Below are 72,089 nucleotides of genomic sequence, written 5' to 3'. Positions count from 1 at the left end.
TAGGTACGCTTATGTATTTAGTTTTTTTTATTTTTAATTATCTAACTTAATTTATTAAATTTTGTATTAGATTTTACAGTTATAACATTACCATGGACATACTATTAGCGAAAATGAGAGCTCTAGCCTTAATTGGCCACACCAATCTAGTTCCCTAAGCATGAAGAGTCGACATAACATGTGTATGCTAGGCTTGCAAGCGAGAGTTGTGGTCTAGTGGCAAATCCTAGTTCCCATAGCGAGTCGAGAGACTGAGTGGGGTTAGGATTAGTGACAATGCATTTAATTTCGACAAGTTTAAGTTTGATCATCAATTCACCAATTGAACCTTTTTTTTTATTTGTAAGAAAAGACACAGATAAATTATACAAGGATGAGTCTCCTATCTCCAACTTGACTCGTATCATCATGAACAATTCTAAGGATTTCATCAGGGGCGCCTATAAGTGCCAACACCAATAAACCAATTAAACCCATTAATCACTAGTATTATACTTTCTATGAAGGTTAAAACCGAGATTGTTGTTATTTCTTTAAGGTCATTATTATTATTAGCCAAAATATCCTTTTGTTAAACCCAAAAAGGGCAAAGTAGCCAAAAGGTTAGTGAAACAAGATTCAACACAAAGCCAAACACCAACCATCACAGACACCAAAACCGTAGACACAAAACACTCTCAAAAGATGCACCACCACTCCCTAACACAAATCCAACAAAGAAAAAGAGCCAGTACATCTTCAAAAAGAAAAAAACATAAAAACAAAATAAGACCCTTAGCAAACTCTTACAATACTCCAATAATACCTAAAGAAACATGGAATTACCAACATGGAACTAGCAACAAGATAGCCTAAACAAAAACGCCTCTCCAACAATTAGGGATGTCCAAACAGTCGGTTCGGTTATTAATCGAATTAAATTAATTAATCGAATTACTCGAAATGTAAAAATCTTTAACTATTAATTGAATCAATTTTTTTTTCAAATACATTAATCGAACCAAAATATTTCGATTAATTCAGTCAACGGACCGAATTAACCAAAATTTATATATTTTTGTCTTTTGGTTAAAATAAGTAAAATAAAACATATAAAAAATACATTGCTAATGTTTAGTTTTTTTAATAGTTAAAAATATATATTATATATAATATATATTATTTATTTCGGTTAATTCGGTTAATTATCTAATTTCGAACCAAATAAACTGAAAATCGAAATTTCAAAAAACCACTAACCGACCTTCGACCAAACTAAATTTAACTACCGACTGGTTAACCGAATTAGATCGATGTCGGTTCATTAATATAATATTAATCAAACTATAAACACACCTACTTACAATTTCTTGACAACCTTATTCCTATACTATAGTATACGAATCAAAAGCGTTATCAAGTCGAAGAAATACAAAAGAAGTAGCTCTCACACCAAAAATAACCAACAAATTGAGCAATAAAATCATCACCATTGAAAATATGTTGGGCCAAAAAATCCCAATAAAACGAGGACTAAAGATTAAAACTTTAAAAAAGAGAAAAACTTAACCCATCTAAAAATCTTGATTTAATCTTCTCTCTTCAATATCAACCAATTCTCGAATGACATCATCTTCATTACTAATGACCCTAAGACCCAATTTTTCTCAAGTTGTCATACGTCCCCAAAATTTATTTTTTCAATTAAGAAATTCAAAATCAAATCAAGAGTGATTTGCAATTCCCCCCCAAAGACAAAAGTTTTGGAAAACTATTTTTTATATTTCCAACATCTCCATTTTTTCTTAAACCCAAGCTCCACAATTCTTTGTTATTCATTTTAAAACATAGATTTAACTTTTCTTGATTTGGATTTTTAGGCATCATATTCACTTGGCATTCACCTTCACTCCTTGTACTCAAGTCGCAAGGACTAGATTCTATTAACAAATCTTCTCTAGTCTCTTTCTCAAGAAGAAACCTGTTTATAGAAATACCTTTCACTTCCACCGCATCCAACACTCCCTAATCCCAGAAATAGAAAAACCCATATCCTGTAAGTTATAGCCACAAGAAATAAGATTAGTATCCATTTATTCATTTTCAATAGCCAATTGGGCCCCTAAAAAAGGTAGAATCAAAGCCACCTCAGTCATGCTAGCATTACCTTCCTTACGTTGATCCCATGTGCTCATTTTTGGAAATAGGAGAGTTGTTACTAGTGTCACGGACTTACACGGAAAAAAATGAATTTTTATTTGGAAGTCCATGTGGTTCACACGGCTGTGTGTCTAGGTCGTATGGAGGCTTATGAATTTAAAGGATTAAAAGCATAAAATTCACAATTAACATTAAATGGTCATCTAAAAATGCATTAAGAATGAAGTAAAAACTTGTTATTTTCAGCACTTATCACCAACAAGATGTTGCCTCGAAAGAAAAACTTTCATTTAAGAGGAAACAAACTATTGTTAGATGAATGTCTTCTACACAAGAGTCATCAGTGACAGACCCATCGGTTACAGTGTGAACTAAATGTTTATTTGTTAACGTTTTGAGCTTGTGTAAACTTGCCTATTCCTGCTACTAATTTCTTAACTTAGGTAGATTGTTTTTTGTAAATTTGCCTATGGTTGCTACTGTTATCTAAACTTAGGCATATAGTTACTGAATTTTTTTTATAAATTTGTCTACAATTCAAATGTATTCAATTGTATTGAATTGTAGACAAATTTGACAATAGTTTGCCCTTCTTTTTGTAAATAGTTTCGCCTTAATTTATGAATGAAGTTTAATGCCGACCATGTTTTTGTACTTCTTTTTTCATTTGTTTTGTCTCTTCTATCATTCTACCATTTGATCCATGCAATATAAAAAAATAAAAAACAATAACTAAATACTCTTTCAAGTCTTAAAAGAAGATTAAACATTAGAAAATCCAATGAAATGAAATACAAATGTATGATATTGGCATTAGCCTTTCAACTTTTAAGTTTGTAAGCAAACTAATACCCTTTACAAACCATGACATTTAGGTCTATAAGCTTCCACTCACCATGAAAGAATACTCTCTCAATACCAACAGTCACATAAACAGGTTTTCAGTGTTAACAACAACACCAACTATCACATAAGCTAATTTTTCATTTCAAAAACAACAATAATATTACAAATAACAACACCAAATCCCATGTTTTTCTCTCCCTCCTCCTTGTATCCTCCAATGTCCTCATTTTTTTCAAAAGACTCAACAACACAATTCGTGAACGGGGCGTCAATGGTGGATTAAATCAGGCGAAAAACGGCATAGATTTTGAAACTCACTCCCATACTTTTTACACCCAAAAACACCTCCTGCATGGGTTATCATTGGACTAAGTCGTATTTAAATTGGTTGGGTTTCCACAATAGCACACCCGAATCACGGTCAGCATCTCCACTTTTCTGTTCTTCTTCTCCTCTTCTTCTTCCTTTTCTATTCTCTTATACTGTCTAAACCCTAAAGTGGTGCTAAAAAGGGTTGTTTAAATTATGATGAACCCAAAAATGGTGGTGCAGAGATTTGTGAATTCTTGCACCATTGCTCTAAAATTCATTGTGTCGGTGGTGAGACTTGTTCTCATCCTTCGAGAATATGATGAACCCAAGATTCCATAAGTGATCAGACTCCTTGCATATTGAAGGGGTTTATCTCAATACAAAGGTAATCTCGAGCTAAGTTTTAAACTTTGGATTGGAGCTTTAACATCTTACGGGCTTTTATTGAAGCATAGCTGACTAGAGGACAAGGGATGAAGTAGGCTTTCCATTGACAAAGTTTATTAACGGAGGAGATGCCGGAATAGGATGGATTTGACGATGACTACGATTCAGAGTGGTTAAGTTTGCAACAAAGCAGAGAAAATTTTCATTTTAGAATGAGACTTCTATGACCTAAATGGAGAACATAAGAGAAAGTTCTTTTTTTCTTAATTCAAAGAAGAATGTAGCAGCACTATATCTAAGAAACTCATTTTCGCTTACAAAGAATGGACTCTTTGGGGGGGGGGGGGGGGAGAAAGTACTTTAAGCAAATTTGTGGAGGGGTATGAGGAAAAAAAAACCCAAAAATATTTTACCTCAAAGAGTTGGGACTTAAAGAAATCTGAAGAATTTTTCAGAAGAAAATGAGAAGTTTGTTTTAAAAATATAAAATATTTTATCTTTTATTTTGTACAATTATATTTTAATTTCAAATTAATTATACACATAAAAGTTAAACATAAAAGTCTAAATTTAATTATTATATATATATTAACCAACAAGCACCAGCTAAGTAAACTCCAGTGAAATGATAGTTGCATCAGACGTAGCATCCACTGCTTAGAAATGAACATTCACTTCTGTCTTCTTGTATTTCTAGGTTTCAGAATTCTACTATAATACCACTGCTTCAATTCCTGCTGCTTGCTTACTAGTAAGGATGTATCTGCAAAATTCAATTAGTCTGTTAAAGCATGTATGCTTCATGCATGGGCATGGGAGTGGCCATGGCTCATGGGATCAATTCTAATATATAATAAGTAATAACTAACCAGGAGGAAGGGTCTTCATGTACAAAATAGCTTGCAGCCACTAAGACATAGCAGAAAAGAAGCATTAGACCTTTGAAGTAATTAGAAGTTCCTTCCTGCAAATTGCAAGTGCAAATATGTATGTCATAATAATATCTTAATTTCTAGCCCATAACTTCACTTTACCTTGCTCTTCTCTCTTCAAAAGTTGCATCTTTTTTCTTTAACATTTATTTTCTCATTTAGTTCTTCACATACATACATACTTACCTGCATCATGAAAGCTACAAATAGAACAGTCATGAACAGAGTTGCTGTCTCGAAAAGTTGAAAGTTCAAGTCCAGAGGTCGCCCAAATATCCATCCAACTACCACACAGAAGGGAATCTGTGGAAAATCGATAAAAACCAATAACAAAAATTTCAGGATACCTGTGTCTGTATATATATAATATGTGTGTATATATAGTAAGTGTATTTATATGTAGTGGATGTATATCAATACGAAAAGAAGCCTATCAAAAGAAAACACCTACTATAAACATAGAAATCTGAGTTGATGACCCTATTGCCACTCCCAAGGACACATCCTGCAGGAAAAAAATATTTATGTGGAAAATGATTCGGTATACACAAATTAAGTTTTAGAAATGAGAAAATAAATCCCTTACAAGTTTGTCTTTCATGGCAAACATGACTGAAGTAGTAACTGCTGCTGTGTTTCCTCCTATTGGAAGCAAGATAACACTAATGAAAGCAACTGGTACACCCCATGCAAGAGATGTTCCCTGAAAAAGGAAAAACAATATATACATACATCCATACATAGCTAATAAGAGAAATTAAAGCAAGAGGAAGGTGAAGGCTTATATTACCTCAATGGCATCAACCAGATAGCCCGAAAGGATAGATATTGCAGCTGCTGTAATTCCAAGCCAGATCACTGATTCCCATTTAGAAATTTCAGGAGCTGCTTCTCCTTCTTCGTCTTGGTCTTGGTCTTGGTCATCAGAATATAAGATCTCTCCATGCTGATTTCCTTCCTGATTTCATGTCGTTTGTCAAAACCAGTAATTAAAAACGTGAAAAGAATGGGAAGGATCTATGATGGATGATCACCAGATGTTTTATATTCTTTAACTGGAAAATGATAGAGGCAACATAGGCTAGAAGCAGGACACAACTGCTAACTCTTGAAAGAGCCAACTCTGATACCCCTAAGTGCACTTCAGTGCCTGTGCTGTGTAGGGATGCTGGGAATAGTAGCCCCATCACTGCCATCAACAGCAGTCCAGAATCCACAACAGCAGTTGCCTGCTTTGGGATTGGGAGGAACATGTTAAAATTAAAATGAACAAACAAAATTCATAAGGAGTAATAGAGGGAGATATTACCAACCTTGTTGAAAACCTGCTCCTTTCTAACAATTCCACCGGAGAAGAATGCAATCCCCAGAACGAACAACAAGTTGGACAAAAGTGAGCCAAGCAATGACAGCTGAACTACACGAATCCTTCCTGTTCGTAGCGCATAAATCGATATAATAAGTTCTGTCGCATTCCCAAATGTAGCATTCAGAAGTCCCCCAACTGCAAATATGGTTTCAAAATTTAAGTTCATCGATGGTTAGAATAAACATTATATATGCATAATATAAACAATATACGTACGTGTAGGTCCACTGTAAAATGCCAACTGCCTAAAATGAGAGGAGAGCAACGAATGTTAGCTGAGGCTGAACTATAAAAAGAACCTCTCTGATATTAAAATAAAATAGTTGGTAATACTTAAAAGAGGGAATTAAGCTGTGTACGAGTCCTTACTCTGTAGTATAGCCCAACCGCTCAGCCAACGGCATTATACCCAATAAGCCAAGGATAAAGACCCAACCCTGTGAATTAATGTGATCCATATATGTATATACACATTGACTTAACAACAATATAGGAATGCATATATGTAAAGGAAAGTGTATAATAAACAAATGAGTACATAAAACTACTCACGTTTTGATTCGTCTTTTTCTGGACAAAGATTGCTAGAGGTCCAAAGGGAATTAGCAAGTTGAACTTCTTCGATAAAATAACAGTGTATATACTCTTATATATGACAGTCCCTATAGTTTTCCTATCACCTGCTCCCTCCAAACCAACAGAAAATGCTTGTATTCGTCGCTGTTGTGCGTCAACTTCTCTTATTTCTGGATCGTCAATGTCATCAACCACATGAATTCCTGTTTCATCTGCTGATTCCATCTCCTACATTAATTAGTTAATTAGAAATCAACTTAAAACCACCTCAGCTACCCTGAACTCAATATGTCTGCATTAAAAAGGTTTGAATCCAATACAATGCAAGGATATGACGAATTAATTAATTGAAAGAAAATAACTTACTTCAAAATTGGACTTCACCCTTAATATTTGCAGCTTGTAATCCATCATCTTGTATTAAAATAAATTAGTTCTCAATCCCCACTGACAGAAAGGGCTTCCTTAATTCATGTGCTAGCTTCAGTTTCTTGGTTTCTTGTTTAGTTCACATCAATGAATATATAGGTATATATATGTCTAATTTTTTTTCCATTTTCGAACACGACTCAATGTGTTTCTCAGATCATTTAAGTTAAATAACCAGAAATATAATATGTATGTATAGCATGTTTATATGCTGTAAGATAATCCAAAAGTTGTTCAACAAAGCAAGCTTTCGAATTTAGTTACTAATTCCTCAATTAAACTTTGTTCAACAATTCAATCCAAAAATATTAGGACCTCAAAATGCAATCTTAAAGGGATAAATTAACTACACAACGATAATCAAAAGCTAGCATGCTTAATTATAAAAAGAGAATAGTTCTAGTTAAACGCAGTAAGAAATTTCTTTTTCTTTTTTTTTCTTTTTTTTGCCTTCTTTTCTCTCAATTTTACAGTTTCAAGTGCACAAATTGCAAGCCACATGTTTCCTAATGTTACTCCTACTCAAACTCAAACTTAACTCACTTCCTAAAATATGCACCCTTTATCGTTATCTTGCTGAATGATTCAACCCTTATAAAGGCAAAAGTACTGATCAAGTGTGGTACGTAGTTATGTGGAACCACTTCATGGATCCATGAATAGATTGTCACAAAATGTAGTTTCCAGTGAGCAATATCCACAGCCACTTTAATAACCTATATTTATAGCTGGTTATGCACCATATGCAAGACATGCATGTGTCACGGGTTGCGGATCAAAACCCGTGACGAATGCATATATAAAATCTTATGGAGGTCAATTAATTAAATGGAGCTCATTCGATTCACTTAAATTAATCCGATTTGTGGAACATGTGGAAAAACACATCTACTTAGAGTCCTGTTAGCCCAATAAAGCAATTAAAGAAAAACTAGGGTTGTCAAAGTAAATATGGAAAATAATCTTAGAAGATTTGATTTGTAATCTTAGAGGATTGTGGGAATCCTTCAAGAATCTCATTTGTAGATTAGCTTCAATCTCGACAGTCAATGTAAATTAAACTTTATTGTTGAATTTAAGGGAGTTTAACTATAAATACAGGTTTTTCCCCTTATTTGTAATCATCTCATTGTATCACATTTATTACTTCACTTCATTCTTAAATAATAAAATACTTTGAGAGCATTTTCTCAAACACTTAATGTGTTATTGTTTTCTTGTGACTTTTCTGTTCAATTCATTCTTCTTTGTCTTTGAGTTGCTTCTACTTTACTTTCGGTGCCTTGGAGAATTTCTATTTAGAATCCTCATTTTCAAGAGTTAGGTTGACTTAGGCGGATTTAAAGTAAAAAATCGCCTAAAGCTGCACTGATTGCGAGACTAAAGTTTTAATCTCGTGACACATGCAACACATCAATCAAGCTATATGTCTGTGTGTATCTACATACATACATATATATACATACATACACATCTGACCCCTTTTCAATTGATAAGAAGAAAATCAGCTTGACGAATTTCTAAAAATATATAGAAATTTTAGTTTTTACAAAACATAGGTTTTTTTAAAAAAAAAAAGAATGCCACCGATCTTTTTTGTTAGGTGTGATCGAACACCAATAAAATCATCTTTTAAAAATGAAATTTTAAATTTCTTTCAGAAAAAGATAAATTTGAGTCTACATCGAAGTCTAAAAAAATGTGGGTTCGAGAGTATGTTACATGCAATGAAGGTTTTAACACCCTTACAACCCCCAAAATTGATGCCTGGTTAAAAGCAAATCATCGCAATTTTTAAAAGTACAAACTCAAATTTGGTATTTAAATGTGATTACATTAAATAAAAATTAATTTATTATTGTAATAGGCCTATTTTGCCCGGGCCCGATTAAAACCCAATAAAAATAAAATATAAATTCTAAATATAAAGTCAAAGTCCAATTAGTACAGTCCAGATTACAAAATTTGGCCCAAATTTTTTTTTGAAATAAGAGTGTCTTATTATTCAATTCAATTTATTCAAGTTAAAAGGATCGTATTTTAAAATCTTTTCAAATTTTCGACACTAAGACATTAAACAACCGATTCGGTGCCAATTTTCTTCCTCGTGCGTAACCGACTCCCGAACCTATTTTCTCAAAATTCGTAGACCTAAAATTTTTTTCAAGGTGATCCGATCACACCTCAAATAAATGTCGGTGGTGACTCCCAATTTCTGTTCTTAAAGTCGACAACTAAATTTTTATTTTCAAAAAAAAAAGGTTTCGATAATTATTATTAGAATAAATCATATTCTATTAAAAAAACAAAAATACCTATGAATATTTTTGAATAACACAAAAATATCGAGTTTTATTTATGAAGATACTTGATTTGTAAGAGACAACTTATTTCTAATAAAAATCAATAACATTTCACCCAACATAACGATAGATTCACAATCTAAATTACATCGAGATGTTGACTTTGATCTTAATCGCCATGAATGTCAAGACTTTGTTGCATGTACAAGACGCAACAATATAAACATTCAAATACGTCATGAAACAAAATAAAATTTAAATAATAGCATTATTTAAAAAAAAAACTCATGATATCTAAATACCAACACATAATATCAATATAATTTTATAATATACACATATAACCATCATGCACATGGGACCACCACAATTAATTTGACATTAATTTGTGCATATTTATATAGGGAATAACTTATATTAGTATCGTCCTAAAAATAAAAGTTTTTAGGTATCAATAAAATCTCGCTATATCATTAAATTAATTTTGAAGACATAAAACTATTATTATACACTCAATTATATTCAACTTATACTCCAGCACTAATTTTTTTAAAAAAAACATAAGTAATTAAAATAAAAAAATCAAATAATATAGAAACTTTAAAATTTACACCATTCTTGTTATTGAAGATTCAATGTAATATAATTTTTATTTTTAAAAATGTATATTATGAAATAGAAAAGAATTTAAAATGAAAAAAAAATCCACTACCTAAAATTAATTTTTTTTACAAATAATTTGCTTTCACAAAAATAAAAAATATTAACTCCTGGAACAAAAAATAAAAAAATAAAAATTGTAAAAGAAGAAAAGATGTTTGTTTATAATTTTAAAAATTAATTATTTTAAATAATTTAATTAAAGTTAAATTAAGTTGGAGAAGATAGTAGATAGAGATAAATGTATAATAATACTTTGTGATCTTTAAATTTTGGTGATGTGATATTATTTTATTAGTGTTTAAAAACTATGAATTTTTAGAATGATTCTAAAATAAATTATTCCCATCCTATATACATATCTATGCAAGCTCAAAACCTATATATACATATATTTATAAATGCATGGGCTACTCCTTGATGAAGGCATGCATAAGGCCACGTCTCCCACCCTCCCTGCCAAAGTGAGCCTCCTAAAACACCCTTGAATGAACCAAGAGACACGTCCCCCATGGGTATATATACTTGTGTGGGTGTACTGCTTAATCTACTAAATGCATGCAAACACATGGATGTACATTCATAAAATATATGCAGTTTTCCTTCTAAAAAAACACAGACTAACCCACCAAATTTTCTGAGTAATTCACGAGTCTATTTTCTCGTCCCCTAGTGAACTTTCGAGAAGTTCACATGGTGCCAGAATGAATAACTCAAACACATCTTGCATGAAATGATAAGACTACATGAAAGATTCTAAGCTAAAAGGGATCATCAAGGTGGGAATAAAATATCAATAAAAACAAATTATAGCTTAAAATGTATGTATACCAACTAAAGCTTCCCTTCTTCTTCTTTCTTTCTCTCCTTTGCAAACTAGGTTGTGACTTTCTCCAACGCCGCTGCTTCTTTCCTTTCAACCCGTTTGCATGAAAGAACCCCCCTGTGCCCTGTGGCTTCTCATGGCTTTTAAAGCTAAATTTCATTATTTTTTCCATGGTTAAATTCTACTATTAGTACCTTAATTATGTGTAAATTGTGAATTTAGTCCCTATACTTTAATCTAGACATTTCCAATCCTTATGTAACAACCCGTTTTTCGTAAGTGTCGGAAGATTCGATTTCAAAACCTAACAACCTAAGTCGAGTTAGTTCAAAATTAAATTTTAATTGAATAATTAAAATTATAATTAATTAGTAATTAATTAACCGCATTATTTAGTTTAATATGAGGACTAAGTTGTAAGTGACCTCAACTAATGAAAACATATTAAGAATTTCATCAATCCCTTAATATGCAATTAAAGCAATTTGCCCACATTTAATTATGGTTAATGGCTTGAAGGAATAAAAAACCATCATTTAATTATGGTTAATGGTGTTCCAATGCAAAAGTTCAGGCCCTCGCATTATGGTTAATGGTGTTCCAACACAAAATTTCAGGCCGGCGAGGGGTATTCGACAAGGATGTTCGCTTTCTCCATAGATGTCCACTTTCGTCATATTTGTTTGTTCTTTATATGAAATGACTCAGTCATAGCTTTCATCAAGCTATAGATGATGGCCTTTGGCAGCCTGTTCATTTATTGAGATCTGGCCTGCGTCTTTCTCATCTTTTCTTTGCAAATGATCTTGTCATTTTTTGTCATGCAGATCTTCAACAAACATTGATTCTCAAAGATATTCTAGAGAGATTTTGTGGATATTTTAGGCATTGGTTAATGCTCGGAAGACTGATATTTATTTCTCCAAAGGAATAGATGACACTATTGGTATGCAATTAAGTGAAATTCCTTGGTTTCCACAGGGTGCATAATCTTGGCATTTATTTGGGGTACCTTTTCTTAATGAAAGGATTTTGAATAGTACCTTGAGGTTTATTGTTGACAAGATTCGGAGTAAGTTGAATAGTTGGGATGCTAGGAAAGTATCTTTAGCTAGTATAGCAACCTTAGCGCAATCAGTTTTGCTATTTGTTCCTAATTACTTCATGCAGTCCATAATGTTCCCTAAGGGATTATGTGATGAGATTGAACGTATAGTCAAGAAATTTATTTGGGGGTCATCCGTTAGCAGAGAGAGGATGTCTTTGGTCAACTAGGAGTCTGTTTGCCAACCTTATTCTTGTAGAGGGCTTGGAATTAGACATTTGAGAGACTAAAATACCTCGTTTATGATGAAGATAGGGTATAACTTAGTCTCCAAAAGGGATGCCCTATGGGTGCGAAATCTTCAAGCCAAATATGGTATGAAAGAGGCTTTACCAGATAATATCTCGCGAGGGAAATGTTCTTTTCTTTAGAGGGCCATTTGTAAGGCATGGCCCCTAATTTGAGAAAGTTTGATTTGCTTAGCTGGAGATGAGAACGAAATTAGTTTTTGGAGAGTACCATGGATCCCGGATATGGGGCTTTTGATTTATCAAGTTCCTACCCTTGCTAATATTAATTTGGGCTGTCTTCTCCGTGATATGACCACTGAAGAGAGATCTTGGAATTTGGATCTTTTAAGTCTTTGGTTACCTAATGATATAATTAGACACATTGTGGGTATTTCCCCACCCCGTCCTTCTGCAAGTTCTGATAGGATTAGTTGGGCTTATACTTTAAATGGTATTTTCTCTCTCAAAAATGCGTATTCTCACATTCGAGGGAGATCGTGGAATACAAAGGATGTGATGTGGAATTTGATGTGTTAAAAGGGGTATAGGATATGATAGCTTTTTTGGTATATATAGTCATCATTCTGAAGACATATTGCATGTTCTCAGAAATTGTCCGGTAGCTAAATAAATTTGGACACGTGTCCTACCAGATGGAACTAATGGGTTTCTCTTTACAGGTGGCCTTATTCAGTGGCTAAAATCTAATTTGCAGAATCCCGCTAAATCAGTAACTAATGAGGTAAATTGGTCTTGTTTATTTGGTTTACTTATCTGGCAAATATGGAAGAATAGGAACCTTTTTCTTTTTCAGGGAGTCTTATAGAATACATATGAGATAGTTAAAATATCATATATTTGGGTAAAATAATTTGTGTCTTTTCACAAGAAGGATGTGTCTAGCCATAAAGAAACAAATTCAACTACTTATATTCCGGAGAACTGGATCAACCTTTACACTGATAGAGTGGTCCAGATTGCTTCTAGAAATGCTGCAATGGAGGGAGCCATAAGAAACAGGAAAAAGGAGTGGATTATGGGATACAACAGATGTTTGGGCAAATGTCCAGTTCTTGATGCTGAATTGTGGGCTATTTTCGATGGATTAACCCCCATTCAAGACAGTTGATATAAGAGTGTAATGATCCAAATAGATAACTTGGAAGCGATCAAGATCATTCAAGACTCTTCATTGTCGAGTTCAAATTATGCTCTTATTAGACATATCCATCTCCTTCTAGCGAATGCAAAATTTTGGACCATACAACATTTTCCTAGAGATTTTAATAAAGTTGTTGATTGTTTAGCCAAGCTACCCTTTGATATAAATCATGGCCTGAAGATATTTAAGGAGATTCCAAGGGAGGTGATTGCACTGTCTTCTAATGTTCAAGCAAGTGATAGTCTTGCTCAAAGATCTCTTATGTAGTTAGATTATTATATTTCTTTTCCTTACCAAAAATAAATAAATTAATAAGATAATGGCCATTAAGTAATATCATTATTATCCTATTACATTAAACAAAACATTAAGGGTAAACTACCAAAATAGTCACTTTTGTTTGCCTCTGGTTACATTTTAGTCACTTATGTTTAAAATATTACGTTTTCATCACTTAAATTATAGTTTTGTTACATTTTAGCCATTGAGTTGTTAAGTGTTGTTAATGGTGTAACGACAATCTGACGCGGCCTTTTATTCCATCATATCAAACTAAAATTTTGGGTCAAATTGCATAACTAGTCCCTATACTTTTATTTTTTAACAATTTAATTTTTCTTTTTATTTCTCTTTTTTCCTTTCCTTTTTCTTCCCCTTTCTTTTTCTCTTATCTCATATTCTTCACTGCAAAAGCATAATCTTTGCCCACTAAATAAACCAAGTCCTTGTTTATTTCACATTATTCCTAAATTGAATTTCACTCAAAACCAAATAATCATTTTTAATCAAATCTCGATTTGAATATAACCTAATTTTGAAACTAAATCTAGATCTAACTAATCAATATTAAAAACCACATCTTTAATCAAATCTAAACATAAATTGAATTCTTTATATTCAAAACATTTTTTCCTTTTCCAAAATTTGGCAAATTCGTGTATATTATTCATTTCATTTTCTTTTATTTTCAGACGAATAAAATTAAGCAAATGATAAAAATGATCTAAACCTTCTTAGATATTCCCAAGCAAGCTTGATTGGAAGTCGAGCATGGATAAACCGGAGAGAGAAAGGAAGCATGGAACCTAACTAGTCTAGGTAAAGCTGAGGGTAAGTTTCGTATGGTGGTAATTTTAGTCATTGAGAGTGTCGAGCTCATTTAAAGAATCTATGAAATAACGTAGTTTCGAGAGGGCGAAAAGTTGTAGGTAAGGTAGATAAGGTGGTTATGGAGGTTGGTTAGGAGATTGAGGGAATGGGCTCAAGAAACTTTTTTTAGGGTGGACCGTCATAAGTCACGACCAACGAGGTTTTCGAGTGAGGTGACCTTGTGGACTAAGTTATTGAGATATTCGAATTGGTCTGTTAAAGCGACAATGGATGATGATGATTTGTAATTGTGGAGTGAGAATGTATGAGGCAAGTTTTACTTTGGTTTCAACTTTCACATTTTCTTGTTTCAAAAACATAAAAAAGTTATGTTAAAAGAAATGGAAAACATAGAAAAATTACACTAAAAGAAATGGAGAAGGGAGGAAGATAGAAGGAGAAGTAGAAGCGATGGGAAAATAAAGAAAAAAAGAAAATTAAAAGAACATAAAAAAATTATTAAATTGCATAAAATGAAAAAATATAGGGACCAATTGTATAATTTAACCTAAAATTTTCGTTTGAAATGATGATTTAATGTTCCACGTCATCTTACCGTTACACCGTTAAAAATAATAATATATGTGATAGTGGAGAGATGATAACATTTTCTATCATCTTTCTCCGTAGCCAAAAGTAGAGGAGAGGAAATGGATTGAGCTCATCCTCCATAGTCGGCCAAAATCAATGAAGGTACTCAAAATTTTCTTTTAAAATTTTCACAGATTTCTAATCTATTTAGCTTAGTAAAGTTGACCCATAAGTTTGATTGTTCAATTGTTAAAGTTGATACAAGTTACCATTGAAAGGAGTAGAGGGATTGAGCAAAAATTTTGAATTACTTAGTTGATTAAGTTTAAGTTAGGTGAAAAACATGTTAATGGTAAAGTGGGTGAAATTGTGATTAAATTAATTTAAGTAATTGTTAAATAAGTTTTTGTTGTATAAGTCGAGACCTAATTGTAAAAGATGAAAATTTTAGAATTAATTGGTATTCAATGATAATTTGAAGTCGTTAAAGAAAAATTGTGGAATCGAATTTCAATTCGATCAAGAGAATTGAAATATATAAGAATTTCGAATAATGGGTCCGAAGGGTTATTAGGAAGCCTTGCATTCCATGACACCATTTGTTTGAATGGTCATTAAGTGACCATTAATTGCTAAATTCATGATGTTAATTATGGATTTGCATGAATTATTTGAGAATGTAATGGAGGGTGTTGGAGCAAGTAGAGGAAAGGGAAATGATAAAGTTGTTGATTAAGCTTTGAAAGATGACATGAGCCCTTTTTATTAGCTTGATAACAAATTTAGCTCTTAATGTTTTGGCTTTTATATAATTTATTTATGCATTTTAGATTTTTTAAATCATTTTTATCATTTTTAATCCAAAAATGAATTTTTTTAATATTTTTTTAAACTTTTAGAATTAGAATTAAATGACAAATTTTGTAAATATTGAGGGCTAAATTTGTTGAATTTTTAGATTTAGGATTAAATTGATAAAATGTGTAAATACTAGAGGGCTAAAATTATTATTAGGCCAATAAAAGGCTTACGTCAGCTTTTTGTTAAGTATTTAACGATGTGTGACTAAAATTTTAAATATTGAAAACATTAGGGATGAAATTAAAAGTTTTTAAAGTTGGGAAATCAAAATAAAACATATTCAAAAGTTAGGTGACCACATAGGTACCCAATTCGAAAAGTATAGAGACTAAAATTGATCGATTCGAAAAATACAAAGACTAAAATTGGTAAAACTAAAATGCAGGTATTAAATCCATAATTTAAGTAAAGTACAGGGTCTAGTAAAAAATTTTACTTTTTTCTATTGTTTCTTGACTTTGTCGTGCACACTGTGCCTTGGCTTTTAAGGGTACATTTGGTTTACTGTAATGGAATAAGGCTGTAATTGAATAGAGCTGCAATCAGTAATTCAATTGTTTGGTTGAATGTAATGGAATAGAACTATAATAGTATTATTGTATTTGGTTGAATGGAATGATGTTGTAATAGCATAAGGAAAAAAACTAAAATGACTAGAATACCCTTAGTAGAATTTTTTTTAGGTAGATGATTATTGTTATTGTTATTAAATTTTAATAAGATTATTATTAAAAATAATTTAATAAAAATAATAAATAATTTAACCATACTTTAACATAATTATTATTAAATATAATTTAATAAAATAATATATACTTTAATAAAATTCTTAATATAATTATTATATGAATTAAAAAATCATAATATATAATACTATAAAAATAATATATAATCTACTTTATTATTTTTAAATTGCAATACATATTTAATGTGCTAAAATATCATTAGTGAAATAAATAATTTAATTATTCTACAATAAAAAATCAAAATATTAGAAGTAATAAATAACTTGAGAATTATATTTCACATCCGAACATAATATTCATATATTAACAAAATGTTACATTATTTCATTAGTTTATATGTCATAATCCATATGTTATAAAATTTTACAACATCAAAAAGTTACAACATTGTACTGACATTCTATCAAGTCATTATATCATCCAAATATTACAAACACAAAAAGTTACTAAAATATCATCAACACAAGCACGATTTTAATGGTCAACAAGAAATCTTCTGACCCATTCCAATCGTACAGAAGTAGGTAAACTAAAGAAAATGAGCATTTGCGTTGGATGATCTGGAATTTTTCTCAATGCGCGATAGCGCTCATCCTCAGTTAAACCTTCTACTTCGCATAATGTTGGATATAAATTTAGAGCTCTTTCTTGAATGGTCATTTCTGACTTTTGTTGAATTAGCACTTCGGAGGCAATACTCCTCCTGATTTCAATGCAAATAATGAATGCTTCCATTGATGAATGCTTGATGGAATTGGTGTTAATTAGTTAGATTTTAAGCTTAGATATGAAAAAAGACTAGTTAGTAAAGTTTAATTGCTAGTTTTTGAATATAGGGACTAAAGTGTAAATATTTTAAAATTGGTATGAATTTATTGTAATATTAGTTAATATAGCATTGTGAAAGGATGAAATTGAGATCGATTTTGAAATTGAAGCTCAAATATGAAAGTTATGGTAATTTCGGTTTTAAGAACTAAATTGAATCAAATGCAAAATTTTAGGAGACATTCGAAAAATGAAATTGAATTGATACATTTTTATAATAGGATAATTTAAGATGTTTAGGATTGATAAATTGAAATAAATTATTATAGATCGAGAATTGAATCAATCGGAGAATAATCGAGGAAAAAAGAAAAATTACAAATTAGTCCCTGACACCTTGTTTATTATTATTTTTGTCAGGTAAGTTCATTTGGAACTTGTTGTTTTGTTTTATGTTATTATTGAATTGTATTTATGTTGTTTACTAGTTGATATATATGTGAAATTAGTGATTTTGGCATCAATTGGACTAAATTACAAAGTAAGAAGTCTATGGTATTTATAAATAGGTACACGGTACCAAAATGGACATCGAATGCTTATAGGATTGTATGACATGTATATACTGATACAGGGTTTGAAATAGTATAAATATAGTATTAAATCCTATGTAAACGTAGTAAGCGATTAGGATGTTGTTGGCATGTCAATAGGGTTATTTGCGCACTTGTACATGTTCAGCACTTCGGTGCTCTTTGTTCAATACTTCAGTGCTCTCTGCTTAGCACTACGTGCTCTCTAGTGTGGTGTAGTTAACCATGTATCCGAGTCTAATTTACTTTAGTTCTCCAGGCGAAAATAGAAATGAAAATGGTAATTAAACGGAAATGAAGTGGTTAAAAAGATCGAGCATGTATTAAATTGTTATGATGCAAAACAGGCATGATTTGAAAGTGATATGAATAAAAATTTAATTATATATGTTTATGAATTGAATATGTATATGTGATTTGCATTATAAGTGTTTGATGTGTAAGCAAACTAACCTATTGATTGTTTTATTGATGTACATATGAAAGTAACAGGATGACAAAAGATTTTTGTGCTTAGTTTCAATATGTCTTTAAATTTCTAAATTGTTGAATTATCAAGGTAGGTTAAGTTAATTTTGTATGAACTTACTAAGCATTTGAAGTGCTTACCCCGTTATTTTCCCTTTTCCCTATAAATTATCAAGCATGTCTTGTGGATCATCCAGAAGCTCACACTATCCCACTTTCAAATTAGTAGTCTTTTGATCATTTTATGTTCGGTTATGTGGCATGTACATCGGTGTTCATTTAGTTTAACTTGGTATAATGTATTAGTTTGAAATTTATGATAACTACAAGATGGAAATATGGTGAAGTTTGTATGATGGTGTTACCTTGGCAATATGTTGTGTTATTTTGGTGTGGTACTTGAATGGTGTTTTTAGTATGTTTTGGTATGGTAAAATGATGATTCGAATGGCCATTTTGGATGTGGATTGGCTTGATGAAATGATGGTGTACTATAGCTATATGTAAGGTTGTTCAACTTGTAATGGTACAAGTAGATTTAAAGTGAATTCGTGTCAATTGAGGCACGTTGGTTAGATGTTGGATGATGTTATATTTTGATATGTGAATTGGTATGTTATAGTATGGTTTTTGTGCAAGGGAGTTGATGATTATGCATTAGTTGTACAGGGTAGTTTTGGGTTGAGTTGAAGCATGTTTAAGTACCAAATTTGCCATTTTTCACATTAGGTATTGATACCGTGGGGGAGGGTACCGATTCTTAGTAATTTTTCATCATTTCTTGAAACTTTAAACCTCAAAATGGTATCGCTACTGTGATAAGGTACTAATTCTTTAGATAGAGTATCGATACCTTATGACATGTATTGATACTTGTGATTTTGTTTCAATTTCTTTGAACATCGTAGCTAAAAATGGTATAAGTGCCTGCCAAGGGTATCGATACCTACTTTGAAATTTTGAAAACTTTGAAAATAGGTCCTATATCATACTCAAGTCTACAACAGAGTTTTCGTAAGTCTGATTAAGGCTCAGACTTAAATGTGTATCATAATATATAGAAGTTTATGATATGATTGAATATTTGAATGATTTATTTAAGATGTATTTTATTTGAATTTTTTTTTAAAAAGTTACAAAAAGGTCCCTATTTATTCTCAAATTGAATTAAAACATTCGCATGTTTGTATTAAAACCTAGGAAAGAATGTTTTTGATATTTAGTGTTATATTGATATTAATTGTATGAATGATTATAAGAAATGATACTTTTTTTTTTAATTTTGTCAATAGTTGCTCCAGCAACAAATGTGGCATTTCGTAACTCGGACCTGACGATCGGGTCAGACAAAGGGTGTTACACATCGACCACACCATTGTCATTCATTAGGGCACCAAATGAATTGCTACAAATTATATATGTGTAGTGTATGTATAATTGATAAAACTTTTAATTCCTTATGTCGATGCTATAAACAATTTATCTCGGTTGTCACTAAAACCAAGACTACATCAGTATAAGTTTATAAATCTTATATCATCGAACAAAAATTCTATTTAAGTGTGTTTCTATATGTAATTCCTGTTGAAAATATTGAGTGGAGAATATAGATTTTGGGACAATATTAAATTAAACAGTAGACTTCAAGGTGTTGGTGACGCTTGCCAAAAAGGATTGTTTGCCCCCAGACATAGTTTCTAGAGGGTTAAGACAAAGGTTCTCCTGAGATACAGCGAAGCTTTTGAATTTCCTTTTATTAGGAAAATCGAGGAATTCCCTAAAATTCCCTAACTCTTACTCTAATTTCTAAAAATAGGATTGATTGTAATTGTATTTTTAAGCACCATAGACCCTCTATTTATATACACTCAATGGACATTATTTTGAAGAGTCACAACCCTTTACATTTTATTTCCTTTGGACATACTTCTTCAAAAAACATGTCTCGTGGAATCAAATGTATCCTTTGAATAAATCATCACTTTCTAATAAGTGCTCATGAATAATTATGAATTTGAAATTTATAATTTCCAACAATCCTCCACTAGATTGCTAATTCCAAAAAATAAGTACACAACGATTATGCATAAAGAAGTGTGTTTGCAAATTGAACCTTCATTTAGTGCAAACTCCTCAAAGTATCAACAAAGTGAATGGTGGCTAGTCGCTTGAACCATCAATTCTTACAGTTAATATTGGAAAATTTTCACACATAACCGTAACGTATTAGAGTAAGATTTATTTGTTTTAGCACCGTTATGGTCATGTGCTCATCCAATTTCATGAACATGTATGAGAAAAAACATAAGGAAACTCTCATTGAAGCGGCACCACTTCATGTCCATATAGGTGGATTTCATGAAAATTAATGTCCATCAATTAAAACGTAAAACTCATCATCCGAAAACATAAACACTAAATCCTGATTCTTAGTGCACGTTGTCATTCGATAACTTGTTATTACCCTTTGAACCTCGAAACTAACTTTTGGCTAGAATAAGGTAGGGTTTCCATTATCAATTACGCGATTAGAATGATTTTAATCCCATCTTAGTGGTGGTACTCTTAACCAAACCCCTTGACAAACCTTTTGTCAATGGATCCGCTAAACTGTCATTTGACTTTACATAGGTAACAGTTACCACACTGTCCCTTATCAATTGTCTCACATACTCAAGTCTCAAACTTACATGTCTAGACTTTCCATTGTACACATTATTGTATGCTCAAGACATGGTGGATTCACTATCACGATATACGGAAATGGTGAACCTACGTTGTGGCCACAACTTTATATCTAGCAAGAGATCTCTTAGTCTTTCTGCTTCCTTGCCAGTAGCTGCCAAGGCTATAAATTGAGCCTCTATAGTTGAATGTGAGATACAAGTTGTTTCTTAGAGGCCCAACTAATGGCTCCACCTCCAATCATAAAAATTCATCCTGATGTGGACTTATTGTCACTTACACTTGTAATCTAAATTGCATCCGAGTAACCTTTTAGTATTACAGGATAATCACTATAAAATAATCCCAAATTTTTTTTAAGATAGTCAAAAATCCTACAAATTCCTTTCCAATGATCAGTGCTAGGACAATTTGTAAGTATCATCAATTTACACATAGCAAATGTGATATCGGGTCTAGTGCAATGCATTGCATACATTAGACTTCCAATTGCACTGGCGTACTCAAGTTGCGCTATAGCCCTGTCATCATTCTCACTTAACATAAAGTTCGAATCGTATGGAATGTTTGAATCCTTGATATTCAAGTGTTTGAACTTTTTCAATACTTTCTCAATATAGTGAGATTGGATTAGTGCAAAGCCTCTTTCATGCTTTTTCACCTTTATACCTAGAATTGTATCTACCTCATTAAGATCCTTCAACTTAAAATTTGAGGCTAGATACTCTTTGATCTCGCGAACACCTTCCATGTTCGTCTCAAAAATCAACAAATCATCTACATAGAGACAAATAAATACACCGTACCTATCAGTAAAGTTAGTGTAAATATATTTATCCGCACCATTATGTAAAAAACCATATGACAAGATAACCGAGTCAAATTTCTCATGCCACTATTTAGACATTTGTTTTAAACCATATAATAACTTGATCAACTTACACACCTTATCTTCATTTTCAGGAAGCACAAAAGCTTCTGGTTGCTTCATGTAGACTTCCTTTTCGAGATCACAATTCAAAAAAGTCGTCTTAACATCCATTTGATGTACATGTAACTTATGGATAGATATAAGTGCTATAAGAATTCGAATGGAAGTCGTCCCACTGGTGCATAGGTGTCAAAATAATCTAGGTCTTCCTTTTGCTTAAATCCTTTAGCCACCAACGTAACCTTAAAGAGAACCCCTTGATGGAGTATTCTTTTTTTCAAACACCCATTTACACTCGATAGGCTTCGATCCTTGAGGAAGATGAACTACAATTCAAGTATTGTTGCACAATATTGAATCCATTTCATCATTGATCGCCTCTTTCCAAAATGCAGCATCCCTAGAAGTCATGGCTTCACCATAGGATTGTGGATCACCATCCACAAATATTATGAGGATCTTCCTAATTACGGATTATCTATTTCTCTCAACAAGAAATGCTAGAGATTGCAAGAAAATAAAATCAGGACCAAAGTCCTTTACTTTTCTCACTCTTTGACTTTTCATCGGCTCTGTATCCTTATTGTCACAAAGACTTCTTTTGGTTTGATCACTTAAGATTATTGGATGATATTCTTTTTCGAAATCTATTGAATCATCAAAAACCTTATTTTCAATTAATACAACATCCCGTGTTTCAGTTGTCGTATTTGACACTAAGTCAAGAACACGATAAGCCTTAGAGTGTTAGGCATATCTAGCGAATGCACCTTTGACGGCTCTTGGTCCTAACTTTGTTCTCCGTTGGTCAAGAACTCTATAGTAAGCCAAACACCTCCCACACTTTGAAATAATCTAAGTTTGGCATCCGACCCCTCCATAACTCATACTTTGAATTTTCTTGATGTTTAAATTTTCTTGATGGTATTTCTGTTAATGATATAACACGCAATCAATAATGATTCACCCCATAGATTATATGAAAGTTTAGCATTTAACAACATCGAGTTAACCATATCCACTAAAGTATGGTTCTTTATTTTCATCAAATCATTTTGTTTCAGAGTATAAGGCACGTAACACTTATGTACCGCACCTTGTTCCTCACAAGATACATTAAATTTATTTGAAAAATATTCACCACTTCTATCACTATGAAGCACTTTGATTTTCTTACTAGAAAAATTCTTAACCTCATTTTTAAAACGTTTAAACATATCAAAAGGCTCGTCTTTACTTTTCATGAAGTACACATAAGTAAATTTAGAGAAGTCGTCTATTAAAGTGATAAAACATTATTTTCCACCTCTTGGTAAAGTTCCATTTAATTCACAAACATCTGATTGGATTAAATCTAACGCTTGCGAATTCCTTTCACACTTATTAGGAAATTACTTCTTGGTAATTATTGATTGAAAACAAATTTTACATTTATCAAAAAACTCATCATTACTTAAATTGATATAATCATTATTTTTCATATATTGTAAAATTTTAAAATTAAAATATGCTAAATGCGCATGCCATATAAGATAAGACTTAACAATATAAGCAGAAGAATTGACTTTATTCATACCAATGCTCAACCTGCACATACCCTCATTACAATATCCTTTTCCTACATATATATCACCCTTAAGCAAGACAAAATTATCGAATTCCAAGATAATCTTGCACCCCTTGTTACATAAAAGACTCGCAGACACTAAATTCTTTCTCACATCGGGAACATGCCACACATTGGTCAAAGTCAATTTATTCCTAGATGTTAAGTTGAGTTCCATCATCCTTTTGCAGAGCACCTTAACCGATTGATAGTTACCCATAAGCACTTCACGGTTTGCCAGTCATTCATAACTCTTGAATTGTTGTCAATCATTATACACATGAATAGTAGCTCCGAAGTCGAACCACCTATTACAGGACTTATTAGTCATGAAAATGTTGAGTTTGGTAATCATACCAATCTCCAAACTCTCGATCCCTTCCATAACCATGGCCACTAAGTCCATGTCCTCCACCGTAGTGGCTTTGGAAATTGTGGCATTTTGCTTCTTTTTGAGAAGTTTGCAATCCTTAATATAGTGTCCTTTCTTATTACAATTATAAAAATTGTGAAATTTTTTCTTCTTGTCTTGCACGTCCTTGGTCTCGGATGTGGCCTTTCGCTTACCATTTTGAAAGTTCTTAGACTCGCTCACATGGTTCACTTTAGAACTTTGGGGGAGATACACCACATCACGTTTCTGAGTTTCCTCTTCAATACGTAAATACCTAAGTATTTTCTCCACAGTGAAGTCCTTTACCATATGCAAAAGTTTCTTCCGATGATTGTTCCAAGACGAAGGCAACTTCGAGATGATTGCCCAACTTGTAAAAATTCTGGAATAACAACTTTCAAGTTACAAAGCCTACTTACAAGGACTTGTAATTCATGGACTTGATCCATGATTGGGATATTATCGAGCATTTTGAATTCGAAATACTTCATCATTAAAAATTTATCAATAATTTATCTCTCAATGTTATATTTCTCTTCAAGAGCTTTCCATATTTCTACCGGAGATTGCATCGACATGTAAAGATCATACAATCAATCAAACAAGGTGTTGGGGATGTGTCATCGACATGTGAAATTGTCTTCTTTGTGCTTCTTCTTGAGTTTGGCCACTTTTCTAATTTCCTCGAGGTTTGGATTGGAGGTGGTAACTTCTAAGGGTTGTAGGTTTGGATCCAGAACGTTCGTCACATTTAAGAAAGTAATAAGAAACAACATATTGTCCTTTCAGCGATGAAAGTTTAAACCATCAAATCGGTCAAGTTTTACAAACTCTTGGTTCATCACTTTGAATGCGGTGGTAGCCTCCGTTGCCATCTCCAAAATAGTTCTCCTTAATTGTTAGAAAATATTGAGTGGAGAAGATAGATTCAGAGACGATATTGAATTAAACAATAGACCTCGAGGTGCGGGTGATGCTTTCTAAAGAAAACTATTTGCCCCTACACAGTTGCTAGAAGGTTAAGGCAAAGGTCCTCCCATGATACAACGAAACTTTTAAATTTCCTTTGATTAGCAAAATCGAGGAATTCCTTAAATTTTACTCTAATTTCTGAAAATAAGATTGATTGTAATTGTATTTTTTAGCACCATAGACCCTCTATTTATATACATTCAATGGACACTATTTTGAAGAGTCACAACCTTTACATTTGATTTCCATTGGACATACTTCTTAGAAAAACATGTCTCACGGAATAAAATGTATCCTTTGAATAAATCATCACTTTCTAATAAGTGCTCATGAATAATTATGAATTTGCAATCTACAATTTCCAACAACGTCATTATAAATTTTACTAACAAAAAAAATATATGGTCAATGTAAATCCAACTATCTTTACCAAAAGTTACATGCATCTCTCACGGCCTATGCACAAAGGTGCATGACCAAGACGTGCATAATAGATAAAGGTAATCATTTGAATAAATTGGACTTACTTAATGCAAAAAGATTGGTCCAATTCTTGGAATATTTTAAAAGACTTGTCTACTTGAAGCTTGTTGGTTGAGTAATATAGTTCAATAAATTGTAATTTACTAGGTTAATTTGAAATCTAAGGATAAAGATAATAAAGAGTTTGAATCTAAGTTGTTGATGTAATTTAATTTGTACGGTTGTTCTAATGGGGGCTTAGCTATAAATAAAGGCCTCCCCAGCCTCATTTGTATCATTTACCATTGAGTACTCAAATTAAAAACATTTACTTTAAAAGCTTTCTTGAATTGTCTTATCTTCTTGCTTGTTTCGCGTAATAGCTTTCTACCTTCAACGCTTTAGAAAATTATTAAAGATTCTTAACTTTGAGGGTATAAGATGACTTAAGTAATTTGAAGCAAATTCACCACCTAAGATCACATGATTAGCTCAATTAAAATTCAGGCCCGTGACACACAACTAATGTAACAATTGCCAATATAAGTATCATTTAGCATAGTAAAGATTGTATGAAAAATATAATATCGTATGTAGTATTAATATGTCAATAACAATAATAATGCAACACAATACAGTAGCAGTAACACAATAGAATACTTGTAATCGGACAAAGTTAAAAATTAGAAAAAGAATTTTGTTAAGGCCTATATGAACAGTTTCCTTAAGACAAATTCGACCTCTCCTCGGTGTTTTGAGTAACGTTGGATGTTTGTTTCCCAGGATACAATAACAAACGATCACAGTAGTAGCACAACAACAGTGATCAATCGCACACAATCTTACCTTTCTCTATCACTAGGAGGAATGAATTTAGAAGGAATTTTTTATAATGATGGTTTTTGATGGTATATTTTGGAAGTCTTTTAACTTGGCTTTATATAGAGGAAAGGAAACGAATGAAGAGATCTAGATTGATTTATGAAGAGTTTTGTTGAAAAGTTAATAGATATAAGTGAACAGACACAATGAAAAGATGCAATATTAAATCGAAAATAATGAATCTGTTCACCAAGAGATACAATTGTTCAAAAGATACAATTGTTCATTAAAAGACAGAACTATTGTTTAATTTGAGCATCAATTTACCATTCATCACTTAACAATTTTGAGCATATTATATAGAATATAAATTCATAATTTATTATTAAAACCTTCAATTTTATCAATAAAATAATATGCCTCAAAATTCTAAAATATCCATTATTTTCCAATAAATATGTTGCCACCTAAACTCTATTTAACATACAAAGTACATCAAATTGATAAATATAGCTACCACCTAAACTTTATTAAAACATGAGATCCTAGATCCTAGATTTGAGTCTTAACTTGTAATTAGATTGGCAGAGTTATTTTCATGGTTTGTAGGGATAGAGAACATATTAGAAGGAGAAGATTGTAGAGATATGGCAAGTTGGGTGAATCATAGAATATCACTATATAGGTGAGTGTAACTCATTAAATATATTGTTGATGGTTAAAAGTATGTTTTGAGTATTGGTAAGTGTCTACAAGTGTTGTTAGGGGTATATTCTTAGTATACGGTTGAAATCAAGTATGGACAAAGATGAGTAGTATTTTGTTAGTGTGAATTACACAACGGATTCCATCAATATTATTGTAAATAAATAGCTTTTCTTTTCTTTTTAGATATTAGAGCTAACTATCAATAATAAAAGTAGGCCTATTTCTCTTTCACCTTATTTTCCTCTCAATTGTTGTTCATCTTGAATTCTTGAATGTTCCATTCAAATACTAGAAAGGTAAGAAAGAGAGATAATCAAGCCATGTGCATCGATGCAAAAGAAAATGCTATATTAACAATAAAACTTGCCTTTATAAAAAAAACATAAACCAAGGACTATACAAATTGATCTTTAAATTTTGTTTAAAATCACATTTCGATTATTCAACTTTCAAAAATAACATAATAGTCATTAATATTATCAAATTATTACATTTCTTTCACACAGTTGTTAGCTTTCATTAAAAAAGCAAAGTTGCACTTTAATTCAAAGACTTTATACAATTAATTTGATGCCTGAGCTATAATTAAAAAAATTATTTTGATATTTTTAAAATTTTCTTAATAAAAATCGTAAAAAATTAAAAAAAAAGTCTTAAAAATAAATATAAAAATTCAATTGCAGCAAACAAAAACCAAGAATTTTGTAGCTAATTTTTCCACATCCAATCTCATAAAAAAAATCAATCTTTAAACTTTCACAAAAAAATATAACCTTCAACTTTGATCTCACTCTTTTTTTTCATTTCCTTTCTTGTTTTATGCTATCTTCATTTTCATCTTTCTTTGCTCTCTTTTTTCATGCAGATCAACGTCGGCTTTACTCTTCCCAAATCATTAAAAATAATGTATATATGTTTTATTTATAGTCGAAAGTAAAATCTCAACTTGAAATTTGAGAAAGAAATGGTGGGATTGGAGAAGAAGAATAAGAGCATTATGCATTATAAATTTAAAAATTCCAAAACGGAAAGTTACTCAAAAACCCCATCAATCTAATAACAGGAGTTACAAAAAAGAAATTATAAGTTTAGAAAAGAAGTAGGATATTTTGTATTATAAGTTAAAAGGAAAAAAAAACCTTAAATTTCGATCAAATTGAAACTTCCCAAAGAACTCAGACAATATAACAAAACATTTTGTTTTTCACCCTTGCCCTATTTTTACTTAATTATTTTCTCCTTTCTTTTTTTTTAATAACTATTAAGAAAATCTTGCAAATAGGCTATTGACGGTAAAAATTTTTACGATTCTCAAAAATGAAAATGATTTTACAAGCTTAGATTTTTTCTTGAAAACTCGAGCATCAATAATCAATTTAATAGTGAAATTCGAATATTGCATTAATATATTTTGCTAGGGCTTTGAGAAAAAAATAAAATAAAATATATTTTGAAAAGCAATTTCTCAGTAAAACAACATGAAGTTGTTAATGTTATTGAAGGTGTTGATCAATGATGGAAAGCAAATGAAATTTAATTTGAAATTTTTAAGATTTTTTATATATTAAATATTTGCAAGAAATGTTAGTTAAAAAATTGTAGATTTAATTTTAAGAAATTTTTAGATTTATACATATTTAAATATTTTTATATTTAAAAATATGATTTTTTAAATGTTTTTACAGATTTTTTTAATAATTTTTAATCTAAGAATTTTTTAAAAAAAATTTACAATTATTGTTAAGAAAATTTTAAAAATACTAAAATAATTTTTTAACTATAGCTTAGGGACCAAATTATCTATTAATCCTTTGAATTAATGTGCAACCTTACTTTTTTCACAGAAATTAACAATTGGGTGACAAAAATATAACAATTTGATAATGTTAGTGACTGTTATGTAACTTTTAAAAGTTAGATGACCAAAATGTAATTTTAAACAAAGTTTACAAATAATTAGTGTAGTTTACTCAAAACAAATTTCCTAAGCCATACTTCGTATGGTGGTAAGTTGACGGGCTAAAGTACTTAGGAGGTCCTTGTGTTATAGGGAATGGATCAAACTAGTTCTTTTATTATTAATTGGACCAATTTAATGCCTATAGTATTAAAAAATCAAATAAGCCCAAATTGTTAGAGAGTTAACATTTACCCTATAAAAAATGTCTTAATTTTTTTAAAAAATAAATTACAGTTCAATTCCAAACAAAAGATTTCATTTACAAAATTATATAAACTTTAAAAATGTTAACTTTGCTAAATAGTAAATAATATTTTTCCAATAGAAAATGCTAACTTTAATAGTAAAGGGAATAATTTGATTAGGTCCTATAATAGAGAGACCTCTCAGGTACATTCATCTAAGTTCACAAATGAGTCACTTTCTAACTTTGATTTTAGTAGTAGAGGAAAAGAAAAGTGATTTGGAAGGAAACAAAGGAAGTGTGGGAGTTCAGGAAGTTGTTGGCTGAAAGTCGATGGTCATGAGCAAGAAGTCACCGAAGAGTTAGCTCATATCGAAGCAATGAAATTGAACTTAAAACTTTAGGAGGTTGAGGAGTGTTATACCCCCTCCACAAATGAGGACATGTAGCAATTTAGAAGGCTACTCGAGAGACACTCCTCTCCCGATGCAAATTTGAAGGTCGCCAAGAGAAGGCACGTTCTAGCCACCCAAACAAATGAAAGGTAACCATTAAAGGAAACCAACCATTTGTCCCTTCAAGCACTCAACCTTCTGTTAGAAACGTGATCTGTTTGGTCATCAAACCTTACGTGGGTTCAATTGCTCTGTACCTCTAAATCAGATTGAATGACAGAATATGTCTCATCACAGACATTTTCATCCCATTAAAAACATCTACCCCATGCATCTTGCAATAATGGCTTGATTACAAGACTAACACGTTAATGTCATCCTACACAGGATCTTGCCTATAAATACCCTCAAAGATGATGATGAAGGGGATGAACTCTCAAGCACACTAGCCTGTACTCTGCCAATTTGCCTTCGCATTCAACCTTCAGACTTTCTCCACTTTCACATTTTGTAATCTTTGGCTTTACGCCCCGACTAGGTGAATCGGCCTCCACCGATACCATCACATCCTATTCTGTACTTCTCCATTATTGTATCATTGTATCAACAAGGAGCTAACGTTGGTGGAGCTTTTCGTGGCAGAGATAATATTGCAGGCTGTAGGGGTATTCTTTTGTTCTATGTACTTTTGCTGATTTAGGGTGCTTGTTTTGCTTGGTCTTTCTAGTTCTAGTAAGCTGCTTGTTCAGGGTATGTTTGCTCGGTTATTATGGATTGAATTCTAACCAATAAGGAATCTCATGATTTTATAATTCAATTGAAAGTTGTGGCTATAAAATAATTTTCGGCTGTGTAAAGGAAGCTTTTGCTATGATGTGCAGGGCTATACGCGGGGGGGGGGGGGAGAGAGATTAAGAGCTTCATCATTGATGATATTATGAAAATCGTAGGGGTGTTCTCCCTTGTTTTATTGTAATGGCGTGCTCTGCTTTTGATATTTTGGCATTTACGGAGCTATGTTGCTACAGTACTTTGGTGCTTTGTGGACTTTAAAGGTTTTGTCTTCATAATTGTCTTTAAAGCGTGGGTGTGTGTTTAGGTTGAAGTGTTTTATAGATTTTTTTTCTTCCATAAAAAATTGTGGAAATGATAAATAGATAAAAATTAATTATTATTTAATGAAAAATATTTTAAATTTTATTTTATTTGTGTTAATATTATATCATGCTATAAAAATTTTAAGTTTAAATTTTAATTTTGTTTAGAATAAAGTAAACTATATAGATAATCACTCAACTATAAAACAATTTTTATTTTATGCATCTAAAATAAATAGTTTGCAATTTGAACACCCATGTTTATTTTAGTCACTCCATTAAAATTACAAACGGCAAGTGACAATTAAAGAAATAGTATAATAATAAATTTAGCCTTCAACTTTTACATATTATATCAATTTAGTTATAATTTTAAAAAAGTAATTCTCAAATTTTACAAATAATCTCAATTTAATCCTAATTCTAAAAATTTAATCATTATAAATTTAAATTTTATATTAATAAGAGATAAATTTGTGAATACTTATCAAAATAAAAGTTATTATAATTTTCCAATACTTAAGGATATTTGTTACAGAACGTGCCACCATACTTTAACAATGTGGGGCAGAAGAAATTTATTTCTGTTATCCCTATAATCCAAGAGAATGTGACTATATATGTTACAGCACGTGCCACCATACATAATACCCATTTTCCATGTTTGAAAGAAAGGATTCTTCCATAAAAACAAAAAGAAAAGGGAAGTAGAAGGCAACGTAACCTAAAAAAAAAACCAAGAAACATTTTCATACCAAAGGCGAATAAGCTAAGTAGGTTTGCAGGAAGAAGGCACATCCTTTTATACATCCATGCCGAAAAGAAACTATGACCATGCATGCCAAATCAAAATAACAAGCGAGGGCCATATCAGCACTACCAGATCCAAAATATATAAGACCCCAGAATTCCTAATTGTGTGTACATCATGTTGACCGGCAAAGTAAGACCATCACGTGTAAAACAAGGTAAGTAAGAAAGTACATATTCCATACCTTCTCCTTTCTCCTTTCTTGAACGTCTTCCTTCCTTGTCTTTTTTGTTTTGGTAGTGGCTGCTTCCTTGCTATTTTCCTCTCTCTCTTTTAGGCTTTATCTCTTCCTCTCCTGCCTTTTCTTCTCTCCTCTCTTTTTTTCTTTTAATCACTCTCTCTTGGCTTCTAGTTTCTTCCTAGCTTGCAGCCACCCCCTGGGGGGTCTACTATATAATGGAATACAAAGGCTGATGATGGGACCTCATCTGCTAAACTCATTTGCTCTATTGTTATGGCTACAATTCCCGCTCAATGCATTGGGCCTCAATGTCAAAGCCTGATGAAGATAATAATTGAATAAGAACGAAGACGGTAAGGAGGGAAACAAAGAAAATATGGGTACAGGAATGCTTGAGAATACTTCCATGGAGGTAGGGTCGATTGATAGATAAAGTTGCTTGGCCTTTACTGAGTTATGTTGGGACTCAGCAAAATCGTGACTTTGATTTGGCTGTCTAATCTGTTGAAGGGTTTTTGGAATTGAAGGTGCTCCGAGATTGATGAGTGAGGTAAAGGAGCGGTTATTGTGTTGAAAAGGGCTGTCTGGATTGTATTTGTATGCATCAGTGACGGTTATCAGGTGGCCAAGTTACTGCTAGGTTGGTAGTGCCTTTAACATGTTGTGACGGGTGGCCAGCATAAAACTTGACCCCCCATATACAACCCTTCAAAGAGACAGCCAAATCGAAGTCACGATTTTGCTCTTGGCCATATTTATCAAATCAATTAGTTCATTGTGTAGAATGACTTTTGATGTGCCAGAAAAGTATCAGAAACTTGTTCCTTTATCCACAATAATTTATTTTTAATTTTAATTATAAATTTCAAATTTAGTTTTTATATTTATATTTTTAGAATTTAATTTCTTAACTTTTTATATTTTAATATTCGGGCCAACATCATTATTTTATTAAATTATGATTCATTATAACATTTTTTTTTAGTTACACGATATCACTAAGTGAATGTTTTTTTTTTATTTCAAAATGTTAGACCAATAAATTTTTAAAAAAATTAATATTATTAACAATTAAAATTATAAATTGAAATTTAAAAAATAAAAATAAAAATTCTTCAAAATAAAAATATAAAAACTAAATTAATTTTGTTATTGTTTTATGGTGTTTGATAGGATGTTTGTGCCGTTATATTAGCATTTTAGGTGTCTAGTTTTAAGGCGTCTTGGTGGTTAGATGATAAGCTTTTTTCTCATTATCTCGCTACAGTTTGGAACTTTTTGGTTTGTAAGGAATATTTTGTTTTAGCAAAAGAATATAAATATATAAATATTAAGAATAAAATCCCAACATTCCCTTTCAATATTGAAAAAGTATTACCTTTCAAATTTAATCCATACATAAGGCCTACATGGGAACGTGTCCATTATTACTTTTTCTTTTGTGTCTAAATTTGCCATTATGCCGAGTTGTGCCTCTAAAAATATAAACTCTAAAAAAGAAATTGGACAAAAAAATTATATGCATTTAATAATCTTAGTAATTTTATAAAAATAAAAAAATAATTTTAATAATTTTAAATTCATTTGCTGGCATAGTATATAAGACAAAATAGTGCCACGTCAGCATTTAATTACATTTGGACCGTCACGTCAGCAGTTAATGTTGACCGTTAGTTAACTAAGGGCCACGTCAACATGTCAGTTAAAAATGGATCAATTTGACCCAGAAAATAGGTTAGGGTGAAAGTGCTCCAAAAAAAACATAAAGGGTCAAAGTGACCAAACAGTCAAATGTTAGGGGTTATTTTTGACATTATGCCTTCATTTAACAAGAACTTTAGTTTTGTTGATTGTTTTGGTTTTTATTACATTTATGGGTCCTATATTTTGTCATCTCATCTTTATGATGTAGTTGTAATATTTGGTGGTCTCAGGTCAATTAGATATGGAATTTGGAACACAAGCATTTCAACAACACTCGTTGTCAGTGAAATTGTGGCCACCTAGTCATGGTACAAGGTTGATGCTTGTAGAGCGGATGTTCTTATTAGTTGAATTATGTGTCCATTATACAAGACGTAAAAATCAAAAACTTATATCAGTGCTAGAAAATACTAGTTAGTTTATAGTCATGAGTGAATGCTTGAATCATGAATGAAAGAAATTTCCCCTGTTGTTGTTGGTGGATATTGTACATTTAACTCTTTGGAAACTCTACGGATTTAGTTCTCCTTTCATTTATGTTTGAGATTTTATTTAATTTTGGATTTTTGATTTGTTGCGTTATTTTTAAAATATGCTTAAGTTCCTTTTAAAGAAGGTGAATTTCTATTTACTTGTTTTCTATTTATTTGAAAGAGAAGTTTGTCATGCTAAAAGTGGTTTATATTGTTTTTATTTGTTATTTTTTCCCTTGTTTCTTGTTCTTGACTTGAAATATGGTAGAATGGCAGATCTAGACATTTGCTTCAAATAAAATAAATATTTTGCATTTATATGAATTCATAATAATAGAATACTAACATCACATCAATAGGTTGTGATTCAAATTTTGCAATTATATGATTTATATTCCTCTACTAATTAGTCTCTATAGTGCTAGTTATACCAAATAAACCAAGAACATCATGGAATGATATATATATTGAAATTTAGTTCATAACCCAATATTTCAAAGGAATAGAAATTTTCCTATCTGAGTTGTTATTAAATTTTGCTTTTGCCATTGTGATGCGGTCATTGAAAGCACTAAAAATATATTATCCCTAATAAATAATGAAAAAGAATAGTAAAAGGGAAGTAAGGTCAAATTCTCAGGGACTGGATTTGCACAATATCTTGTTCCGTGAAATCCCAGGCAGAATCTTGCCCAAGAAAACCTACGTTCCTGGAAAAAAATAAGAAAATATCAGAATTAGAGGTTTGGATCTGGAAACGAAAAATAAAATAAAAACAGAATTAAGAATATTGAATCGAAAATTCGAGAAATTAAAAATAGAGTTGAGAGAAATGAAATTCTTAAGGGAAGTTTCAGCCTCCAGTTGTCTCGTTCCGCCTTAGGTTCAATCCTCGGCTTTAGATAATCCTTCCCAAACCGAATAAGCCAATTATAGTGAAAGAGGACGCTATGACCACCAGCTCCAAGGATTTAGACTTACGATTTAGTGGAACATGACTCTAGCCAACAATCGCTTCTGTGGGATCGTCTTATGCTAGATCAACGCTTCTCAATAGCGAATCCCGTGCCATTTTGCCTCTTGGGCTCGCCAACCTCTGACGAAGTAAGCTAACGAACCGACTGTGCAACCTTCCCAAAACATACAAAGCGGCCACCTTTGCATACGTTGAAAAGCTTACTTCTTAAGGGACATAGACGGAAGCGTCAGCCCTATAATGTGGAGAAATAATGAATACTCGGCGAGGAGGCTAAGTACGGACTCTAAGCCTCAAGAACCCCTTTTGGGGAATATCGACAATCTTCGGCTAGATGAGTTTAGTAGCTCATGGTTGTGGTGGAAAAGAAAATAAATAAAATAAAAATGGAGATTTTATTAAAAGGAAATATGAGAAGAACAAAAGCCTAGACTTTTGGGGAGAGAGTGTTTACAGAAAAAGATGGATGCATTTTGAGTCACTTCACCCCCTATTTATAGTGCTAGGGGAGATAGTCTAATCCTACTTAAACTCTCAAAAGATAAATACATTTAATTGAAGATAAATAAAATAAAATCCTAAAATTAAATAATCCTTAATAATTATCTTAATATTAATTATCCTAATATAATTAAAATAGAGTCTGATAAAATAAAATCTCTTCTTTTTGCATTTCAACCATTGTTTCTTCCATGTTTGCACTTTTGGAACCAACTTTTCCTTGTCTCGCACATTGGCCCATTTTATCTCTAAATTCACGCTTTTGGCCCTTAATTTTGCTTTTGCCTCAAATTTAGTCCTTATGAGATAAAAGATCATAAATAGCTCAAATTAGCAGGATCATACTCAGAATAAATCATAATTAATACATAAAAATACGTTATTCTAGAGTGTTATCACATTGTTATGTTCTTGTTTGTTATGTTCTTGTCAAAATTTTGAATGTTATACATAAACTTCTAGTCTTTGAACTTTGGTGTTGCTTTCAAGTTTGTTACTGATTTTAATGAGATTATAAACCACTTCATTAAGCTTATGTATGTTCATTTGTACAACACCAATTTAAAGGCAAGAGTTGAGGCTCTAGTTTGCAAAATGACACTTTTAGCTTGTTTGAATGTAAATATTTATGTTTTTATTGTTAGAAACTATTTCTTTTATCTCAACTTTCTGTGTAGGGTGGCATGACCACTCAACCTCAAGTAGAAAATTCAAATTTTGGTAACCCAAGAAAGGGCTATGGTTACCAAACTAACTTGACAAACTAATTTTTAAGCCAATATAACACTGTCGAAGAGCAAAACCATGGTGTTAGTTCAAGGGTCTTATAATATTCTCAACAACCAACATGCCTCATTTCAAGTCTTTACATATTTAGAAGTTAGGTTGTATTTGACTATTTGCAATTTGGGTGATTTGTTTTGATCAGTATCTTGAGGGGGTAAAGTAATTCCACTCTTTTTCTTTCCCTTTAGTCGTTGAAATGGTGTTATAAATATAAGTTTCAATTATGTTTTTAGTGGAGACTAGGGTACCCTCTAATGTCGTGGCCCGAGAACTAAATGTGTCATATGATAAAATCAAGAAATCTTTAAAGTTTATTGCATCTGAGGGCCTACTTTACACAACTATTGATGATCACTACAAATTTACAGATGTCTGAGGTATGTCTAGGTTGTTCAACTGTTTGAATGTTATTTGAGATTATAGAGAAGTATATGAGAAAATAGTCTTGTTCAACCATATAAGTTCGCTCGACATTCATACCGCGACCTTCTATATAAAGGCTCATTGATTTAAAATCGCAACCTCAAAAGCAGCTTGCGGACCTACGTTCCTAGTTGATATTATAAAGGCTCATTGATTTAAGATCGCAGCCCCTCAAACAGCTTACGGACCTACGTTCCCAGCTGATATTATAAAGGCTCGCTGATTTAATATCGTAGCCTTTAAAATAGCTCGCGGACTTACGTTCCCAACTGATGATTAAATGTTAGCTGAGTTAAGCTCGAAACCACCAGTTATTTGAGTTAGCTGAGTTAAGCTCACAACTCTAAAGTAGCTCGTGGACCTATGTTCCCAATTGATGATTAAATGTTGGATGAGTTAAGCTCACAACTCCAATTATTTGAGTTAGCCGAGTTAAGCTCATAACTCCGAAACAACTTGCTGACCTACGTTCCCAACTAATGATTAAAGGTTAGCTGAGTTAAGCTCGCAACCTCCAGTTATTTGAGTTAGCCGAGTTAAGCTCGCAACTCCGAAACAGCTCGCGAACCTACATTCCCAGCTGATGATTAAAAGTTAGCTGAGTTAAGCTCGCAACTAAGTTCTTTTGAGTTAGCTGATTTAAAGATCGCAACTCTCAAACAACTCGTTGATTTAAATTTTCTCTGAGTCCGTTAATTTACAAACAAATTCTTTCTTATGAGAAATACAGGTTGCAGTATTTTGCAATACAATTTTTTACTCCTGTATCACACTATCAAACAATAAAACTTGCTCAATAAAGCTTCAAGTTAAAACCCATATGATAAGCCCCAAATTAAACACACTCCATATATGCCAGGTTGTCTAAGAATAGTCACTTTATAACTCTTCTTCGACCAAGTGGGGGACAAATCGTTATACAATTATTATAAAATATGTAATAACTCGACTCAGATTCGAACCGAAAACCCATGGATAACCCATGGTTTAAATAACCTCAAGATGTTCCATTTGAAGGTATTCCAGATAGGATTGGATTATCTTTTTCCTCTCTACTTCTTCACCAAAACACCGACCACCTCCTTATCCACTTCTATTGACACCATGTATCAACATAATGCATACATTTATATTCAATATTCTTAAAAGTTTTACTATAAAATATGTAATTTTATATGTAAGAACATTTATTTAATTAAAAATTCAAAGTCTCTACACTTTTATATACAATATTTTTTAGCGTTTTATTAAAATATTTAATATTACAACTCTATGACAATATTAAATTAATTTAAAACCTTTGAATTTTTTTGGTTACTCTACCCTATCCAATCTTTGTAATTATTTTTTTTCCGGTAAAATAAACAGCATTAAGCGATACTATTGAGTTAACACGTTCGCCCTTGTAAATCTAATATAGTTTGCTTGAACTAAGTCCCTCACAGAATGAGGTGGGACTTCAAATACTTGGGCCTCTGTGAATCTTGTCACCGTAACATTTGCCACATGATCAGCGACTGAATTGTGAGTTCTTGAAATATGGAGAAAACAAATCTTCCACCATCGACACACCATTTGATGAATCCCTCGTAATTCCATCATTTGACTATCAGCTGCACCTACCTCTACAATCATCTCTATTAAAAGAGCATTATCACTTTCAATTTCTAACTGACGAATCCCCTTCTCCCATGCTAAATGAAAACTCTCCAAAATCGTTCTCGCTTCAATCTTAAAAATTGTGTCCTTACCTAGCAACATTGACAATCCCCATAGCCAATTAGCATCAACATCTTTAAACATTCCCCCGATCCCAGCATAGAATCCATTTAGCGAAACTGCTCCATCTGTATTGAGCTTAACCCAACCTCCAGACGACACTGACCAATGTGCAACAATAGCAATAGGATTATTCTGAATCACAGGATAAGACATCGTCTCATAATTCTTTACCCAACTGATACGCTTATCAATTATTTCCTGGTAGCTATTGTGGCAGTTTGAAAATACATATTGTTATGGGCCAATTTTGCCCAAGCAAAAACAAACAAAAAAATAATAACCCAAAACAAATTAAACCCAAATAGCCCAAAGCACCCTTAATAGGCCCAATATTAAAAAACCCTAAGCCCAAATAACCAGTCCATAAACTAAAAACATTTTCAGCAAAATGAGAGGCAGAAACCCTAGGTGCGCCACACCTAAGTCCACCTCCAGCGCACGCCTCTGACACTGTCGCCGCATGCCAGCCACCTCCACGCGTTTGACACCTGCAAAACGAAACCACACGCAACAGTAAAACAGGCCAAACAACAAAACGACAAAATAGAAATTTAGGGGCTTTTCAAATCGGCTATAAAGGCCAAAATCTTAACATTGTAGGCTTCTTCTGGTCATTTTCTTTACAGATTGGAAATAAAAAGGAAAACAAAGGTTGCCTTCTTTTTTTTCTCTGATTTATTCATTTTATTTCTTTTATTTTTTTTACGAATCAGTTTTTTTTTAAAAAAAGAGAGAAAAAGAAATAACTTACCTATATTCGGGTCTTCAACGTCGAAGAAGGCCGAGGAAGTCGCCTCCGATGATAGGAGGCCAGAAACCGAAAGGTTTCTTGGGCTTTTGAGGTCTTTTATTAATATTCAGGGGATTTGGAACTCAGATCTGGGTTTGAGAGGTTAAAAGGGTCGGAACGGAGGTTTTTGGTTTTTTCAGCCACCGCATACGACGGCGCCGTTGCCGACGCGGTGGCCGGTGGTCGGATCCCTCACCGGAGTTTAGGCCGGTGCCCAGAAAGGGGGAAAGTGGTGAGAGGCTTTCTTGGTTTTTTTTTTTAAAGAGTGTTAGAAATGAAGAAAAAAGTCTGAAATTTATCTTAAATACTAACTATTAAACGGTGCCGTTTTGTAACTTGGGGGTCAGGTGCCAAAACGACGTCGTTTTGGCCCTGACCCATGCATGCAACCGATCCAGTAGCAGACCCGCGTATTTTTGCTTGGAGGGGTTAATTGCATGTTCAGCCCCTCCGCTTTTGCGCCTTATTGCAATCTGGCCTTTGTTTATTTTACATTTTGGCCCCACGAATTTTCTACACGTTTTATTTTGGTCCGCGGTGAAACGATGCGCTTTAGGGCCAGGAATATTTCCCAATCAATCCCTATCTTCTGAAGCGCATCCCAATTCAGTCCCGAACCACCCTCTTTTATTTATTTGCGATTTAAACCCCAGATTTTGGGCCCGATTTCAATTTCATCCTATTTCATTTAATTAATTTATTATTCTTTATTATTTTTTTAAAAAATTATTATTAATTAATTTATTTGTTATTTTTTAAAGAGCTCTTCTTTTATTATTATGCATTTTAAGTTTTACATATATTATTTATTTTAAATGTTTCACCTAATATTTATTTAAATTTTTTATTTACATTATTTGTTTTAAACTACCATATATATATTTTCCTTTAACTTTTTTTAATTTTTTTTATCTTTTATTTTTAATAAAGAAAAAGATATTGTTCTGTGTTTTTTTATTTATTTTATTTATTTATTTTAAACTATGTTAGTATTATTCATTCTTGGTTTCATGTATTGTTTGTTTGGGGTATTTTGTCATTCATCTCGAATTGATTTCCTGAATTATTTGTCTTAGACTATTAGCTATGTAAAATTGTTTTCTATCATTTTGTTTCATTTACTTGGATTATTAATATTGATGTATTAAAATGATGCATGTGGTGTTGTTGGTTTATTTGTTTATTTGTATGTTTGTTTATTTGTTCAATTATTTCATTTCGTTTATTTGTTTATTAAATTGTGATGGAGTAGTTATAATTTGATTCTTTGTTCTCGTATTATTGCCACTCGTTGACGTGACGTTCCATTCACAAATAAAACAAATGTACCTCATTCAAACATTGTGCTCGCTATTACAAAAAAGGAAAAAATTTTAAAACAAGGTAATATTTCGCATTTTGAAAATTTGGGAAATGGTACCCTAACTCACGGGGTCTCAATTTTCTCGCTAAATCTAAATAGCGAAATACCCTTCTAGTTCTCAAAATTTACAAAGCTTCGATGAGAATTAAAGACAAGCTCATTCTCAAGATTCTCAAGCGTTGTGTCCTAACTTACAGGATGTGACACTTGTTATCTCGAGTCAAAAGGGTCTTTGATCTTCGTTTTGATTTAGTCAAGCAAATTCTTTTAAAACAAACGACATTAAATAAAAATGGATCGTACTTTAAATTTCCTTTCGAATTTTTAACTTTCGACATTAAGACGTTAATTAATCAACTAGGTACCAATTTTTGGGCGTTACGAGAGTGCTAACCCTTCCTCGTACTTAACCGACTCCCGAATCCATTTTTTCTGACTTTCGTAGACCAAGAAGCGTTGTTTTAATAAATTAAATCGTTTATTAAAATAACAACTTTTCGAGGTCATCAAAAAAGATTGGTGGCGACTCCCATGTTCGTTTTTTTTCTTTCATTTTCAAAATCCAAGTCGACCCCGTTTTCACAAAAAAAATGGTGTCAACACATACGTATTCCAATTCTTCCATAACAACCAAGACATTATTGGAAAAGAAACTACACCATTCAAAATCTTGACTACCACAATCCCCAACATTCTGTAAATTCTATAAAATCCATTCATTCTTTGTAATTAATTTAGTAATATATTTACAAGAATATATAATAAAAATATATATTTAAGGTTTTTATGCGCAGATGTTAGTATTATTTTAGGGTTTGATGAAATTAATAATGTTGAATTTATAGTATCCAATATTTCCAATTAATGTCGTAAAATATGTACAAGATTATATAGTCGAGAGTATATATCGAGAATTGGAAAATATTTATTAACACACTTTTAATCCCTGCATCTTATGAAATAAAAAATTAATTTAAATATATAACATTTTTTAAAATATTATGCAATTATATTTATGTTTTAATCTTATTTTATATGATAAAAAAATAAATAGAGAAGAATAAGTAAGAGAAATTCATATGGAATTCTCCAATTTGAAAACTTACATCTGTTGTACTTCATTCATATTATTAATTTTTTACTATTGATGTTTTCTTTTGTTTTTATTAGTGATTAGTTTAATGTAGTAAACCATAAATTAACTAAATTAAAATGCTTTCTTATGATAAGATATATTGTTTGCATATTTTTATTTATATAGACTATATCTTACTTTTTCATTGATAATTTAACTATTAAAAGGAAAAAAAGAAAACATATTTATACAATTATATACATATTTGTAAACTAATGGCATAAAAAAGAAATATTTTTGTTGATTGAGTCTTAGTTCGATTAGTATCGGTATCGTGGCCAATGTAGGAGGGAGTGGGTTTGAGTGTGTTGAAACGTATTATCCTCTTATTTAAGGGTTGAGGAGGAACTATAAATAGTTCTAAATATTATATAAAAATTAAAATATCAAGAAGTAAATAAAAATATATAAATACACCACATCATCTATAAAAACAGTCTTGCACATATAACTATTCAATGCATCCTCTCAACATAATCTAACTGAAATGGAAGCTTTTGTGTATTCAATATTTTTTTCATCTATAATTTGTTTTGTGTAAACTATAAAAATAGTCATTTTTGTTTGTCTCATATTACATTTTAGTCACTTATGTTTGAAATGTTACGTTTTAGTCACTTATGTTATCGTTTTGTTACGAAATGGTCATTTTGTTGTTAAGCTCCGTTACCTTCCTAACGACAGCCCAAATGGGTTTTAAATACCAACCTGGATGTTCAACTGGGACAAGAATAGGTTTTTAATTAAATAAATTTAATTAATTAAAAATTTTAAATTAATTACACATTGAACTGGAAAAGAAAAGCTATTTGCCTCCTTTTTCTTTTAGTTTTCTTTTCTATTTTGATTTAAAAAACTATTTTCATCCTAGTTGAACATCCAAGTTGGCATTTAAAACTCATTTGGACTATCGCGTAGGAATGTCGTTAGGGAAGTAATGGAGCTTAACAACAAAATGACTACTTCGTAACAAAACGATAACGTAAGTGACTAAAACGTAATATTTCAAACATAAGTGACTAAAATATAACTTGAGGCAAACAAAAGTGACTTATTTTTGTAGTTTACCCATTTATTTCTATTCATGTTTAAATCTACATATTTTTAAAATTTTCATATATCGTTTTCAATGTATTTTCAGATTATGGTTTTTAATCTTTAAATTACGTTTTTAATTTGTTTTCAGAAAAAAAAAATTAGCAATTAACATTTTATCAAAAACAAGCATACTTTACATTTAAACATAAATAAATGTGTATATTTTGAAATTTTAAGTTTAAGACTTATTTTCTAAATTACATTTGTTTAGCATAACATTCTTGTAAATTTTTGCTCTGATTCTAATTTAATATTTATTAATATTTTTAAACATTTTAATTAATGTATGTTTATATTTTTAGGGTTAAATTAATAAATTATGGTCATTATTACAAAAAATAGTAAGCATGTATTAAAAAATTTGTTCAAAGTGTTTTTTTTTTTTTGGTTTTGTTTTTTAAAAAGCTATGTTCATCATTTTTATAAAGACATTATACTTTTAAAAAATATAATTTTTGTGAAATATAGTATTTTTTAACAAAAATACAAAACATTTAAAAAAACTGATCTGAAAAAAATTTAAAAAGAAAAATAAAGAAAGAAGCTTTTTAAAAATTCTTGGATATGATTTAGTTTTTTTTTACAAATAATTTTTTTTTCTAAAAAATATATAATTATAAAATATATTAAATAGTTTCATATAAAAACATAATTTATATATAGTAGTCATATTATTGTTATACTAAAGTATGGCCAAACTCCCTTTACTATTTTTACATTTGGAAATAAATTCATCTATTTTTTTTAATTTTGAAGTTTAGGTTTAATTGTTAAGGTGTTAAACTTTTTTTCCTTTTGTTAAATTTACTAATGTGATATTTGAAAATAGAAAAACTGCTCACTTGATAGTCATGTAACAAAAGATAACCTTATAATGAACCTTTGTCTAATAGGAATTTTTTAACGAGATTAACAATTGAACTTACATTTTTAAATTATTAAAATACAAAAGTACGGATATTACATGGACTTTTAGCATATATTAACTCGTTATTAAATCTTACAAATTTTGTAACAAAAATTAAAGAAATAAATATAATATATTTTAATTGATGTATGGAATTAAGCTCGTACATCGTAAGAGATAAAAAAAATTAGGTATAAAATAGAAAATTAAATTATGGTGAATTGAAATAGAAGAATTCCTAAAAGAAAAAAGAATTAAAGTTTAAATTTTAACATGATAGGGAGATTAAAATTATAATTAGACTTTAATGACGGGTTTGATTACAAGTAGTGTTTGGAATTACTTAGCTAATAATTTTTAAATATCATTTTGCAAAGAAATAACTTAAGGTAGTGTTTGGAAAGTTACTTAATAATTAGATTTTGGTGTAATTATTTATAATATTATACAAGATTGATATGTTTGGGTAATCATTACAATTGATGGATTCTACTAAATTGGATATAATTGGAGCATCTTAATTACGCGGGTAATTACACTCAAATTCAAATTTAAAATTTATTTTTACACAGGTAATATAATACATATCATGATTTAGTTCTAAATTTTGTTACTTTTTTAGAAAATAAAAGACTAAATATAATTACAGTTTATACTACTAAACATGATTTAAAGAATTACAACATAATTACAACCTCTCAACTTCAGTTAAATATTAGTTAAATATTTTAAAAAAAATATTAATCTTGAATTACTATTTATTTAATTAAAACTTTATCCGGTTAAATTATGAAATACATAATCAACTCAAATCTGAGAAGGTTGACAATAGTATATTAATCTAGCGGCTGGGAAAGAAATGAACAACTGACCCTACCTTGTCTTGGATGAGTATATTCTACCTCGACCTTTTTACCTCTAGGGTTTCATGTTCCAACATCCCAATACCCGAACCGAAAACGCTTTCATTTCTTAACCTCCATCTCTATCCTTCCATTTCCGCAAATCCCACTTCTCCAATTCAATTATCCAAACCAAGAAGCACCAAAGCTCTGTGCTTTTTTAACTATTTTCTGTAAGTATATTTTTCTGTCTCTTTATGTCTCATATATAATCTCTGGGTTCTCATTGCTTGTACGCTCAAGTTATAGTTTCAAAGGTTCCTACTTTTTACTTTTATTGTATAAGAATAAGAATACAATTCCTTCAATCTTTTTTTTCTGTGTGAGAGTGAGTGTGAGAGAGAGAGAGAGAGAGACTTATAGCGATTACATGGGGAAGTCAGGTGGGAGAAAAAAGAAGGGTGGGTCGAACCAGGTTTCCGTTGATAATCATTCCAATAATAGCGCTGCTGCACATACTAATGGTGGTGTTGATTTGGACTCTTCTATATTTTTGAAGAGAGCCCATGAGCTCAAAGAAGAAGGCAATAAGAAGTTTCAGAACAAGGATTATGTGGCTGCCCTTCAACACTATGATGATGCTCTTAGGCTTATCCCCAAAACCCACACTGATCGAGCCGTCTTTCACAGCAACCGGGCTGCTTGCTTGATGCAAATGAAACCCATTGATTATGACACCGTAATTGCTGAGTGTACTATGGGGCTTCAGGTTCAGCCTCGCTTTGTTAGAGCTCTTCTTAGGAGGGCTCGAGCTTTTGAGGCTATCAAAAAGTATGAAATGGCAATGCAGGATGTGCAGCTTTTGTTGGGGGCTGATCCTAATCACAAGGATGCTTTGGAGATTGCAAGGAGATTAAGGACTGCATTGGGTCCTCGCCAGGAGGCTCAGCAAGACCTCCAGAGCCGTCCATCCCCAGCTGCACTTGGGGCTTCTGCTGTTCGTGGTGCCCCAATTGCTGGCCTTGGGCCTTGCTTACCTGCTCGACCAGTGTCTAAGAAGACAACATCACCTCCAGGAGGATCAGTTGGATCACCCAGTAATAAGCTGGAGAAGATCCAAATGAATGTAGCAACTGAAAACGGTCCTGAGAACAGGGCCCAGATGCCAAGACTTGTGCTGAAGCCGTCAAGTGGTTCTCTGAAAACAACTGGTAATCTGAATAAGGGTGGCCCCAGAGCACAGTCAATTTCTGGTTTTGTTCAAGAGCAGGTGGCAATTGAATGGAGACCTTTGAAACTTGTTTACGATCATGACATAAGGCTTTCCCAGATGCCAGTTAATTGCAGCTTCAAAGTGTTGAGAGAGATTGTGAGCAAGCGATTTCCTTCATCCAAGTCTGTATTGATCAAATATAAGGATAATGATGGAGATTTGGTTACTATTACCTGCACGACAGAACTCAGGTTGGCAGAGTCTTCTGTAGATACTCTAATTCCTATAGAGCCAGAAGCAGATAAAGCCAGTGGATTGGGGATGTTGAGATTGCACATTGTAGAGGTGAACCCAGAGCAGGAACCTCCATTACCAGATGAAGAAGAGGAGAAGCCTTTGGAAACTGAGGGAGCCAAGGCTGATGAGAGTGGGTCTCACTCGTCTCTTGGTGATAATGGGTCAGAAGGTGTTGACACTGAGATTGAAAAGACAGAGAAAGAAGCTTCAAAGGAAAAAGCAGGAGCTACAGAAGATCCAGAGTGCAAGGAAGTAGAGATGGATGATTGGCTGTTTGAGTTTGCTCAACTTTTCCGCACTCATGTGGGTATTGATCCTGATGCTCATATTGACTTGCACGAGCTTGGAATGGAGCTCTGTTCAGAGGCTCTTGAGGAGACAGTTACTAGTGATGAAGCTCAAATCCTCTTTGACAAAGCTGCTGCCAAGTTCCAAGAGGTGGCTGCATTGGCTTTCTTTAATTGGGGAAATGTTCATATGTGTGCTGCAAGGAAACGTATTCCTCTAGATGAGTCTGCTAGCAAGGAGGTAATGTCAGCACAACTTCAAGTGGCTTATGACTGGGTTAGGGAAAAGTATTCTTTGGCCCGGGAGAAGTATTCCGAAGCACTCTTAATCAAGCCGGACTTCTATGAAGGTCTGCTTGCACTGGGACAGCAGCAATTTGAAATGGCCAAACTTAATTGGTCTTTTGCACTTGCAAAGAAAATAGATCTCTCAAGCTGGGATCCTGCTGAGACATTTCAACTTTTTGGCAGCGCTGAGGAGAAGATGAAAGCTGCTACAGAAATGTGGGAGAAGTTGGAAGAGCAGAGAGCAAATGAGTTGAAAGATCCAAATTCGATCAAGAAGGATGATTTGTTAAAGAGGAGGAAGAAACCTGGAAGTGTTGCAGAAAGTGAGCTCCTAGGAACTGGTAATCAGGGTGAGCTTTCGCCTGAGGAAGCAGCCGAACAAGCAGCTGTGATGAGATCACAAATACATCTTTTCTGGGGCAACATGCTCTTTGAACGATCCCAAGTTGAATGCAAATTAGGAATGGATGGTTGGAAAAGAAATCTAGATACTGCTGTTGAGCGCTTCAAGCTTGCTGGAGCTTCTGAATCCGACATTTCTACAGTTTTGAAGAACCATTGCTCAAATGGAGATGCCGTGGAAGGAGACGAAAAGAAAGTTGGTGGTGACGCAGAGAGCAGTGATGTCAATCAAACATCTGACAAGTGATATAGGGGAATTAAAATTTTTTAATGTCTTTGATGCTCTTTGTGAATGAGAGTGCATTTTAGACTCTTCCCTGCAAATGGGATATTCGGGTCTGATATTGATGAGTGGTACCTGAAAGTTTTTGGGTTTTAAGGTTTCTGTTTTAACCTTAAATTAACTTCTTTTTCTTTTTGTTATAAATAGACATATTTGAATACCAATGAGTTTTTCACCATGTAACTTTGTGTGATACAATACAGTTCCCACTTAAGTTTGTCAAATTTGGCATGAATGAACTACGAAATTTTAATTGTGAACTGTACTTCAATTATTACTATGATATGGGCTTTTCAGTTTGAGTCTCAGACTGAGTCAAGGGTTGGCCTGTCTCAATTTCGTAATTATCTACAACATAAAAGACCAGAAACCAAAAAAAGATCCTAATAATATTCCCTCCATATTCCCATTCCCACCAACTTATTCTTATTCCCTCCACGGCTATCCTCTTTCACTCCATCTTCATCTTCAGAGGTTCCAAGCAATGATGGGGAGAATATTCGACTGTTGCCGCAAGTGAGTATATATACACCTCTACCGTTGAAACTCTACTTTCTGCTTTGCATGTGATGATTGTGCTTAGTTTTAAGCTCCTCCTTTTTCCCTTCATACGCATATGATGTTTCTTGATATATGGAATCCTCTCATTGACTCGTCTAAGCCGGTATGTCAGCTTTTTTACTTGGTTTGTGTTTGTTATATTGTTTCATTGTTTCATATGGGCATTTTTATCTTTTTATTGCGTCCTAATTGTTTTCAACTCTGTTAAATTTATGGTACCTCTTGATCTTTTTCATAAATAAATCTTATATCTCGACTTGGGAACTATAACAGTTTTAGCATATAAAATCGTTCTATTCTATTAGCAATTATATATTTACATCTTTTCTGTGTTGATTATGGTTTGTTGATTTTTATCAGTTTAGGTGTAGGCCTTATTGCCTTGTATGGTAGATAAAGACGGACTGATTCTTTCATCTGTATTAATATTTATGTTGAAGGACAGGTAGAAACAATCTAATATCAGTTTGTCTCTTATCTGCCTTGGCATTGATTCAAAAGCTCAAATTATTAGTAGCAATTTTAGTCAACCTCGGTTTGATCAGCCTTTCAAGTGGTCCTTGATTAGATAATCGAGAAAATAGAAACCAATGGTTAAATTCAAGCTCCAGTGCTCAACCAATTCAAATCAGATCGATTCTATGGCCTATATCCATGCTTATATGATTTTGAGTGTTATTTGTGTTGTGTGGCAGCATGCGATAATGTATAGCGCCGTATCATATCCCAAATTACATAGTCCTTTTAAAATCTAAATCTCAGTATAAATCTAACAACTTTAGTCTAATTATGTTGCATTTCTGAAACTCTGATAACAAGGATAGAATGTTTTTGTCAAAGGGAACCAATACATACATGTGTATGTACATGGAGAAATGAATACCATCTGAACAAAAGAATCATCTTTACAAATACGATCCTGCACGCTACAATCTTTATCGCTGCTACAAGTACCACTGACTTAAAAACACATTGGCGTTTATCATTGGTGGCATCTTAGAATCCTTTCCAGGTATTTAGAACTTCATGGAATATATCAGTTATCAGCTCCCTGTCTGCACATTGCAGGAAAGCATTAAAATCATCTCGAATATCATATATCTTGCCAAATCTCACAAGATATCGCATGCAACTGGACTTGAGTTTTGGCAATTGGTATAAAGCTGCATTTTGGAGTCTCTCAAGGACATTCTTTGTATCAATATCTTCTAGGAGACTCTCGTGGCAGGCCTCTTTCAAATCCGATATATCATAGTTATCAGCTGCCCGGAGAAGTGCCAGCCGGTGAGCCAGGAATTCTTCATGTTTGATGTTTCCATAAATGTAACATAGCAAAGCCTGACAAGCTTCAATTGACATGTCAGATATGTTTATGGTTGACAATTCTTTTTCTTGCAGGTTATGTGAAAACATGCTGTGAAAAACAGGCGATCGTGCAGAAAGAACAGCACGATGAGCTCCAATGCTTCCATTAGAAGCATTAATAATGATATCTGTGTGGATGCTTTGTGTTAACATCCGACCAAGGCATGCAAGAGCTGTGGCATTTGATTGCTTTTGTGTGAGTCCTTCAGCCCAAATGGAGCAAGGTTCCCCACCCTGTGAATCAACACCAAACTTATTAACCTAGGTATGATATTATTAACTCCTACTCCTATTATTATCTTTTGGATGGTTGAGTCTTACGTTTGGAGATGCGGTTTTTAGATCAAGAAATTCAACGTCGATTATGAATTTCCCCGTCAAAGGAACCTCGATTGGCCAGACAAAATCTTCGTTGCTCTTCAGCTGTTTGTCTTTTATTTCTACAATCAGAGACAATAGAATTGGAAATTAGGTTCTCTAAATAGTAACAAGAAGGGACATGACTTTGCACCATCATGTGGATCATCTGAATTGTCATACAGATGAAAAACAAATATACAGGCTTAATCAAAATATTAACTAGTGATTGTTCTGTTTTGAAGCAGGCAGGATGTACCCGGATGAGTGAAAGCCTTTCGATCCCCTGCTGAGCATACAACTCGGATGATGAAGGATGCAATTGGGGGATTGTCTCTTGTTAGATTCGAAATTTCTGGGTATAATTTAACATACAATACCCTGTTCTTCTCCATTGACAAATGCCTTCAATCCACATAAAAAGCAAGGTATAAGAACAGTGTTCCAATAAACTTATATTCATCCAGATTTATCATGATAAACAACAAAAAATTCTAGCAACTCAAGAGAAACAATAACAAACCAAAGTTTAAAGCCCCATAAAGGATTTCATCCATGATGGATGGACGTTTATCCAAATTCCAAGGATAAGAAACGAAACTAATGGATGATCAAAACATGGTATATGGTCATTTAGTTTTGTTATTTATTATTAACTTTGACTCTTTGTAAGAAAAAGATGAAGAGAAATCAAAGGAGACAGACCAATTCCAGTTGCCGATCTTGAAAGGATCGGATTTGCGGTAAGTGCAAGAGGCAAGATTATCTATCCTCCATTGAGCAAGACGAGCGGTGGTTTCGACTCTGTAAGCAGACTCGGTCATCCTAAACAAAGCCAGGGACGCAGTGATCTCATGGATGCAATCAAATATACCTTCGAAAAAATGGTCTCTTGACTTTCCCAGGTTTACTGTTACTATATCCCTCTCTCCACATTAAATACTTGAATCAGCCAAAAACAAAACACAACACCCACTTTCTCCCTTCTGCCTGTAAACAAAAAACACTGCTGGTGGTGTCCGGTCTGGAAATATTAGAGACAGAGATGAGAGAAGTGGTGAAGTGTAGTTTAAATATGGCAAGGGTTGGTGTTAATTTAATATGGTGTTGAGCAGAGAGAGAGAGAGAGAGAGAGAGGAAGGGAAGATTTGGTGAAATGTTTGTTTCGATTTGAGCTGATATTCAGGTGGGTGCGTGGGGATTATTTATTGGAGAATTTGGAGTGGAGGGTCGTCCATAGATCGAGTCATACACACAAAAGCAAAAAGCTTTTCCCTAAGGTTATTTTTTATTTTTTTAGCACTGCTCTTCCTATTTGTATTTCATTAAGGGGTTTGTGTTTAATGGTTGGACTAAATTTATGGAGCTTTGATTTCAAGCAAAGTATCTAATTCTAATCTCTAATACTTTGCCTTGTTTGAATTTATTGGGGTGAAGTAAAATCTCGAACTCAAGTCTGTGTATCAAAAAATAAATAAAACTCTTAATTCTTATTTAAATGTTTGATTCTATTCATTTAGATCTAGTGAGAGCTCAAAAAGAATTTGTAAGTCATTCTAATTAATTCCTATTCCACACTCATTGGGCCATTCATGGATTTGCTTGCACCCAATTCAACTGCTTCTGTTGGCTTGCTTGCTTCTCTTTCTGGTTCTTTCCTTTTAATGTAAATGAAGCCATCAGGCTATGGAGAAAGAAGAAAAGAAAGGAAAAGGACAGGTAAACCAATAAAGCCTTTCTTTAGCTTCAACACACTAAAGATTCTGATGCTTTCTCTCAATATTTTTTTGTCTTTTTATTAATCAAAGTTAAATCATGAATGTAAAAGAGGAAGTAAACTTCAACACCAAATTTCAAGTCATATAGCAAACAGAAAAAAGAAGGCAAGTGGGATCCTTAACCAATAAAGGTGGAAGGAAGGAGGGAGTGGCAATCAAGGATTGGAATCTTTGACTCCTTTGTTTATTTTCAATTAATTAAATGATATTTAGTGCAACACACAAACAAATATCTCCTTATTTCATTGGGGGAGATGTGGGACACGCATGACATTAGATTCTTTCAAGGCATCCCAAACTTGCAAGAAAAACATGCATCATCTACGTATGAAACAAACACGTCTCCAATGAAATGATTGCAACCATACACTTTGCCTCCACAATTACATGTATACTCCTTCATTTTTAACAATACAAATAAATAATTTTTTTAATAAAAATAACCATTTTACTCTTTAATCTCATGTATAATAATTAATTTATCAATTTTTTCGGAGGTGTGGCTATAATATAAGTTTCTTCGGTTTTATAGGGTTTGATTGCTTTTAATTCCAAGATTAATAGGAGTGGATTTGCTGGAATGAAGTATGGGACCCCTACCCACTGAAATAACACAAACGACCTTTGATGTTGGAGCAAATCACTAATGCACAATTAATGATTTGTCATCAATGACTAAAATTTGATTAATTTATTTATAATTGGAAGAGAAAAGGATGATTATTGTTGTTAATTTTTGGTTTATGGATGTCGCTCTCAGAAAAATCAGTAGATCCCTACTGTTATATATATATATTTATATGGTTTTGTTTTTCTGCAAATACGCAACTATATATGTACATATATAAATATTTTACAACATCCTTGAATGGTTAAGATTTACCTATGTATAATGCTTTTGTCTTAAGTTCATAATTAGTCTCTGACTCTTCCATCTAATATTAGCTCACTAATCTCTACCAATGTTAGAGGAATCTGTAAATATCTTCCTACTTTTCTTTCTTTTAAAAGAAAGAAAAAAAAAACCACACTCTACCTGCCTTTAAATTATCACTAGACAATTAAAAAGACAAAAATATGTTACATTACATCAGAAAAAAAGAGAGACAATTGCGTCATGGGATTTAATTATGCTTTATATATCATTTGTTGATAAAGAATAAGAGCGTTCTTTATTGCTTTTGAAAAATATTTTTGAAAAGTGTTTTTGAGAAGTACTTTTGTAAAATTTGAGTGCTTGGTATTGCTGTCAAAAAATATTTTTGAAGAATAAAATGTCCATTTTAGACATAATATTATAAAGTAACAAATATGTATTTAAATAATGTTCAAATTAGTTAAAATTATGATATTTTAGCAAAAATATAAAAAAGAATTTATTATAACTTATTGTTAATATTTTAATAATAATATTAATTTTAAATATTTCTAAGTAACTAATATTAATTATTTATTAAATTTAATTAGAATATATAAACTATATTTAAATATTTAAATATAATAATTAAATATTTATAATTAGATATTGACAGAATTGTATTATTATAAAAATTATTTTTTATTTTTAATTAATGCTTTTAACACATTTATATTATTTTATTTTAAAATATATTTGAATATATAACTCATATGAGATATTAACATAACATAGAAAACATAAGTCTAACAAATTAAAATATTACATATATTTGGATTAAAGTTTTAAAAAGGGATAATATTTATATAGCAAATATAAATTCACAATAGACATGTACTAAGCATATACATAGAGCTGCTCTAATCTTGTTCTCAATTATATTATTTCTTTATAATTAATTTAACTTGTTCAAAACTATTAAGAACATATATTATATAAATATGTGGTTTCCAACTAGGAAGCTCTCAAATTTTCAACTGCAATTTCATTGAGCAAATTGAATAAAAATTGCATCCAGAATGGCAAAAATGTCATCAATCTCCAAAGTCTAGTTTGCAACTAAATACTTCATATCTGTCCAGGAAATTTTTCTTATAGAAAGAAAACACTTCAAACCATCTTAAATTAGTAATATGGGGAAAATGCTATTAGATGGACAAATGTCAGACACAGGAAAGACTCAAATGAAGTCAATTTCATAATATAAGATTCTAGGAAGAGGGAAGAGTGTATTGCATTTCATTTAAAGGTTCAGCTAAAATCTTTAAACAGAATCAAACCTATAGTAATAAAACTAGTACATACCATGATGTAAAAAAGTACAAAAGAAACAGAAGAGCAAATTTCAGTCCACTCAGATGTTCAACATATTTTGAATAGACCAACAAAATCAACTATCCACTGTAACATACTTGAGAACTCTATAGGAAGTTGATACACATAAAGCATGAAAATGCTGAAGCCTGCATAAAACTGGAGAGTCTTCCGAAACAGAACATAAGCTACTAAAAACATTAACCAATGATAAAATCAAATTCATTGACAAAGAAAATGAAATAGAACAATGTACAAAGAGTCAAGAAGCAATCACCTGAATAGTCCTAGAAAATTGCTAGTCAAAGACCAATCGACTAGCCTAATACAACTTCAAATGAAAAATGGCAGAGAAATCCTTGAGGGATGGCTAATTCCCACAACCAGTTGAATAGCAGGTAGAAGCAAACAAGAAGCAACTTTAAGATGGGAACCTTTCATGAAATAAACAACGCGATCATTTCAATTGGCTAACCAGCGAAATAGCAAACTATCAAGCATACACATTATATGTTATTAATGCAGTCTGTGCATACATTGGATATTACTAAGTTGGCAAGGATACAACTCAGTACTGCTTGAAACACAAAGCATTTGTTCGCAGAGGAAACTCGTTTGTTCTGTTACCACATGAAAACCTTTGACTAGATTGACAAGAACTCTAAATTGAATATAAGGCAAAATAATGCTTTAGAAGTTCTAGTAGCTAACTTATAAGCTTTAAGTAGGCTACAGAGATCAATAATTTCACCTCCAATCCACAAGGCCCCAAAGATCACAAGAGAAATATTCCACTGGTAAAACATGTGCTACCATTGACACAAAATGAGAAGAGAATAATAAGGCTTCATTACTGCTTTAGAAGAGAGACAATTGGGGGAAGAGTGTTGAACTTGATTTAATTCATTTAACAAAGTGAATAAAATCAGCTCTAGTTCATATCCTCTGCATGCAATGAGTTAATCCTAAAACATGCATATAGGATTGCTAAATGGATCCTGTTTTGGGTGGGGAGAGTACATAGTGCAACAATATCACTACATAAACTGGATTCTGCAAAAGCATAGCCAAAGGGACAAACTGTCAAAATATGCAGAGACTAAAGGAACAGAAGAATTAAAGAACACAAAATATATCCTCACATCATAAAACCAATCTTAAGCCACGAAGCATCTCCTACACTCTGTTTATAGCCTCCAACAGCCCATATAACAAGATATGCAACTTGTGAAAGAAAAATAAGTAGGGAAAAGATGATAACAGGCCACAGTAACAAATATTTCCTCCTGAAACGAAATCAAACAATTAATTTTAGGGAGAAAGAATTTCTGTAAAATCAGTCAATTAATTTCTGTAAAATTTTTATAAAAATCAAACAATCAGAAAACAACTAAAAACTAAAGCATAATGAATAATTAAATAGAAGAAGAAGAAGAAGAAGAAGAAGAAAAGAAACTCACCGGCGGAAGAGGAACAAAGTACCAGAGGAAAGAACTTTGAAAGAGAAAATGTGAAAAAAAATGGGTACAGCCAAAGAACCAGAGGAAAGAACGTTTTCTGGGGAGAATACAGGTTAAAAATAGAAATTATCAGCCAAAAGCACTTTTGGCTGAAGAAAAGTTAAAATTTTCAACTTCTCCATCTGCCAAAAAGTACTTTTTTAAGCTGAAAATTATTCTGAAATGGTGTTTGTTCTTCATTGCTTTTAAAGAAAAAAAGACTTTTTCTTGCAAAAGTCCATCTCAAATGGACTGGAGAACGGAGCCTAAATAATGGAGGTTGCGGTTGATTCCCATAATTATACTAAAAATTATTAGTAGTATTTAAGAAGGTTATAGTGAGATTTAGAGGACTACGGAGAAAGTTGAAGTCTCTTTAGTAATAGAAGTTTATTAAATGAGGAGGAGCTTGACATAGATCCCACAACATTAGTACCCTACTACATAGGTCCAGGGGTAAAGTGGTGGATGGTCTGATTTAAGGCATGTCTAAGTTAACCTGACTAACTATAGTAGGGCTCAATTTTGAGAAGTTGAAGCTAGGAAGTGATGGAATAATAAGTCTTTTTTACTTTTGGAAGATTTTTTCTGGATTTTGTGGATTCAATTCTGATGATTTGTTGGCGAGGTGGTCTTATGCACGGGATTTTCGAGACAAGGTGAAGTATTTTCGAGGCAAGCTCTTTTAGGAAAATCTTCATAGGTGTAATAATTGGCATCTATTTGACATTCCCATAAAGAGAGATGTTTGGGAATGCACTACCACGACAAAGAAGATGGCGACTATTTTAGCACTTTGAGAAATGAAATTGCCTACCTAGAAGTATAATTTCAGTGTAGTATTTAAGTTTCATAGAATGATCAATACTCCTACAAATGGAAAAGGCTTTTATCTTCCTCTATATATCTTTGAAGTAGAATTTCATTTTCTATTGCACCCATGGTTTGCGGTTGTGCTGATAGATTATGGAATTACTCTTAGCCAATTGAAGGAATATTCTTGGTGTCTTTTATTTATTGAAGAAAGCGGTTTAGAATACATTTTGTTTAAATAAAGAAAAATTAATTTTTTTTAAATCGAGCATTTGTGTTATTTATAGTAATAAATTTTATCAATTTAGTACTTGTATTTTTACTACACAAGCCTAACCGTTTCTCAGCTTTCAACCAACACGATTTTCTCCACTATTCTCTAACATTTGGTTTGCTTAGAGAGTGAGCTTCAATTAAACGAACCGAAAACACTAAAAATTTTTAATTTCTCATTGGAGAAAGTTGAATCTCTATAGGCAAAAAACCTCACTCAAGTCCTTAAGAGAGTAGAATTATTCAGGGACAATAAATCTCACTATTTTCTGGCAGAAAATCTACACTCAATATCTATTATGTCTAGCTTACCCCATAGTCCTTTTTACGAGAAAAATTAAAAGAGTTCTACTTAAACAAGAGGAAGCAAAATAGTAATATTTTAATAAAAAACACTAACTCCCACTAAGAGTCGTTAAAGTGCATGGTACAACCTTCAGGGATACCTAAAGGTGTCACCCATCATATATAGATGGGTTTTATCAAGCCTTTTATATATTTGGGACAATTATGTGTTGTTTGCTCTTTAAATCAACTTATTTAATTTACTCAATCCAATAACTAGTTTTCTATTTTCAAAATATTAGTTATTTAAAATAAATTTAATTAATTCACTCAATTAAATTATTTTCTCAACCCAAATCTAATTCTATTAAAGTTATGGCGATCACTTTACCATACTAGAATATATGAGTAAATAAATTTAATTGTCTTGTTCTGTAAAATTGTGATAACTAATTAATTTAATTTCCATTTTGAACTTCAATTATTTAATTACAATCAATTAAATAAATAATAATTAAATTAACCACTAAGTCATTTTTCAGTTAAATTGCCATGAGAAAAGCATTTATAATATCCAACTGATGCATATCCTAATGGTACATCACAGCAAGAGAAATCAACAAATGAAGGGAAGCAACTTTAGTAATAGGGGAAAAAGTCTTTCCGTAATCGAGACTAGGAATTTATGTATACCTTTGTGTAACGAAACGAGCCTTTAGTCGTTCGGTCTTGCCATCAAAACTAGTTTTCACTGTGCATACCCATCGACAACCAACCACAATTTTTCTTGGCAATAGTGCAACAAGATCCCATATATGACTAGCATGAAGGGAATTCATCCCATCAACTATAGCTTGTTGTCATCTTGGATTTGCCTTTGCTACACTAACAGTTTTAGGAATAAATACATTGGACAAAGATGAAGTGAAGGCATAATACGAGGGTGATAAATGGTGATAGCTTAAAAAATTATAAATAGGATAAGGGTTATGAGAAGAACGAATATATTTTCAAAGGGTAATATGTTCATCAATTTGACACACAATCGGAGATGAAGAATATGGTAGTTTAAGAGATGAGTCAATTGGAACATATTCTTATTCTATAATTGTAAGAGGATTGTTTGAAGGGTGTAAGGTTGATCTTCTAGAGTGAACTTGTAGGGTTTTTGAAGAATGTGCTATATTTGGGATGGGAAAAGTAGGAATTGGAAGAGTTTCTTTTACTTCTTTTTGATCAAGAAATTGAAAGAGAAATAAGAAGAGGCTTCAAATAAAATGACATTAGCATAAACAAAGTATTTATTAGTAGTAGGACCATAATATTTGTATCCTTTTTAGTTTGTCGACTACATAAATCTTTGGTAGAAATACCAAATTGATTACGAATTTCAGCATAAGAAACAACTAAGTGAAATGAGAATAATCATCAACAAAAGTAACAAAGAATCTCAACGTTAAACTAACACAACTAGGACCCAAAATATTTGAATAAATAATGCTAAAAAAAAGATCTATAATTTATTTTCTTTGGAAACGAAGCCAAGCGTACATGAACCAAACTCGAAAGAAGACATTTTTTAATACCAAAAACTATCTTTTGAAGCTTGGAAAAACTTAGATGACCCAGACAACTATGAAGAAGATCAACGAAAGAAGCAAAAGTAAAGGTAATAGCAGGACAAGAAAGGTAGTATAATCCATTTGATTCATCATTCACCAATCATCTTCCCTAAACTCCGATCCTACACAAAAACAGTTTAGGAGTATAAAATGACTTGGAAGTTAAGTTGCTTAGAAAGTTTACTAATGGAAATCAAGTTATAAAGGCACTCTTAAGCATATAAACCTGATATTAAAGGAAAATAGGAGATAGGAGATATTTTTCCAACACATTTAATCAATGTTTGAGATCCATTAGTTAAGTCATGGTAGTGGAAGAAACAAAAGAAGAGGTAAAGGTAGAAAATATATTTTTGTTACCATAGATATGATTGGAAGTGTAACACTTCGATATCTGACTCGATCATCGAATCTGAGATATGATATGTCAAATTCGTTGTCAGAGCAACCAAAGTAATATCACAAACAAATAACGTAATTTAATTATTTAAATCAACCAATATATGCATCCCAATTGCTCAATTCTATTCATCATTTCCCTACCAATTCAAGCACTAATAATTTATTCATACCAATTGTAACACCCCTTACCCGAGACCGTTTCCGGAGTCGAGCACGAGGCATTACTTAGCTTATCTTACCAATTCGGAGCATAAAAACTAGGTTTGAAAATTTATTTCATTATTCGCAGCAAATCTGTCCAATCGCGCAGCAGTTACTAAATTAATTATAACTTGAGCTACAGAACTCTAAATTTAATTTCGTAAATTTTCCCTGAAACTAGACTCATATATCTACTCACCATAAAATTTTTAGAATTTTTGATTCAGCAAATTAGTACAGTTTATTAGTTAAAGTCTCCCCTGTTTCACCACCTGACTGCCCTGACCTCTAGTCACTAAAAATAAGTTTTCTCACTGTAGGATTTTCATATGAAGTTCTTACTTGTTTCTACAGAAAATAGACTCATTAAGAAATCTAAGCATGTAAATTTCAACTCATAACCATTTTTGTACAATTTGTAATTATTTCTAAACTCAGAACAGGGGACTCCAAAAACAGTTCTGACCCTATCTTACTAAAATTCACATATCTTAAAATATAAATTTCCTTTTTCTACACCGTTATTTTTCCATGAAAATAGACTCAACAAGCTTTAATTCCATATATCATTAACCCTCTAATTCATTTTATACTATCTTGGGTGATTTTCAAATTCACGTCACTGTGCTGCCTGAATTCTGTTTCTTTGCAAAATTTTATCCTTTCATGATTTCCATGCATAATTTATCACCTAATCTTTCATAACAACAAACACCTTCATCCTTAATCATTTTAATAACCATACATCATCAAATACTTACACATCACTCATTAGCAAAATCATCATTACAAACATACAAAATAACTAAATCCCTATACATGCCATAACTCAAACGTGTTTCGATATAAAATACCGAGCAGTTGTAGTTGATAGTGTGGACGATCTCCGACTTCTTTAGGATCCTTGAAGTAGCTTTGCAATACTATAAGAGAAAGAGAAATAAAAGAAGTAAGCATAAAGCTTAGTAAGTTTACTAGCAAATAAATAACAATATTTAACTTAAATAATTAAACTCAATGTCTATATCTCTAGTTTACTCTTTAGTTAATCTCATACTAGTTCTCTTACTTGATTACTTAGAATACTTGTGTGCATAACTTACTCAATCCTTGCTGCATCGTTGAACATCAATTGATAGTATAATAAGTTCTTAAGTCTTACAACTTACTTGAGCTTGCCATTTATGCTTTAAACTGAACTTTCATGAACATGATTCGTTTACAAGCCCGTTGAGCTACATTGGAATAATAAGGATACTCGGGTCTCTTCTGATAATAACATGCCAAAGCCATGTCCCAGACATGGTCTTATAGGGGACCTCTCATCTCGGTGCCAACGCCATGTCCCAGACATGGTCTTACATGGGACCTCTCGTCTCGGTGCCCATGCCATGTCCCAGACATGGTCTTACAGGGGACCTCTCATGATCTTAAGGATGCCAATGCCATGTCCCAGACATGGTCTTACATGATTCGTATCCAGTACCATCATTATGTATCAACGGGACTTTTAAATTTTAATTCTCTATCATTTCATGCTTGGATCATCATCAAATAAATTCATAAAATAAATTCATAATTGCTGGAAATTAACAGCATTAATAATAAATATTGAAATATTGCATTTATTTACCGTAAACTTACCTCGGTACCAATTATAGCCAAATTCACCAACTTAGTCTTCAACTTTATTCTTCCCTTTGTCTAACCTCGAGTTTCGTACTTCTTGATCTAAAATAGTAAATTTAACTTATTTAATAATCACATTCATCAAAACAGCCCTCGACTCTAACTTTTTCAAAATTACAATTTTGCCCCTAAACTTTTACATAATTACATTTTTGCCCCAAGGCTCGGAAATTAAACTTCATCTCTTATTCTTATGTTTTATAACATTCTGAACATTTTTCCCTTCTATGGCAACATCAAATTCCCACTCTAACATGTACTTATGAACATTAGGTATTTTTACCGATTATGTCGTTTTACTCGTTTTCACTTAAAATCGCTTAGCAAAAGTTGTTTAACATAATTTCTAGCTTCATATTCTATCATAAAACATCAAAATAAACACTTTTCACCTATGGGTATTTTTCCAAATATAAACCCTAGGTTAAATTATTGCTAGAATAAGCTAAATTAAGCTACCGGGATCTCAAAAACGTAAAGAACATTAAAAACGGGGCTTGGGATCACTTACTATGGAGCTTGGAAGCTTGAAAACCCTAACTATGGCTTCCCCCCTTGCTGATTTCGTTCATATGAAGAAGATGATGATTTTTGTCATCTTTTTCCCTTTTAATTCATTTTAATTACTAGATTACCAAATTGCCCCTAACTTAAAAATTTTCTATGTCACTTATCTCATGTCCATTTTTGTCTACCAAGTTACCAATGGTATAATTACCATATAAGGACCTCCAATTTAAAGTTTCATAACAATTGGACACCTCTAACATGTAGAACTCAACTTTTGCACTTTTTACAATTTAGTCCTTTTGACTAAATTGAGTGCCCAAACGTCGAAATTTTCGAACGAAATTTTCAAAAAATCATTTTGTGAAATTGTAGACCATAAAAATATAAGAAAAATAAAATTTTTCTCATCGGATTTGTGGTTCCGAAACCACTGTTCCGATAACCTCAAATTTGGGCCATTACACCAATTCAAATTCCATTCAAACATATTTACAAGTTACTCTCATTTACCTATTCAACCTTCGATAACATAACAAACATAATCAACCATACCATTTTAAAATAAACATCAACAATTCACAACATGCATCAATGCTAACTTTGCACACACTTTATAGGCCTTCCAACCATTTTTCAAATCATACCTATAGCATCAAGGTACCAACCATTATCACATATATCAAAATTTGCACAAGGTACAATTATCCTTCCCATTATCAACACTTCAATCTATAAAACATACTTACTAAATTCACACATCAAGATCATTATTACATATATATTTATACATGATTCACACCATTATCAAATCGCATTATATATAAACAAAGTCTATCACATATCAATTCATCCTTCAATTTATTAAGACATAGATAAAATACTCTCTTAGGTACATGCCCTTAACTGACAAAAAGAAATTCACCGAGATTGTTGAGTTCAGGATTCTTGATAGATGTTGAAATTCGATGCTCAATATTCCGAATAACTCCTAATCTGCGCACGAAAAACAAAACTGTACATTGAAACTCAGTTGTATTTCTATAACTAATATTATAACATAACATAATTATGCAAAGACATAAATAAAAAATCAAAGGTTCATATGCAAATTTATATGCCAAATTATACCATTTCTTCATATTCATTAACTCAATCATATTCAATTTGCTATCATAAGAACATAAATCATTTCACATCGCATTTGAAGTCACACCGAATGGTTGTCACATTTTCATTTCAAATTCCTGACCTTGTAAGTCCAATAAACATAGTCAATTGTCATTTCAATTCAATGCTACCATTTCATCAATCAATCATCAATTCATAAATGTAACATCATGATTCATCTCAATACGAATTTAATTTCACATTTATAACAATACACAATATTTCTAAATCTATTCAATTTAATCTTCATCACAAACAATCAATCAAATTGAATCAATTTCACTCAATTTATCATTTCTAACTCACCTGATGATATTATCATGCAAATTAGTTCATAAATGCATCAATTGAAGTGATTAAAGTTATAGAAATACAAATTGTAAACTCTGAGCTACTCGTTGACGACTTTATCTATTCCCTTCTTTTTTGAAGAATCTGGGTTAACGTTAGCTACGGGTTAACATAAACACAGAAAACCATCAATACACAATCAATTTCACACTCAATTTCAAATTTATACGGATTTTACATTTTATTCAATTTAGTCCCTAAAACCGAGACTAACATAACTATCAATTTAGAACACAAATTTTCAATTTGATTTCATTATAGTCTATTGAGGACCTCTTATTTCTCATTTCTATAACAAGTTTCACAATTTATGCATTTTAGTCCCTAATGTAAAAAATCATCAATTAACTTCACAATTTAGTCTCTTTTTTTCCACCTATAAGCTTAAAATCTATTTATTTAATACCTAAAATTTCAAGAAATTATCAATGATAACTTTTTAAAATTTTAACAGTTTAATGAATTGAGACATGGGTTAGCTAGATTAAGATCCCACAATTTCAAAAACATAAAAATTATAAGAAAATGACTAAATTGCACTAACTAATTAAAGCTTCAAAATTCAAAATCCCATGGCCGAAAGTTCCTTCTCCCTCACTTGTATTTTTGGTGGAAAATGAAAAAGATGGAGCTTCTTTATCTTTCTCCCCACTTTTATTTGTTTTCATTTCAATTGTTTAATTTATTTTTTGTTTTATTTTGTTTTATTAAAATTTTAATGAGATAAGCCAACTTATCTTCCACCATACATATTAAATGGTATAATTTTCATTTAATCCTTGATCCATGTTTCTAATTTAAAAACCTATAGTAAATGAAATTTTAGCGCTTTTAAAATTTAATCCATGTACCTTAATTAATCACTAATTCAGAAAAAATTACATATCCAAAATTCAATTCTCCTATAATACAACTCCGTAAATAATATTTAATAAAAATATTTACAGTCTCAGTTCATATAAATAAGGTCCCAAAACTGTATTTTTCGACATCATTGACTTTTGAGCCGTTACAAAAAGCACATAAGTCAAATATTTAAGGTCCATTTGAAGAAGACTAAGTTAGACCAACAAAAGAATTACTTGGTTGAGCAACAGAAGCAACGGTAGATGATGTTGACGAGAAGCCTAAAACTGTAAATACTCATCATAATTCAATCTAGACAACATAGTAAATTTAACACATTGAGTATTAGCAGGTGGAAGAGTAAGAAACTCACCTCCTTAATCTTGGCTAAATGTGAGTTGGTCGATTGTTGTGAGAGGGTTTCCCATGTAGAGCCCAACAAGTGTCACGTATGTGACACTTTTCTCACAGTAAGTACAATGAGTTTTATAGACCCTTTTCCTCAACTTTTTTTATTATCACATTGCGGGTCATTTTTTGAGCCACTAATAAAGATTATTCTTCCTCTAATTTAGCCTAATTTGAAGATATGCAAAGTAGTCAAGCAGTCACTCGTCAAGAGTAGGAATGGTTGGGCTGGTAAGAATATGATCTCTCATTAGAGCTAAATTCTTTCGCAGTCCAATCAAAGAAAGCACCATAAAGAATTTCTCCATTTGTTTCTCCTAATCCGTAAAGTTCTCAGTAAGAGGCATAAAAATATTAAACTCATCCTTCCAATATTCAACCTAAACCAAATGACTGGACATATCTTGCTGATTTTGCCATAGATGGACAAGACTGGAAACAACTTTGTAGATGCGTGGAATATCATTAGGATATAGGTTCTTGGCCTTAGCCCAAACTTCGTAACAAGTTTTGCAAGACTGAAACAAAGTAAGTAACTTTGGCTTGAACGAATGCCACAGCATGCTGCATAATTGGGCATCAAGTTTAGCCCAATAATCTTTTCCCATTTCTTCAACGACAATAACTTTTTTTCAAAATAGTCTTTATAGCCTTGCCCTATAAACCACAATTCCACAAAAGCAATCTAAGTAACATAATTATTGCTACCTTAGGGATTGACGGTAGTAATAGTAGAGAATTGGAGAGCACTAATGTTACATCCCTAACCCATATCCGTCGTCGAAACAGGGTTACGGGGCATTACTAAAATTTACAAATCAAACATAGACAGTTCATAACATTTAACATTCATATCAAAAATCAATCATATTGTCCCTTATATGAGCCATCGAGGCTGTAACAGCCCGATTTTAGCTCAATCGGAATAGTGATTATGAAACCACAAATCTAAAGTCATAAAAATTATTTTAATATTATTTCTGGTGTTTACAGTATGTGAATTAAAATGTGTAAAAATTTCGTGTGAAAATTTTATCGCTTGTGTGCTCAATTTGATAAAAGGGTTTCACCGCATAAAATGCAAAAGTTGCATGCTATTTGTTAAAGTGCTTAAATGATGATGATTGAGTAATATGAAATCCTCATTATGCAATAAGACCTTTCTTGATGATGATGGACAATAATAACCTTATAATAAGATTTTTGCATGTTATTTCATTAATGGCATTTAGGTAATTTGGGAATTAAATTAATAAAACAAAACAAAACAAATTTTTCATCACCATTGCCAAAAAACAAAAGAAAAAGAAATGTTTGAAGCTTCATTAAGTTCGGCACCTGTATAGCTAGATTAAGGTATGTTCTTTGCTCGGTTTTTTATAATTTTTATGTTTTTGAGATCGTTGCTTTGAATACTAGCTGGCCCAAGCTTGAATTTTTGAATTTGTTGTGGATTTTGTGATTTGCCATTGATGAGAGCTTGTTTTTTGATGATGAAAAATAAATTCTTCTTGATAGATTATTATGTTTAATTAAGTGATTTTTAGTAAAAATGTGTATTAATGATTAAATTACAAATTTTGTAAATTCAAGGGTCAAAATGTAAAATAAATTAAATATATGGGCTTATATGAACCAATGGAATATTTTTCCAAGCTTAGGTGTGGTAAAATTCTGAATATTTTGTGTTTTGTGAATTAGGGACTAAATTGTGAAAAATGTGAAATGTTAGGGGCTAAAATGAAATTTTCCCATTTATGTATTTTTGAATGAATTTGAATAAATATATGATTAAATAAATTAAATTTGTATTGAATTAGATCAAGAAAAGAATAAATCGGATTTAGATCGGGGGAAATCAAAAGTTGTCGAATAGTCATCCCGTTCCATTCGTCTTCGTCCAAGGTAAGTTCGTAAGTGAATAAATGATGCTAAATTGAATGTATTTATTGTATACATAGCTGAATTGAATTGTATATAGGTATAACTATATTACCAAATTAAATTTAGCATAGATTAATTAGTTACGAGCTTAATTCGATTGATTTACGACATCCAAAAGCTGTTCGAACCACAGGAAATCAGATATGTGATATCATGTAAGACCACGTCTAGGACGTTGGCATCGATTTTAGATTTACGTGTAAGACAATGTCGGAGACATTGGCATCGTATATGATTACATGTAAGACCCTATCTGGGACAATGGATCGTTATTTGATTACATGTAAGACCACGTCTAGGACGTTGTCATTGTACGAGCTTTTTGAACTATCCGAGTATCCTTTTTGATTTTGAATGGTACAAAGGGAAATGATACGGCAAAAACTGAATGTGAATTCAAATTAAATGGTTCATGTATGTTTGAGTTATATGAAATTGGGAAGTAAAGGTAAGTAGTGTGGTATAACATAAAAGTATGAACTAATCACTTGAATATAAATTATATATATTCTTTGAAAAAAATTATTTGCTTATGACTTACTAAGCTATTTAGCTTACTCTGTGTGTGTTTGTTCGTTCATTATTTTATAGATTTTAGAATCTAGTTACGAGCTCAAGGATTGTCAAGAAAGTCCATCACACTATCGATCTCTATTTCGGTATTTTAAAAGCTTGAAACTTTGAACATATGGCATGTATAGGCTAGTATTTGTTTTGGTTAGTCTTGAGACTTGTATATATTTAGCCATGCGAAAATGACTCAATCTTTATGCTAAAGCTCTAATGTTTAAGTAATTTTTTATCATGAAACATGCGCGTGGAAATCTTGATGTATAAATGTGTTTTGATTGTTAATGAAGTTTATGTTATGTATTTTCGGTAATGGTGTATATTATGTGGTGTGTTAGTATTTGATTTTGGTATGAAGTAATGATATATAGATATGTGACTTATGATTAGTTCACTTTGGTATTTGCTTATTACTTGAGTTTATTATAGAAAAATGTTCCATTGTATATATGCTTGTGTGGTTTTAAAGTATGATTCGGTAACGAATGATTACAAGCTTGGTTTATAATCGGCTATGAAAGTGCTCACTTTAAATATGTGTTTAAGGTATATGAAACATAGGTCAAGTAATGGTTATGTCACTATTTTTTATTGATTATTTAGATGTGAATGGTGATAGTAAATTATGGATATGTTTTATGGTGGTTTGGTTTGATCATAAGAGTTTGAATTTGTGGACTGAATATATGAAAAATGAAACGGTTGAAGATATGTTATTTGGTTGATTGTTTTGGTATGAATCTAAAAGGTAAATGATGATTATGAATTTGGCATGTTCTGGGTAGATTAAATGGATAGTTAAAAGTATCAAAATAATGTTAATATTATAATAGGTATGTGCATATGTGTGCTTGTAAATTTAGTTTAGATATATGGTTTATTTTGGTAAGCCTAAGATCTTTATAACGATGTGATCGAATCAATGAACTAGTTTAAGTTATTAAGCTTATTTCTGAGTATATATGTCTATGATGTTTGTTATATGATTTGGTATGGAATAATGATAAGCATAATGTACATTTGACCAGGATGTTCTTATTTTAAAGTATGTTTGTGGCATATGATATGGGATGGAATGGTATGAAATTTTTGTCTATATTTGGTGATTGAATTTATGACCATTTAGATAGATAACAATGTTAGTTAACGGTTATAAACGACTTGTTATAAGTAAAATAAATGCTTGCTAACGTTAAGATCATGTGTATTTGGTTATAAATTTGGCTTGTGATGGTTAGAAATAAACATGATTTCTAATGACAAGGTTAGATTAATATTGAATGGTAAAATGGTTGTGTTACTTTTAAGTTTAAATTTAATAGCCGTAATAGGTAATAAGTGAATTGGTTGTGTGAGTGCAAATTTTTGACATGATAATTAGCATGCAAATGGATGTATTATGATTGTATTTTGTGCTTTTATTATGGTTTATAGTGATAGGCTAAAATGCGCATAATATATGTTACGTTAGAAATATGTTCGGATATATGGTAATGACATTAAGGTTACATATATGTTTGAATGCCTTTATGTATGCACAGGGAAATTATCATCTATTAAGATTATTTAAAATTTGATTATTTGAATGATTAAAAGGAAATGTACTTATGATTTGTATAATTGGGTTTATATTACCTTAAACGTGAATAGTAATGAATGACTCTCTTAAGTTGTGTGCTGTTCGTAATGCCTCGTAACCCTAATCCGAATACGGATATGGATTAGGGGTGTTACAGAGGCCCAAAATACACATTAGAAATAAGTCGGGACTAAACCAGGTGCTGAGAAAATTTTTCAAAAACATCAAAATTTTTCCAAGGGGCAGGGGACACACGCTCGTGTCTCTTTCCATGTGGACGAAAATAGGTCATTTTCCAAGCCACATTTCTCACCCATTTTGATTTCAACCTAAACACATCAATTTGCACACTCATAAGCCATAACAAGACTTTCAATCCAAGCCAAAATCAACCTTAATACATAACATATCATCACATATGTTCAATAATCCAAAGTTACCAAAATAATCATACACACATATATGCATATTTTACTAATTATACTATCTCAAACCACTCATCAATATACCTATGTGATTTCCATCATTCCTCCATTTCAAATACACATCAAACATGTTAAGGCCTTATATATATACATATCAAGATGTACCAATCATAAGCCATACCAATGGCTAATTTCGACCAAACACATACATGCCATCATTGGCCAAATTTAGACTATACATGCCATTATAACCAAAATTTAGTTTGTTATATATATATCGAAATGAGCTGATGGATAGTGTGAGATATCTCCGCCAAGCTTCCAACCCAACGAGCTTCCGAATTACTATAAAACAGGGAAAATAAAACAGAGTAAACATTTAATGCCTAGTAAGTTCATATAACATGGAACTTAACTTACCATTATTTTACAAATAAGGTAAGCATACAATACATATTCCAAACAACTTGGCCAAAAGCCTAAACACATATCATTAACAATCATGTTAGTCATGTATTTCATATGAATATCAGAAACATGTATGAGCTCACAATAATCAATTTTCTATATTCATACACTTTCCTTATCATGTGTCCTTGTAATAAGCACAACAATATCCATGTATTAAAATCATATTTTCGTAATAATTCGTCTCGAATCCATATTGTCTCATATCAGAACTTTGCCCGTTGAACCATTTAAAATATCATTGGATACACGGGTAGTACAAATGAAGTGTACAAATCTGTAATCTGTCAATTCATATATAGGCATGTTCATGCGAGCATATAAATGGGAAGCTCTTTCGAGCCATGAAATAGGAAGCTCATGTGATCCATGTAACGGGAAGCTCATAAGAGCCTTAATCGGAAAGCTTATGTGAGCCATTATCGAGAAACTCCAGAAAGCCATTAATCAGGAAGCTTATGCGAGCCATAAATGGAAAGTTCAAGAGAGTCAATTACCGGGAAGCTCGTGAGAGCCAAATATCGAGACTCTCATAAGAGCTGTGGTGTGTCCGCAACACATGCAAGATCACAACCAATTCGGGAACCCTAATGACATGTCATTTGTATCCTTCAAATTTTTAAGTTTCAAATGGGACTCAGTACTTGTCGAATATGCGGTCGATATTATACATGGCATTTTACACAAATCACACACAATAATATTCAATTTAAAACATATAAATATACCATTTAATTACACAAACTTACCTCGACAAGTGTTCGTGTACGCAAAAGTTATTAATCCGATACTCTCTTTTCCTCGATCTAACACCGTATCAGGTTTACCCAGATCTATACGAAAGAATTTAGCTCAATTTAATACAATTCACATTCAATTCAGTCCAATACACATTTTTGGCAAAATCATTATTTTGCCCTATACTTTTAATTAATTATGATTTTGCCCCTAGGCTTGGAAAATGAAATTCATACAATTTAATCCTTATTCCAAGCCTAGCCAAATTTCATATATTTCAATAGCAGCCAATGTATTTCATGATATTTAGAATTTTCTATGAATATTTCATTTTTACAATTTAGTCCCTAAATCACAATTTCATCAGAATTCACTTTATAAAATACTTTTAAATATCCATCAACATCTCAAATTAATCATTTAATAACTAAAATCATATAAAATTATCAATGGAAACTTCCAAAATTTTCAATAAAATCAAAAACTTAGGTAAGATGTAGTTGAACCTAATTGTAACAAACTCAAAAACATAAAAATTACAAGAAATGGGTAAGAATTGAACTCACATGAAACCAAACTATGAAGGACCAGCTTAACCCTTTCTCCTATGGCTGTTCTTGGCCGAATTTTTATGAAGAAATGTTTAGAAAATCTTTTAATTCCAATTTGTTTGTTTTTAATTTCAATTTATTTACTATTTTTCCATTAATGGCTTTATTTTATTATTCTTTCTTACTTATGCCACCTCATCCATCAATTTAGGCATAATTGTTCCTTAAGTCCTCCCTCATTTATTAATCAAGCCATTTAATCACGTAATTTTTATAATTAGTAAGTTTTGCACCTTTTTCAATTTAGTTCTTTTTATCAAATTAAACATGTAATCAGTAAAATTTCTTAACGAAATTTTCATATGATATTCCTATCATACTATAGACTATAAAATAATATTAAAATTTTCTTTCTTTCAAACTCGGATTTGTGGTCTCGAAACCACTATTCTGATTTCATTTAAAACGAGCTGTTATAAATGAGAAGATGGCTTTAGTAAAAGTTGAAGGATCCATAGAAAGGGAGAAAGAAAATTAATTAAAAATAGAAATTATGGTTAAGTTTGTATGTAGGTGGCAGCACCGTAGGTGAATGGACGACTGGAAGAATTATGGAGGAGAACAGTAGTTGGAAGGGTGGCCTACATACTCTCACAAATCAACATATGAGAGTAGGACAAAAAGTAATTTTTGGTGACAATTTTTTGGTCGGAAAGTCAACGAAGGCTAGGCTTCTTAATGATAAGGGCGGTGAGACTTGGTTAGCTCTGATACCATGTGAAATCAAGACAAAGATAAAAAAATAAAAAGAAGGAAATTTGTGACTGTTGTTATAGCCTTAAGAAAAAAAAAAGAAAGGAAGGGACTATAGAGAGGAGAATAAAGAATAATGTTTTGAATATATTTCAATATATGTATAAACTTTAATACATAACCTATATATACTAATAGACATACATATAAGAAGGAAAGTCAAAGATATCAAAGATATTATACACCCTTAATTTTATGCTAGTCAATCTTTAAAATCGCTACACATTAATTATAATATCATATCAATATATCTACAGTCGGTAGAAAGGAATGGCTACTCGAGATTGGTTTTGGGTATATTCTAAGATTTTTCAGTTCTAAAAGTGATGGTTTTCCTTGGGTAGAGATAAATTTTTTTGCGTTTTTTTCCCACATGTTAGGAAAGAGCAATCGGTTTAATCAATCGATTTTTTTCCAAATTGACTTAACTAATTTTAACATGAAAAAATCGATCCAATCGACTTTAATTGAGAAAATCGATCAAATCAAACTAACATTGTTTCGATTAGGTGTTTTTTAGTTAATAAATTTAAACTAAACTTGAACCACAAAGAAAATTATTTTTCCTCAAAAGTATAGAGAAAACCTAGAAAGGACTTCCAATATCCAACCATCCCACAATTGCTTTAAATACCAATAATAAAAAAATAAGACAAACTTGGTGATGCTTGTAAGAAAGAACAAATTAGGGTTTTAACCCACAAGCAAAAAGAAAGAACAAATACAAATTTGGGTTTTTCTCAATTTGCAAGGCGTACCCCCAAGCAAGAAGAAGAAACTTCTCCTAGAGCATTGACAATGATAACTTGGCCCTTGGCAATAGCTCAATTTTAAGTTTTAGGGCTTTTCAATCGTTCTAGGGGAATTTTTTGTTAGAAATGTCGAGATCGGGGATGTTTTGGGGGAAATAGGATGAGCTAGATTGATTATTTGGGTTTTTCTAAAAGTTTTTTTTATTTATTTTTTTATTTTTTAATTGGGTTGTTTAATTAGATTTTTGTGTTTATAGGTGATTGGGTTATTAGGTTGGGTTTATATGGTAATATATTTGTCATATATTATAAAAATTAATATATTTTAAATAATTAAAAAATAATATAAAATGAGTCGGTTTGGTTCCAAGATTCAAAAATTGAGAACTAATCGACAAAATTAATTAAATTGAGGTCAAAATCAATTAATTCATTGCATAGGACTAAATCGAATCCGAAATAATCAATTGTGTCAATTTTTCGGTTAAAACCGAGTATTGCTCTCCCCTACCACAGGTGGCACCAATTGTTGATATAAGATTTTGGTGATAAATGTTACTCAGTGGTTCATGTGGTTGTGCAGACCACCGAGAACACCACTAGTAGTGTTTAGGAAGGTTATGGTGAGATTTGAAAGGCTATAGAGAAAGTTTGGCAAAGATTTAGTAGAAGATTAGAGCCTCTTTAGTAATACGAAGAGCTCATTTAGAGGAGGAAGAGCTTGAAGTGGATCCTGCAACAT

At 31.8% G+C, this 72,089-nt stretch overlaps 3 protein-coding genes and 1 long non-coding RNA gene across 15 annotated transcripts; 1 reads left to right on the top strand and 3 right to left on the bottom strand.

Annotated features, from left to right (window-relative positions):
* Nucleotides 1–4,157: 4,157 nt before the first annotated feature.
* On the bottom strand, nt 4,158–7,449 carry LOC107921716 (vacuolar cation/proton exchanger 5). The gene is made up of 12 exons (XM_041087076.1): nt 6,928–7,449; nt 6,538–6,789; nt 6,355–6,422; nt 6,202–6,230; nt 5,930–6,120; nt 5,651–5,845; nt 5,407–5,574; nt 5,203–5,319; nt 5,068–5,121; nt 4,803–4,919; nt 4,554–4,648; nt 4,158–4,447 (listed from the first exon to the last, which is right to left on the bottom strand). Coding segments are annotated over exons 1-12 (1,335 nt in total). The 5' UTR covers nt 6,976–7,449; the 3' UTR covers nt 4,158–4,446.
* Nucleotides 7,450–44,404: 36,955 nt separating this feature from the next.
* On the top strand, nt 44,405–50,837 carry LOC107922038 (protein CLMP1). 9 transcript variants are annotated; one of them, XM_041087074.1, is made up of 5 exons: nt 44,405–47,666; nt 48,536–48,995; nt 49,110–49,341; nt 49,682–49,861; nt 50,113–50,837. In XM_041087074.1, exon 1 carries the CDS (start codon nt 44,811–44,813, stop codon nt 47,112–47,114), a length of 2,304 nt encoding a protein of 767 aa, XP_040943008.1. In that variant the 5' UTR covers nt 44,405–44,810; the 3' UTR covers nt 47,115–47,666; nt 48,536–48,995; nt 49,110–49,341; nt 49,682–49,861; nt 50,113–50,837. The 9 variants fall into 9 exon arrangements, 7 of the variants coding, with proteins under 7 accessions (XP_040943008.1, XP_040943007.1, XP_040943003.1 ...); XM_041087073.1 differs by having other exon boundaries at nt 49,679–49,861; XM_041087069.1 differs by having other exon boundaries at nt 48,780–48,995; nt 49,682–50,837.
* On the bottom strand, nt 48,489–50,421 carry LOC107922036 (BTB/POZ domain-containing protein At1g55760). Of its 2 annotated transcripts, none has more exons than XM_016851862.2 (4): nt 50,139–50,421; nt 49,657–49,838; nt 49,398–49,516; nt 48,489–49,310 (listed from the first exon to the last, which is right to left on the bottom strand). In XM_016851862.2, exons 1-4 carry the CDS (start codon nt 50,255–50,257, stop codon nt 48,708–48,710), a joined length of 1,023 nt encoding a protein of 340 aa, XP_016707351.1. In that variant the 5' UTR covers nt 50,258–50,421; the 3' UTR covers nt 48,489–48,707. The 2 variants fall into 2 exon arrangements, with proteins under 2 accessions (XP_016707351.1, XP_016707352.1); XM_016851863.2 differs by having other exon boundaries at nt 49,693–49,838.
* A 2,467-nt stretch (nt 50,838–53,304) lies between the features above and the next one.
* LOC107921212 (uncharacterized) lies at nt 53,305–55,678 on the bottom strand. Of its 3 annotated transcripts, none has more exons than XR_001690977.2 (3): nt 54,902–55,445; nt 54,584–54,727; nt 53,305–54,494 (listed from the first exon to the last, which is right to left on the bottom strand). It is a non-coding gene; the product is annotated as an uncharacterized lncRNA (long non-coding RNA). The 3 variants fall into 3 exon arrangements; XR_001690976.2 differs by having other exon boundaries at nt 53,305–53,875; nt 54,902–55,369; XR_001690975.2 differs by having other exon boundaries at nt 53,305–54,727; nt 54,902–55,678.
* Between the last annotated feature and the right edge of the window lie 16,411 nt (nt 55,679–72,089).

Source organism: Gossypium hirsutum, chromosome D01, assembly GCF_007990345.1.
Source record: "Gossypium hirsutum isolate 1008001.06 chromosome D01, Gossypium_hirsutum_v2.1, whole genome shotgun sequence".
In the NCBI taxonomy this organism is placed as follows: Eukaryota; Viridiplantae; Streptophyta; class Magnoliopsida; order Malvales; family Malvaceae; genus Gossypium; species Gossypium hirsutum.
This window is presented reverse-complemented; position numbering and strand designations above follow the sequence as displayed.

Bases quoted from the DNA above. Each gene is read 5' to 3' on its own strand.
- LOC107921716 (XM_041087076.1), bottom strand. From the start codon at position 6,975: ATGATGGATTACAAGCTGCAAATATTAAGGGTGAAGTCCAATTTTGAA. The intron at 5,846-5,929 runs GTTGGTAATATC...ATCCCAAAGCAG, and splicing joins AGGAGCAGGTTTTCAACAAG to GCAACTGCTGTTGTGGATTC. The intron at 5,122-5,202 runs GTAAGGGATTTA...TTTTTCCTGCAG, and splicing joins TTGCCATGAAAGACAAACTT to GATGTGTCCTTGGGAGTGGC.
- LOC107922038 (XM_041087069.1), top strand. From the start codon at position 44,811: ATGGGGAAGTCAGGTGGGAGAAAAAAGAAGGGTGGGTCGAACCAGGTT.
- LOC107922036 (XM_016851862.2), bottom strand. From the start codon at position 50,257: ATGACCGAGTCTGCTTACAGAGTCGAAACCACCGCTCGTCTTGCTCAA. The intron at 49,517-49,656 runs GTTAATATTTTG...CTCTGATTGTAG, and splicing joins TCAAAACAGAACAATCACTA to AAATAAAAGACAAACAGCTG. The intron at 49,311-49,397 runs GTAAGACTCAAC...GTTGATTCACAG, and splicing joins TAAAAACCGCATCTCCAAAC to GGTGGGGAACCTTGCTCCAT.